This window comes from Mytilus trossulus, chromosome 10, assembly GCF_036588685.1.
Source record: "Mytilus trossulus isolate FHL-02 chromosome 10, PNRI_Mtr1.1.1.hap1, whole genome shotgun sequence".
Classification (NCBI taxonomy): domain Eukaryota; kingdom Metazoa; phylum Mollusca; class Bivalvia; order Mytilida; family Mytilidae; genus Mytilus; species Mytilus trossulus.
The window spans coordinates 63,875,672-63,947,760 of record NC_086382.1 but is presented as its reverse complement, the minus strand read 5'-3'; the positions used below and the strand labels follow the sequence as shown (position 1 = coordinate 63,947,760).

Here is a 72,089-nt window from a genome sequence, read left to right as displayed (position 1 = left end):
AGTAAAGGCATTTTCGTAAGAAGAATGGTGGATTAAACCTGTTTTGAAGGCTAGCTAAACCCCTTACTTGTATGACAATTTCATTATATTAACAACGATTTGTGAACAAAATAAACAGATATATTAGTTAAAATGTCAAAATTAGGGGTTCAGCAGTCAACATTCTGTTATTCTCATAATCAATATAAAAAACATTCTAATCTGTAAACAAAAAGCACAGAAATGCGTCATGTGTAAATATGTAACAAAGAAAAACAAAAAAGTCATAATGACAAAGCACATTAGCAAACGGTTCCGGTAATGTTTTGATATTAGGTTTGTTTACAAAGTGTATGGTGTTATCATCGGTTTTGAGATTGTGTAGTGCTCTATACAATAACATCAACAACAACAATAATAACACTTTATTGTAAGAGGGTTATACAGTCAGCTATAAAACTAATCTTTCCTGAGGACCTCATCATGAAAAATCAAACAAAATGCAAACATATACATTGCATACATTAATATAAAAGTCAAGTATGTTAATAATGTTCAATACAACTTGATAAAATGTGTTGAAAAAATAAACATGATAACATAATCAGTTTTAAATATTATTTATACAGATAGGTTGATTTCAATAAATAATCTTTTTTTTTTTGTATTTGAAAGAATTAACATTTGTTATATTTCTTAACGGTATTGGCAAATTATTCCACAAGAATGGTCCAGAATACATAATTTTTTTTGAACAATTTTGTTTTTGGTTTAGGGAGTATCAGGTTTCCTTGAACAGCATTTCTGAAGGGGTATGGATTTCTGTCTGAAACATAATGAATGAAAGTTGTTAATAATGCTCTTAAATTTCATCACAAACTTGTGATATTTTATTCTCTGTTGAACTGTGATTCAGTTTAAGTGTATGAATAATGGCGCAAAGGAGCGTAATGGTCTGTTTCTAAAATAAATCGAGCAGCTCTCTTTTGTAATTTTAATATCCTTTTTATACCCTCAATGCTACAACTACTCCACACTATACAAAGATAACCAATTTGTGGCAGGATATAACCATTATAGAATAATTTTCTGCAGTCTAGATTTAGAAATGTTTTAATCTTTAATCGTAGATATAGTCTAAATGATATTTATGAGCAGATCACGTCAATTTCGTTTGTTCATGTTAGGGAATGGTCAAGTTTAATGCCTAAAAGACTTTCGCATGTGGAAGATCGTATTACTTGATTGTTAATAGTTAAACAACTCTAATTAGAATGTAGCAGTGCTCTTTGCTTCGTTCCAATTATCATTTATCAAACTTTTTTTTATTGATGATCATATTGTTATCATTGCACGATTCCTCAACACCATGTCAATCGTCATGTACCTTTGACTGTAGAGTTTGATAACAATTACCAGAAAGATGTTAAGTTGAATCATCGGCATATAAATCATTGCAACAATTTTTCATATAAATAGGAAGGTCGTTTATGTATAATATAAACAGGAGGGGGCCTAATATGGAGCCTTGGGGGACACCATTTAAATATGATTTCAAAAAAGAAACAGCAGTATTATCAAATCCATAAATTTCAAGTGTTTTTTACATAAAATATCATGATCTACTACATCAAAAGCTTTCTTAAAACCCAACAGGACTGCTAAGTTGATATCATCATCATTCATACCCTGTATCCATTTATATATGATATTGATAAAGGCAGTTTGGCAAGAGTGTTCTTGTCGAAACCCCGATTGTGCTGGGTGTTAAAGATATAATCAAATGTTTTGAAACATGCTTTTCTAAAAGTTTTGATAAAACGGGAAGTACAGAAATTGGTCTATATTTTTTTGTCATGAATTTTACACCAGCTTTAAAAATCAGGGGTTACTCTTGCTTTCTTTAGAACACTGGGTAATGTACTTTTATCTGTTAAAATACAAAGATTGCTGATTTTACATTTTATCCCAAAAATAAGGGAGAGTCACGTTTTGATTCTTGACCAAATCAATCAAAGGCTTATTGTTTTTAATTTTCTACTTTTACTTAAGCATTTAAACTTTAACAGTGAGAGCAAAACTGCTGTTAGCATGAGCTGCTTTTTGATGTACGAAAAATGTATGCTAATCAGATTGATTTGACTTTCTTGTGTACTGATATCATTTGCGGAAGCGTGTTTTAGTTTGAATAGTAATACTATTATCGTCTGGACTATGCATTGAATATTTGAAACTATACAGTCAGCATTCAGTGATTAACCAATTGCCCTGAACATTATGGTCATTATAATCATGATTATATCAGTTATAGTGTTCAAACTGACAAAAAAAATCATAACCATAAATAAGTGTTTTGAGGAAAAACTAAGATGGTATCGTTCAATTTTCTGAATATATATGTAGAAAACTGGAACATTTGTCTATTGTTAAACTATTTCAATTGTAACGGATTTGTATACGGAAACTGACATGACAAACAATAACAATTGTTAAAAAAAAACTTAAATATAAGAATGGTATCTCTAAAAACGGGAAACCAGATAATGACCTTTTATAGTAGTGTATAAGCACAAGAATAAAATGTATGATTTTATAGAGTCACTAACATTTACGGGATTTTGTATTATGCCTAAACTGATAAGTTATGTTATAAAATCTCTGATATTGACAAGGGATTTAACACAATCACTGAATTACTGATGATTTTTTTTTACAGATTCCCTGATTAAAATCAATGAATTTGTAACAAAGTCAATGCTTTGTTATAATTTTGGTTTTTCAATATAAAAGAACGTTTCTATTTTTTTTATTTCTCTATTCTTAAGATCGGAATCAAAGTTAAAATTTGTTTGTAGAAATGATTTTTTGAAATATGGAGATGTATAATAAAGTAAAAAAAGACGTTTTTATTAGATGAATATATCACATTATATGCATGTCTTCAATATATTTACAACATACTAGTCTGTAGTCAAACATGGCAATTCGTAATGATCGGCTGTATCAATAAACAATTTAATATCTGTTCGACAAGCAGTAAATCAGTCTTCCATTTGTGATAGGCAATTTCTTTTGTAACTGCGATGACCTTGGAACACACAGAAGCAAACAGAAAACATAAAAGACAAAAGACAAAAATACCATCTTAAAGAGTACACGCAGGTACTTCGAGCTAGTTCAAAGCCAATAACAATTAACAAAATAAATCAATTTTTCAATGTCTGAAGTATACGTAAGGACACATTTAATGGATTAGGTGTAGGGAAACACAGTCTGAAACACATAATCTTATAAAATACCAATATTTAAGTACACAGTATTGACACAATGAAGGACCATTAGTTTCAATGTCGGTAAGGGAAAATCAAAATCAATGATCGTACAGAGAAATAAAATATTCAAAGATCTTACTTAAACATATTTTACATATAAATAGTTCTGGTAATTGGTAAACTTCAAAAGTAATTCAGTAGATATGTTAAAAAAATGCGGTATTTTCTTATTTGTAAGAGTTTCAAATTGGGATATGAGGAATATATGATTGCTTAAATAGTTACTTCTAATACAATTCGTGCTGATAGTTATTCAAAGATACCAGACGCGCGATTGTCTACAAAAGACTCATCAATGACGCTCATATCAAAATATTTATAAAGCCAAACAAGTACAAAGTTGAAGAGCATAGAGGATCCAAAAATCAAAAAATCCATGCCAAATACGGATAAGGTAATCTATGCCTGGGATAAGAAAATCCTTAGTTTTTCGAAAAATTTAAAGTTTTGTAAACAGGAAATTTGTAAAAGCATTGTTTTTTTTTTTTTTTTTTTTTTTTTTTTGGGGGGGGGGGGGGGGGTGTTTATCGACTGATGTTCAGTTTTCTGTATATTATTGTTCATTGTTTTACTAATTTTTAATTTAATTGCACATTATAGGGGATATAACAATACACCAGGAAATGCTTATCTTTTAAATAACCTCCTTGATATTTAAATTATATATTTCTCTCTTTTTGTGTATCATTTATGCCAATAAACTTTTATTTTAAATTTAAGGAAAAGATCACAAAAGTCAACAAAAAAAGAAAAACAAATTGTGTATGACAAAAATGATCCGGATTCTGATGATGGCAAATTAAAGGATAACATTCTATATGTCTCTGCAGACCAACATGCTATAGTTGACGACGGATATTACAATACTGTAGATTCAGAAAAGAAACCGGTCGTCAATTTCGGCGTATCGAACACAAAAACGCAACATATATCTACCTTTGACAATAGTAATAATGAGTATGCCGTGGTAGATAAAGGGAGTCAATCTGGTAGTGTTAAACATTCTTCTACTTTGAAGGTGAGGAATAGCAGTGAAAAAGACATGGAGATGGCTAGTATACATGTAGATCAAACATATACAGTAATCGATAAAACAAATAGGGAGAAAGCTGATGAATGAAAAAAAAACAAATAGTAAAGGTTGCCAGACTTTTAAATTGGAGATCTCTGACTGGAATTCGTATTTTGCAGTTAAAATGCGTTTGCAACAATAAAATTGAGAATGGAAATGGGGAATGTGTCAAAGAGACAACAACCCGACCAAAATAAAAAAACACAACAGCAGAAGGTCACCAACAGGTCTTCAATGTAGCGAGAAATTCCCGCACCCGGAGGCGTCCTTCAGCTGGCCCCTAAACAAATATATACTAGTTCAGTGATAATGAACGCCATACTAATTTCCAAATTGTACACAAGAAACTAAAATATAAATAATACAAGACTAACAAAGGCCAGAGGCTCCTGACTTGGGACAGGCGCAAAAATGCGGCGGGGTTAAACATGTTTGTGAGATCTCAACCCTCCCCCTATACCTCTAACCAGTGTAGAAAAGTAAAAGCATAACAATACGCACATTAAAATTCAGTTCAAGAGAAGTCCGAGTCTGATGTCAGAAGATGTAACCAAAGAAAATAAACAAAATGACAATAATACATAAATAACAACTGACTACTAGCAGTTAACTGACATGCCAGCTCCAGACTTCAATTAAACTGACTGAAAGATTATGATTTCATCATATGAACATCAGGCACAATCCTTCCCGTAAGGGGTTTAGTATCATACCATCATAACATATATGAGAAGAACATAACCCGTGTCATGCCAACAACTGTTTTTAGAATAAATGTGTTTAGTTCCGACGCAAAGACCTTATCAGTGACTCAATATTAACGCCAAAATATGCAATCTTTAATGACTTGACAACAGTATCGTAATTATATCCCTTCTTAATAAGTCTATTCAAAGGTTTTGTAAGTTTATGAGGTGAATACTGACACCTTTGTGCTTTATAAAGAATATTTCCATAAAAAATTGGATGTGAAATACCTGAACGTATAAAAGGTCTGCATGTTGAGCTATATTTACGAATGATGTCTTTATACCGATGATAAAATTTAGTAAATGTTTTGACTAGTTTGTGATATCGAAAACCCTGGTGTAATAATTTTTCAGTAATACATAAATTTCTCTCGTTAAAATCTAAAACATTGTTACATACACGAGCGAATCGTACAAGTTGAGATATATAAACACCGTAAGATGGTGACAAGGGAACGTCACCATCTAAAAACGGATAATTAACGATAGGAAATGAAAAATCATCCCTTTTATCATAAATTTTAGTATTCAGCTTTCCGTTAGTGATATAGATATCAAGATCGAGGAAAGGGCAGTGGTCATTGTTAGTATTAGCTTTATTTAAAGTGAGTTCACCAGGATAAATTTTATTAATATACATACTGAAGTCGTCATTATTGAGAGCCAAAATATCATCCAAATATCTAAAAGTATTATTAAATTTGTTTATCAGATGTTGTTTTGATGGGTCTTTGCTTATTTTTGTCATAAATTGTAACTCGTAACAATACAAAAAGAGGTCCGCAATAAGTGGTGCACAGTTAGTCCCCATTGGAATTCCGATAATCTGACGATATACGGAATCCCCAAAGCGAACAAAAATGTTATCTAGTAAAAATTCAAGGGCATATATAGTATCAAAGCATGTCAATATGCAGCCCGTAACGGAGTAGTGATCGAATTCGCGTTTTTTTACCGTCAGAATAAGTTACGTTATCGACAAACTTATTTCAGAATTACATTGTACATAATTTAATTTTCTTCATCGACAAAATATTTCATGTCCAACGTGTAAGTTTTCATTGTTTAAATCGAAGTTTTTTTAAAACAGTAAAACATTTTTTTATAATCAACCTCTGTCATTGGCATTTTCATTTTAACGGTAAAGGATCAACTACGGGATCTCCGAAATTTCTATCATTTGTTACGAGGAAATCATTATTCAATCGAACATATGTCTTTGTTTCTACTGTAAACATGAACTGGTCGGTTAGTGCAATGACGAACATGTGGGAATTTTTTATTGTTGCCACGGACCATATAATTTTTATGGAGGAAAGGGCCTGGTAGTTTTTAGAAAACAATAATCTGACCCTGATTTTGACTTAAAAAATCTGCTGCCTCAATATTTTAACAACCAAATTTTTCTTTATAAACTGTAATAGAAAACAGAGAAAATGTGTCTAGGAGACACATATAACCGCCAAACAGGAAGTAGACGAATGACAGACCTGAAAAGGGGAGACACGGTACAATTCACTTTAATAAAGCTTCAGAACAAATATCAAACCAATCCGACATACACAAGCCGATATATATTTGACAAAAAATGTATAGACCGGACGTACAGACGTACAGACAAGGGTAAATCTTAATGCCCCGTCGCCTAAAGGCGGGGACATGAAAATCTGCCCAGCGAAGCGGTTATTAAAATATTCTGAGATATATAACTATATACCATCCCCTCTTTTCCCCTCCTGAAAATCAAATGTTTCGTGCCTTAGCAGATGTGTGTTAGCACTAAGTTGTTCAATTAACGCGGTTAAGCAGAAATGTATGTGTATTTCGACAAAAATTGGTAAATTGACACCAGAGATTCCTTCGTTTGATCGAAGAGGTTCTTGCTTCAAGCTATATAATTCACACCGTTCTACATGAGAAAAAAAGATTTAAAAACCAAAGTACCGATCGAAATGGTGCATGGACATATTTTGTTTCATATTATTAGAATTATTTCCAATATTATCGGTATTAAACTTGATTATCGACACATGAAAGTTTGTCAGCATTGTCAATCTTTAAATGACGTTAAAGTACCAATTGTTCGGTCACTATCAATTAAGTTTGTCGATAACGTAGCTAATTTTGACGGTAAAGAAACATCAATTCGATCACAGTGTCTTCTCTGTTACGGGCTGTATAACCGCAAAAGAAACATGTTCATACTGTATTCACTTTTTGTATTATATGACTGTCTTTATCATTTTTCTTTTTTCTACTATTTGCTCATATTAAAAAAAAAAGAAAAGAAAAGAAAACATGCTTACACTTTGCTACGCCAGACGCGTGTTTTGTCAATATAAAGCTCATCCGTGACGCTCGGATCAAATATTAAATGACTAATTTCAAAGTTCAAAAGCATCATAGACTCAATTTAACATTTGAACAATGTTTAACTGCTTTGTAAAGGCGGTTGCAAACTTACATCAGTTGACATTATATAAATAACACATAGCTGAGAGGGTGATAGAGCAGATTGGTACCCCGAGATAACATTGTCAACCGCGGCGAAGCCAAGGTTGACAATGCCTTTTCGAGGGGTTCCAATCTGCTCTTTCACCCTCTCAGCTATGTGTTATTTAATTTATTATACTGAATGTCCTATCAGTAATGGCTTTTACAGATTACTTTTATTTTAAAAGTATTTTCTATGACCTCACGTTCATAACAACGTTACGGGCATAAGAAAAAAACGACAAAAGTCAAGCATTTTTATTTATTTTGTTTATTTTAACAGTCGATAATAAAATCTGAGCCAAAACGTAGAACTTAAGCATTGTATAATATTTAATTCCTTGATGTAAATTCAATTCATTGTTCTTTGAATTATCGATTTCTGATTGGTCTAGACGAGAGGGTAACATTCAAAAAACTTGTCACCCGCTCAGCCATGTGATTGAGTAAATTGACACCCTCGTCTTAGCCAATCAAAATATGGCATTTTAACGTGAAGTATAATAAATCTATTTAAATTCATTTAAATACTGAAAAGGAACAACGAAAATTTGCAAGATGGTATCAGCCTTTGTCTTACGTGAAGACATTGACTATGATTTTTCTTATATATAATGTTTTTTAAAAGAAGTGTCCGTTTGTTTTCAGCAATGAAGAAACGGAAATTTTAGGTATACAATAATTGTATATAGTATGCTACATTTGTAATAAAATTTAGCTTTGATATTTTCCTTTTCCTTTTTAATACTCAAAATGTGTCATAAAATTATTTGTTCAACAAATAAAAAGACCATATAAACAATATACCCAAGAAAATATCTTAAAGGTTCTAGTATTTATACATTTTAATACAACACAAATTTAACAACTTTAAAAAGCAAAACAAGTTTGGAAAATAGAAGAATAAATGTACTTAAGTATTATCAAATCCACAATCTATATCAGGATGGAATGGTGTGTAGTAGTCATTATTATGTATCTTAAATTAAAAATTATTAAAAAGTAAAATTCTTTAAACGTTCTTAAAACCTTTTCATTACTATTAATAAATGCTAAATTGACTATTCCTAGAATATAAGTATCGATAAAATGCGATTGATGGAACAACATAGTAACTCCTGAATGCGCGTAGAAAATGAGTTTAGTGATTTCCCCTGTTGCTTGATCATGAATTGAATTTTTGCATACTTGAATTTTTATGCCCCACCTACGATAGTAGAGGGGCATTATGTTTTCTGCTCTGTGGCTCCGTTCGTTCGTCCGTCTGTCTGTGCGTCCGTCCGTCCGTTCAGGTTAAAGTTTTTGGTCAAGGTAGTTTTTGATGAAGCTGCAGTCCAATCAACTTGAAACTTAATACGCTTGTTGCTTATGATATGATCTTTCTAATTTTAAAGCCAAATTAGACTTTTGACCCCAATTTCAGGGTCCATAGAAAATGAAAGTTGGAACTTCAGGTTAAAGTTTTCGGCCAAGGTAGATTTTGATAAAATTGAAGTCCAATCAACTTGAAACTTAGTACGTATGTTCCCTATAGTATAATCTTTCTTATTTTAATACAAAATTAGATTATTACCCAATTTCACGGTCCATGGAACATGGAAAAGAATAGTCCGAGTGGGGTATCCGTGTACTTTGGACACATTCTTGTTTTATTTGTTTGTTTGTTTTTATTATTCATTTACGTCTATTAAGGATAAAACAAAACTGTTGGAGTTTTACTGTACATATTGTTGTGTGTTTGTTTATTCTACATTGGCTAGAGATATATGGGGAGGGTTGAGATAAAAAAAAATTAACAACATTATCAACCCCGCATCATTATATGCCTGTCCCAATAAGGAGCCTCTGGCCTTTGTTGGTCTTATATAAATTTTAATATTAGTTTATTTTGTATTTTTCGGAGTTTATTATGACGTCCATTATCAATGAACTAGTCTACACTTTTGTTAAGGGGCCAGCTGAAGCACGCTTTCAGGTGTTGGAGTTTCTCGCTGCATTGAAGACTCATTGGTGGCCTTCGGCTGTAATCTGTTCTTTGGTCTGGTTGTTGGGTCTTTTGCACATTCCCAATTTCAATTCTCAATTTTAGTATTATACACTTTCTAATATTAAACACTAAGAATATAAGGTATCCTTCCAAGTTTATATCGGTGTGTATCACCGGCTTGAGCGATTTTTTTTGTAAAGAAATGGATACAAGTTGTCAGAATTAAAACCACCTTATCGAGCGCGGTTCAAAAAGAACATATTGGAAATAATTTATATATATTATTGATTTTTTCCCATGCACAGATATCAACTAAAAAATAAAGGACTAGTTATCATAGTAAAACACTCAATTTTCAGATTTTTTTTATTAATGCGAAAGTGTACGAATAAATATTAAAATTTAGGGCGTATCTAGCCTGTCTATCATATAAGAAGAACGTGGTGTGGTGTATCAAAAATTCCGCAACAAGTACAATACGGTGGGGTGTATTAATACAGGTTTATTGATAATACTTCCAAAAGATGTTTTGAAAAGAAATAAATAACGTTAACTGATGATCTTTTTTTAGAATTTGTGGCACACAAAAGAGAAGTTATTACAAGAATAAGTACATTATAATCTTTATAAAACACACGGAGAAACGTTTCACGACCTCCGACCAGCACGTGAAAAAAACTGGATACGGGTTATTCATTCATCACTTTGTTTTGATACAAAGTCTAGTACAACCACTTGACAACATGTACGGTTATAATACTTCAGAGGGATGCAATGACGGAATATACAGTTTCCCAAGTGACACTGTCTATTTAAAATCCAAAATCACGGGTTTTCACTTAAACTTTATACAAAAACAAGCCAGTATGATATCGTTTCATCTCGCTAATATTTCTATGATATTTATTAGTTCCTATAAAATTAAGAATGGATACTTCTTTCAAAGAACTTCTCATTATGTTTTGTATAAAGAAACGTACGAAATAATGTACTTCCTGGGATGAGATTTTCAAATTTGTAGTTATTTACACGATATTATATTTATGTACGTTTCAGCATTAAAGTAAATCGGTAAAGTGTTGATTTTCATACGGGCACAAATTGTGCCCTTTTAATAACAGTTTAATTCGTGTACTATTATGAACCACAATGAAAACCAAATTCCGTAAAAACCGCACAAGTTGCTTTTAATTGATTAATTAAACAATACCTACGGTTACCTTCTAATTTCCGCTATGTCCATGATTGTTTTAACATTTTGGATTTGACGTATCTATATACTGGTAAATCATTAGGTAAGTGATTTTGTAACCATAGATTACTTAAAACCCTTACTAAATTCCTTCTCAGATATATATGTCAACTTGAATTATAAGTTGTGGTGTACCTGTAGAAACCCTATTTTTAACAAGCTTTCACCTTCTTATTTAAGGAAGATGTTGTTTACCGATCCCGGAACATTAGATACGATCCTGGTAAACGTATCATTCTTAATAAACAAAAAATCAACCGAATACAATTGTATTTACATATCACATTCAGAACATATCACAATCAGAACTATACATTCTGTCGATACCTGTATCTTGGCATTGTACAAGGTTTTGTTGTTTTTATCTGAGTCATTAACTTTATTGAATGTTTGATGGGAACCGGTCTAAGATAAATGATGTTTTTATAAATTGGTATTGGCTTTGAATTAGATCAGAAAATGCAAATAGTTCACTCGTAGATCTTTACTAAGTGGGGAGATATAAGTGCCCTTCCACGTCCACTATTTGTTATTGTTAGAAGTGGTTCTATGTGTATCCATCTGAAGAGTTGATATATATAGGAAGATGTTGCATGAGTTCCAATGAGACAACTCTCCATCCAAGTCACAATTTATAAAAGTAAAACAATATAGGTCAAGGTACGGTCTTCAATACAAAGCCTTGGCTCACAACAAACAGCCCCAGAAAAATACTAGACAAAGTGTGAAACAAATTCAAACGGGAAAACCAACGTTCTAATCTAAACTAGAGGCTCTCAAGAGCCTGTCTCGCTTTCCTTTGTCTATGTGCATATTAAACAATGGACACAGATACATTTATGACAAAATTGTGTTTTGGTGATCATGATTTGTTTGTAGATCTTACTTTACTGGGCATTCTTTTTGATACAATTACCTCTATCTATAATGAACTTGGCCTAGTAGTTACAGCGGAAAATATTTTCTAAAAATTACCAAAAATTTACACAAAATTTTTGAAAATTGTTAAAAAATTACTATAAAGGGCAATAACTCCTTAAGGGATAAACTGACAATTTTGGGCATGTTGACTTATTTGTAGATCTTACTTTGCCGAACACTATTGCTGTTTAAAGTTTATCTCTATCTATACAATTCAAGATAATAACCAAAAACTGCAAAATTTCCTTAAAATTACTAATTCAGGGGCAGCAACCGAACAACAGGTTGTCTGATTTGTCTGAAAACGTTACAGCAGATAGATCTTGACCTAATAGACAATTTTACCCCATTTCAGATTTTCTATAAATGCTTTGCTTTAAGAGTTATAAGCCAAAATCTACATTTTACCCATTATGTTCTATTTTTAGCCATGGCGGCCATCTTGGTTAGTTGGCAGGGTCACGCCTCACAGTTTTTTTTAAACTGGATACCTTAACAATGATTGTGGCCAAGTTTGGTTAAATTTGGTTCAGTAGTTTCAGAAGAGAAGATTTTGTAAAAGTTTACAGACGACGGACGACAAACACCAAGTGATGAGAAAAGCTCACTTAACCTTTTGAGTTTAGTACATCCGCATACGAACTGTTTAAAACATTACTCCAATAAAATCTATGAAGCAGTAATTCGATCAGTCTTAAAGCAACTGAGGGGTTAGACGGTCAAAATGCTAAATAGATACATGCATGAAAGTATATAACAGGTTAAGAGATGGCTCTATAGGCAAAACTTTAAAATTTGTTATCAACTTTTACCACACATCATCTAGAGCAGTAGTAAATGGTAACCGTGTCGACCTGTTTTTCTCAGATATATATACATACCTATCTGCAGAACTATCCATGCAGTATCAGGGCTTATCTGTCATAAATAAAGGGCATTTTTGACACCCTTGAACACACATGTACTCTACAGCCCAATGAACAACAAAACCACCATGACATTGAAATACTGAATCAAAACAAAGCAAAACAACAGCATCAACTTAATTATCAGATACGCAAACCTTGTATAGGTGATAGTGCAAAAGAAACACTCTCAATTACTCTATCCGATAGAACTAACATCGGTACCACACCTAGTTTGACACACCAAAATAATCAAGGTATAAAAGATATAAATAAAGAAACTTTGAATCTATAAATATCTGTGTGTGTGCTCTATGTAATCAGGAGTCAGGAGAAAATACAATAGAATGTGGTCAATGCTAAGAATGGGTCCATTTTTCATGTGGTAATATTTCAAACCCGCTAAACATGAATGACAAGGAATATATATGCCCAGTATGCTCTGACAATTTACGGTATGCTTCAACTCAAACAACTGGTATTTCCTTGAATGAACAAGAACAAATAATTGATTTATCATCTGAAAGTCCAAACAGTGTGTGGTTAATAGAAAAAGATCACTTCTAGGCATGACACTACCCAGTTCAACAGCTACTGAATTCTCCGATGGTATAAGCATGGGTCCTAGTCCATCAAATAACATTATCAAAGTTTCGTGTATGCAAAAAATGCATGAGGAAGCAGGTGCTAGATCTAAACAAAAGAAGCAACAAAATAGACAACATATTAAACCGAATCGTAAAAATTCATTAGAAAAGGCATATATAGGTCAACTAGAAAGTGAGATTGGAACATTACGATCAACATTAGAATTATATCAGAAATCGCATCATTTAAGTCAACAAAAGGGGATAACCAATGATAACACTCCTAGTGAACAATTTCATTCTGAACCTACATCCTATGTAACGCAATCAAGTCATGATATGAATTTAGAAATAAAACTCCTACAACAAAGGATGAGATCAATGGAAACCCATAGCACACAAAGTATGCAAATACTTCAATTACAACAATCATAAATGCAGATGCAAATGCAAGCTCAATTACAACAGAATATTTTTCACATGCAATCCAACAGTCAACCACTCCCTATGACGTATACTATGCACCCACCCCATACCAACTTCCGCCACGTCAACCAGCACAAATATAAAAGCATCCAGTAAATCCATACATGACCAACACAATACATCAAGGTCAACAATTGAACAATTGAATAGGCAATGTGCAGGCACATAGATATCCTGCACAACAAGGTCCTCAGCTCATGAACCTTTCTCATATAAAATACTCACTTCCAGAAGTAGTGCTACCTCAAGGCCATATAAACCAGATCAACACAAATTTAGATAGAAACACTAGTGTTCATATGTCAAAGAGTCAAACCTGGAGTCATGTATATAGAAAAGAAATCCGAAAATATCAATCCGGAACTTTTTACACACCAAAATAATAGAAATGAAAACCTAGATAGTATGTATCAAACTAATAAAAGTGAAAACATAAACCATGTAGATAGATTAGACAAAAATGATAGTAGTCACACAAAGAGTTTCAAAAAAATGGATCAAATAGAAGTCAATGTTAAGAAGTCTTTCTTAGAAAATACTGAAAGTGTACACAAAGTGCTTCCTGATCAGGAGACATCAGTGATACACTCTCAGAACGTTCAAGGGGAGATAATCTCTTATGTTGCAGAGATACACACAAGACCACACAGTGCAATGTCTGATGACTATTGTGAGCTTCAAAACAATAATGCTGATAATTTTTTATGGATTATTCCGTCCACCAAAAAACCACCAGAACTACTTCTGATAGAAGAAACAATTACAAATCGGGATTAAACTAGCCTCTAGCAACATTGAAGGAATAACCTCCAACTCTGCCTTTGCGTACTTTTTGAACTCAAATTTTGATATAGTGTGTATACAGGATCACTGGCTATATGATTTTCAATATCACAATTTTGACAAAAATTATAAAAAAGGCATCCTTTGTGCGGTGTCATGATTCATATGAAAATATCTCCGGTGTAAACTTACCAAGAGGAAAAGGGGGTGTAGAGATTGCATGGTCTTCCTCAATATCTGGAAAAGTAACCAAAATTGATGAAGGGAACGAAAGAATAATATAAATTTTAATCAACTCTGGTCCCAAGATATGTGTAGTACATGTATGTGTGTACCTTCCTACAAACAATGCATCTGTTAAATCTATTGTAGACTATGGGGAGTGTCTGGACATTTTAGATCATATGATCAACAACTATAGTGTGACCTATAAAATTGTGATAGCTGGTGATTTTAATGGAACATTATTGAGGCCCAGGGTCGGCAACAAACAGGATGTGAGTTTACAGACATTTGTCAGGGATAATAAATTACTTGTTCCAACGTCAATAAAACCTACATTTATACAACATTCCGGAGCTGGTTCATTTCAGATTGATTATATTTTATCTTCACATGATGAAGTAATTCTAGACTACATTATTCCTGAAAAACATGCAACGAATCTCTCTAGTCACAACATTGTTACGGCAGTATTGGCTTCTAACATCTGGCCAAAAGCGAAACATTCTCATCAGTGTACTGTCATATGGAAATATCAATGGGACAAAACGGATCTCTTAGAATTTAGAAATATTGTTCAACTTGAACTAAGAAAATATAATAGAAGAATGTAGTTGAAGAATCAAAATTGGAGCTGTTAATGACAATTTTACAAAAAGCTACCAAGGTCTCTACTCCAAGGAAAATTGCTCTTCTTAAAGGTCCTAAATGGGAGGTCTCTCCTACAGCAAAAATCCTTATAGACATATGTCACAATACATACAGAGGATGGTGTGAGAATGGAAAACCAGAGAGCAAACTGAAACACAAAAAAATCAAAGCTCAAAGGGAACTTCGTCAACAGTTCCGAGTGGAAAAAAACCGGGATTGACAAGACCTGCACAACCAGATCATGGAAGACCCGTCTACAAAACTATTCCATCGTCTCATCAAGAGAAATAGAGAAAGCTCAGTGGTCAAAACTCATTGCTAAAATTCCGAAGTAAATGATTAAGTCAAGCAACGTGGATACTTCATGAAATACTTTGAAGATCTAGCAGTACCGAAGGATAAAGGGTATGACGAAAAATACCTCGAGCTTTGTACTATAAGACATACACTTATCTCTGAGATGTGTTCCAACAGTACAGAGGCGTTTGTACCATTTACTGAGAATGAGATCCAGAGCAGTATAAATCACCTACATACTGGTAAAGCAATAGACGAATTTGATATATGTGCCGAACAACTGAATGCAGCAGGAGACATTTTAGTGCCAATTATAACAAAGTCATTTAACTCATTACTAAAAAATGGTGCCTTCCCTAATGCTTAAAGTCTGGAATCCTAACACCAATTCTGAAGAAATTAAAAGATCCTTCCATGTTGGGTCATTATAGAGGTATAACTGTAACTCCTGTCTTCACTAAGTTATTTGAATGTGTATTACTCCCACAAATGTGCACAACATTTTGGAAATGATCAAAGTCCGCTTCAGTTTGGGTTCACAAAAGGCCTATCCATGCTACTAGCAGCATTGATTATCTCAGAAGCAAAATGTGAGAGTAAACTTACTCCTCTGACACCGTTATGTCTTATTACAGTTGACAGTATGAAGGCTTTGGATGTTGTCAGTCATATAATCGTTTTTGCGTGTTGTACGAAACAGGGATGCACCCTAAGATATGGACTATCGTAAAAGACCTATATAATGGTATGACTTCTACAGTAAAAAATTCTTAGAAATGTATTTTTTTTAACCATTTATAACAAAAAAGTTGAAATTATATGCATTTTGTTCTTAAAACTGCGAAAAATCACAAAAATACAAAATTAACAGCATGGTAAATTTTACACAAAAAGCGCCAAATAAGATAAAATTACTTATATTATCACCTACCTATAGTTTTTGTAAGTAATATTTGTCATATCGGTCCACTTCATCTTTATAGAAAGTATGAAGAAAAGTTTAAATGTGGAAATGTGATTTTATTTTATGATTATGGCCCAAAAATAGGTAGAAATAAAAAAAAAATGGGAAAATCATCAAAATTGGGCATTTTCAAATGGCCGTAGCAAAAAAAGAAATGCACCACCATATGATATTTTCATCCCCAACTATTTTGTTACAGTCTTATAAACCCAAAAATCAGGTTAAGAAAAAAAGTTTAATTCTAGAAAATTTTGGCTCCTCAGAGGTGTACATCCTTAATTTGCAGTTTTGAGTCCTAATAGCGTTAGTATATTTTTTGGTGAACATAGGATTTTTAAATAAGAAAAATACATTCAACCAAAAAATTTGTTATAAACATGTTACTCTGTAGATTTATGACCAATTAGGCAATTATTCACATTGGTACATTGCATCTAAATTCATTATATATGGAAGTGTATCGTTTCTTTTGTTGACTGTTATATATTTTATGTTTGTCTTATCTTGATTTTGTTCTGCAGAACACACAGTGATTATATTTCTCTAAAAAAAACAATCTCCGTCAGTGAAATGTCATAAAAAAAGAAATATTAAAACATGTAAGCATTTACTGATTTTGCCCAAAGAAACCCTTCTATAATTTTTTGATGTATACCGGTTATCATTGCTGCTGTTATTGGTTGGTGTTTGATCGCACTATTTGGAATTACAACCGTATGTACTTTTATATAGTACTTAATAAAAATGTTTAATCTTTAGTTTATGATATTTAAAACATAAAAAAGTAAGACAGGAAATGCTAAAAACATCGCCAACAATAATCCAATTTACAACTTATAAAAAACTCCTGAATAATTCATAAAAACAACAGAGACCAATGACAAGAACAACATAAAGCCCTTAGTTCCTATAAAAATACAATATAATTCATACATTAGCAAAATCATAATTGGCATCCGTAGTTTTAAGGGTCATTCTGAAAGGTTAAATGAACTTCTCAAATAACCTTGAAGTTCAGTATTGTTATTAATAACTTGTTCAATTATATCAGTTAGAATACAATGTAACTACTTGTTGAACATATTCTCAACCTGTACTCTTGGTACTCCACAAATTTTGGACAAGTCATCAAGCAAAACATATTGTCAAAATAACACGCCTAATATCCTATGTCTTAAGCTTAAAAACTTGAAATGAAGGGTCAAACAATTCTCTTTTTCTTATCTTCCTTTTTGCTCTCTCATACAATAATTTCAAGCTGTGTGGTTTTGAATATCACACCATGTGTAGGTATTTCCGTCATTATAATCACCTGTTTATTATGAATTATACAACGTTTATGATTTTCAACCATCAATTCAAAATTGCATTAATTATATATCAATATACTAAATAAATAAATGATTGGGAATACGTTAAAGTAATAAAAAGTCAAGATAAATTCCGAATGCAATTTGGTTCCGAATAATATCTATCACGTTTTGTGCACACGGCCTTCGCGTGATTTTACTATTTTTAGAATAATTGCATAGTAACCAAATGCACTTGATTCAACCTTAACTAATTATGCAACATTTTTGACCTGGCCGTGATTAATGTCCTATAATTAGAAACCATGCAGCTTTCACCTGATTCTCTATTGATAGAAAAGTGTCAAAGGAACCTGTCCACATGAACTTGATTGATTTTTACCATGTCATTTATATGGAGCGCCTAAATAAATATCTTATTAACATAATTTGAAGTGTCAGATGTTATATTAATTTATTTATGGCATCTTAAACTGTGAATGCATAATATACGCTTTTATATCCCAATATAAAAAATAGAGGCTAATAGGGTGGTAAAGTATAAAGAAATTAAAAGAGAATAATTAAACAAAAATAAAGAAAACAGACCAATGACATGATAATGGAAATAATACAGAAATTCGCAACTTCCATCGAAACACTCTTTGAGCAACATTTGCTATTTGCTCTTTGGTGAAGGTCGAAAATGCTTCATTTTACATATTTTTTAAAGCAAATTCTAAATATAATGCATTTGGTTTTGCTCATTGTTGAACGCCGTAAATGCTTCATTTTTCATATTTTTTAAACAAATTCTAACTAAATATAATGCAATTTGTTTTTTCTCATTGTTGAAGGCCGTAAATGCTTCACTTATCAACGGCAGCTATTTTGACATTTTTCAAAACAGATGTCAAAAACATTTCACTTAAGTCTAATATTCCGTCAGAACATGCTACTTTTACGTTGTTCCCCCAAAGGTTTCACTTTTTTACTGCATGCAAACTCCAAGCAGCCTTCACTTGATTTTCAGCATTTTGTGATTGAAAAATCCCTATGTATCCGAGTATTTAAGAACAATCCCGAAACAACCGAATGAACTTTCGTCAGGCTTTATTGTATATCAAATATATGTTTAAATAAAGGGCGGGACAGTAATTTCATGTCAAAACTGCTGGCTAGTGCTAACAAATTCAACACTCTTTAATTGCATATGATAAGGTACTGGTTCCCTGAAAGTTTGTTATAATTCTTTAACAGATATACACATGATCTGTTTGAAGATCCTTAATTGATTTTCCAAAGGCGGTAATGATAACATTTTTCACTGTTGCTCAGTCCATATCATTTAATTGAATATGTATGATTGCTCATATCGAAGCTGACACATCTATACATGTCTGGTTAAATTTTCGGGGTGGCAAGTGAAAATACTTTTTTTCACAAATTGCGGGACCCCGAGAGATGTTGAAAAATGTCACTCTCCTCATGAAATGATCCCAGATAATGATCATGAAATTCGATGAAAATTTTGTCCTTTCTAATAATTTAGTCAAGGTCAAACTTACATAATTCTCTCTCATCACATCAGCTCTAAAAAAAAGTTCTTATTGTTCAATTATTCCATTTATAAAATCACAGCATCCACAATTGTATGGCGGACTATTTGTTTTTTAATTACGTCACCTGAGTTCCTCATCTCAAGGCCCATTAGGGATATCTATCTGGGAAGCAGGAAAAATATGCCCTCTTATTTAAATTTCATAGATTTTTGTTATCAATAATAAACCTTCAACACGGTCTCAAGTGATCCTATTTTTCTTAAGCTTTCATTTGATACATGCGTTAACCAAATATTGTACCTATACTGAGCCAAAAAAGTTTAGCAACAAAAATGTGAAATTTTATTTTATTAAAAAATCATAACAACATATAATTTTAATAATAAAAAAATGGAATTATGTTATGTCAGAAGCAACATGAATGTTAATCACTCACATGCATTAGGATTTTCTTTGTATGGAGCGCGGGAGGGTCAAAATGCGTAAATGAGTATAGTGTTCCTCAAAATCAATTTCTCAGCCATGCCATAAGTGCCCCAATGAAGGATTGACAGGCACATCAGCAGCTCCCCTTAGTCAATGCACTACTTTTTTAGCCGGAAAAAACTTATCACGTGTTGATTTAAAGCGAAGGAAGCGCTCCTCCTTTGACGATAGTTTTTTTTTTGTCTACGAGATATCGACCTATCCTGTGCAGTTGTAATTTGTCGATATCTGTTTGTTAGTCTCTAAACTGTTGCCTTTTGCACATTAAATCGAGCCATGATGTCAGCAACCCTCATTCCGGCATCAACCATTTCAAGACCTTTCTGACTGTCATTTTCGAGGAGGCCTGGTTGACGCCTCGTGCAATTTTTTCAAACGTGTTTGTGTTTTTCTTACCAATGGTGTGTTTCTGAACGTTAGTGAAAAAGAACTTTTTAATATCGTTTTAAAACTGCAGATACAGAAGGTAAAACATCATTTACACGTGCAAAGCTGAAATGGCGCAAAATCAACCAGCAGGAAAAAAGTACGACTGTTTTGAATTACAAGTAAAACTTAGGATAATATCAATGATGATTAAATATTTTTTTCCAAAAACAACAAAAAAAAATTATAAAAAAAAAGTGTTGCTAAACTTTTTTGGCTCAGTATATTTATATAGATACAGCTTTTTATCGCCGTAGTTGTCAATGTGTAGTTTTAAATATTATGACTGAATGCTGAGGGGAGTATCAATAATAACACATGTTCTGTTAACAATTTTTATGTTAGTTGAATTAATGTTAAATATCTACCCAGTGTATACAGTTTGTTATAAGCGGAAGTACCTTCTTTGGGGATTTATCTTTTGTTGGATTCGAGTTATCGCGAATACGGGAATGGATGATTACATTTGTAGGATATCGGGATTCACTGTTTCTTTATGTGGAAAATCGGGAGGACACCGCTCACATTCATGTTACTGTAGTAGAAAAAATTGTCTCTTAATAATACAGATATCCACCACAAAACAAAACAAAAGAAAATATTTAAAATAGTTATCGTGAGCTACATACTGCTAACATGGCATATGCAGTGGTATGCAGAAAGGGAATCAATCCATGACAAGAAATCAGATCATGAACACGGGGCATATATCTCACATCAAAGGAACAGCGTTACGCTTTTATTGTTGTTCTTCATTTCAAAATCACAACAAGGCTTTTAACATAGATCAAAAACTCTCACACCACTGCAAGTTTAAGATGGTTTTTAGCAAGCAGTACGCGTTCGCAATACGTATATGGATTTAAATCATACAAAAACTGTTTGTGTCTCTCCGGTTTTAAGTGGGATGATAAACAGATCTGCCACCTCTAACGGAAGATATTTAAATGCATTACGCTACACAGTGTCACGAAAAATAAAATGTTTTACTTTTAAAATGCACATGTTGGGTTTAAGATACATGTATCTTCAATCAGGAGTACAGTGTTTATTCAGTAGCTGTTGCTCTTCAAAACTGCGTAGGTGAGAAACAATTCACAAGGGTATTGAAAAACAAGAATTAAAGAGTTCCCGAAAAAGATTACCGCTAACCTATGATATAATTAGAAATATGATAATAGTGCTTCAAAAGGGAATACTTTCGCCATTTTTACCTGCACTTATTGAGGCAGCTTGTATCGTCGCTTACTTCGGATTTCTCCGCTGAGATGAATTAACCGTCAACACGGACTTCGAAGCATCTTGAAATCTATGTAAAGAAGACATCACTTTCGAGGAGGATTACCCAATCTTATATTTAAAGGCGTCTAAAACAGACCCTTTCAGAAGTGGAGTACATATTTATCTTTTGAAAAAAAATTCTTCTGTATGCCCAGTCAAATCGTTGATTAGATACCTCGATGTTAGAATATCTAGATTCATCATAGCTTGCAACTCTAGTCCGCTCTTTGTAATGGACAATGGAAAGGCTCTAAAACGTACGTTTTTCATTAATCATATTCGATCCATCTTAGAAATTATAGTACCCAACCCATCTAATAACAACGGACACAGCTTCCGTAGAATAGAAGCGGCAACATCAGTTGCATCAAAAATTGAAGATCACCTGATCAAGAGTTGCGTTGGAGAATATGCTATACCAGATATTTTCATACTCCAAAATCAACGATTATGAAAGCCCAGCTAGTTTTGATATCCGATTAGTCTAGTTTTACTATTCCACAGTTTTCTTTGTAGAGTTCTTGGAAAATATGTGCGCGATTCTACAGTGGCATAACAATCCACTGTTTAGAATGAGTGTTTTCATATATTCATTAAAGGTATTAAGTCACATGAGGTTGTAACGCTCAAGTGATTGTTTACTATAAACACGTGTGTGTGTGTGTTTATATCAAGCACATGGTGTGTGTTTACGTTCTATTTGATTGGATGGCATATTCCCGTACTGCCAGTTTTACGGGTACATGCCCTCATGATATTCGTGAAAAGCATGATTAAGTATTACTTAAGGGGGTAGCTTGAGAAAATTAAGTTATTCGAAGTTTGCCTATAGTTCAACGTAGCAGCATTCGTTATTATGTTTACCCCAAATACATGTAGACTACAATTCTATTTAATGAAATTTCAACTTGACAACAGGGGCATTTTAATCCCCTTGGACTGCAGTGTGTTGCTTTATTATTGTAAATAACACTTTCATTGGAATTAGTGTGTGCATTTGTTTCACTTGTGCATTAGAAAACATATCTGTATGCTTTGACGGGACACAGTAATCCCCTTTCTATGAGCCTGAAGATACTCATCATTGGTGCTTAAGGGCATACGATACAGTTACAGGGAAGGTAATGACGTTGCTAACGTAATTTGTTATTTTCGCGACGTCAAACTGTGACATATCGGGAAAAGATGCATTTTCGACTGATTTTTATCATTCAAACTGATTTAATTTGAAAACGAGTTCATGGACCCCTATTTTTCAAAACGTCATTTGGTTTCCTTTTGCAGGGAGACTATGTGACCCAAATTTTATAAAACTGTAAATAGAGGATTTTTTTTAATTGTGATAAACTTGCAGTAAAAAAATACGTTTTTTCCTCAGTTCATGAACATTTGATAAATATGAGTTATTTCTAAATAAAAAAAAATGCATATTTTTTAAAGATATTTATAAAATACAGATATTACCGATTATTTAACAAAAAACAATATTTTTTTATCTTTTATAACAAAAAAGTTATGTCTTTCTTTCGAAAAAGAAATTACGGCCACAAATCTGAATTTCGAGCAAATATACAAAATTTAGACCTCATTTTACTCAAAAAGTAGCACATGAAGGTATATTTTTTATTACATATTTGATTTAATCAGGTAAAAAATAGCCTATATGCAAATTTTCATGAACTTGTAAATACAGAATCAAAACTGTATCGTATGCCCTTAACAGTCCATAGTTATATAATATGTTACTCAACTAACAGTGGTGTACTTTTCCTTAAATATATTCTATTTTGAGCATCATGCTAGCGTAGTATGATCGTGTATATACTTCAAATTGTCAAATTCATATGCTTTTTGTTTTTAAACTATTCTTCGTGTTTAGACTAGTTATTACCCTTAATGAGTTATATTTCGAGTTTGTTCCATATCCTTACTTGAAAACTGAATATTATGAATATGTGATGCATGACTATATAGAGAACAGTTTCTTTCACAGTCAAATAAGTGTTGCTGTTTTTTTGGTTTCAAAAACACTTGAATCAGAAGTTCAGGGAACTTCATTTCATAGTTGTCATAATCTTATTTTTCATACTCCTTTCAATTTGGGTTCCATTTGTTTCATCGGCCTAATCAAATATCCAACATCTAATTTTGGGGTCATTTCGAGTTTTCACTCAAATCATGAATTTACGGGGTATACAGTGGTCATTTACATCCTAACCTTAGCAAAAGTATTGCCAATATTTTCTTGCTAGAAAGCTCAGAAGAAGGCTTAGGCTAATTGTATCGCAGATCGGCTCTCTCTGGCTTTCTACTATATCTTTGGCTACTTAACGGAATCACAGTTCAGATGTTTATCAATCACATGCTTTGGAACCAGGAGAGCGGATAGTGCATACTATAGTGTTTCTGTAGTAGCATAACTATAGATAAGACACTGGGAACTAACCAGCCGATCTAACTACTCTAAAGTTATGTTTGCAAGCAAACCGCTGTGTGCCTAGCCACAACCACACTATTCTAAATGTTTTTCAAAAAATTAAGGGACCATGCACGCTAAATTGCTGGGACAGCCGTACGCCAAAAAAAATAAATGTTGTATAGAATTTTAATTGTATTAGTTAATATGTTTTTTGTAGTTTAGCAATATAATTATATTCCTAACTTGCCTTGTGTATAAACATGTCAATAATGGAGATAGAAATTGTGCTTTTGTAACTTTTTTGTTTAATTTTCGCACAAATTCGCTAGAACATAATCAATAGAGATTGTATATGAACTTTAAATCATTTATTAAACGCATGAAATTCACATCAAAGTATTGATGCCATTGTAATATCACCATCCCAAAAAGGAAATTTAACAATTAGAATCGGAAATTATCCCTTTTGTCGTGAATTGAAGTGTAGAATTTCCCGTGTAACACTGAAATATTTAACACTCGGAAAAGACAGTTATGAGAGCAGAAGTTTGATGTATTAAAAGTAATTTCCTTTGGGTAAATGTTGGCAGTAAATAAAGATAAAAATTATTGATTTTTTAACGAAAATAGTATCTAAATAACGGTAAGTGTTGATGAATTTAACAATTAAATGCAACTAAGTCGTGTATTTATAAAGTTGTATCCTAAGTTGTGAATCATAACAGTACAAGAACAAGTCGGATGAAAAAGGGATACAATTAGAGGTAAAAGAAATACCTACAACCTTTCGATCAACTTTGTTATGTAAAGTACATAAATGTTATCAAGGAGAAAATTAACAGCCTTAATCATCTCATCACCTAGCATATGAGAAAAATAGATGCATAAAACTATACATGTATAATATGCAAAATATTTTAAAACACGTAATATGTTATGCACAAAATAAGATGCTCTACCTTTAAACGTGAGGACGACTCTATCAATTGTAAATATGTTGAATGTAAAGCTACAAACAGTAAAATATCCATGTTCATATCTTACCTCAAGTCTGACCATCGGTAAGTGACATTTCTGTAGGTTGTTTTTACATCCAGACGTTCAACCTGATATTAGCTGGAGGTATAAGAATAACATATCAGGTTACGTTGAAGCTTTTCTCTAATTGAAAAGGCACTGGCAAACGTGAGCTCAATCCCCGATAAGTGCATGTTCGTATTGCATTTACTTTTTATTTCCTTTTGTTCATTTTTTTCTTCCGATATGTAGCATCATGTATATACCTTGTCCATGAAAGCACTGTGCTACGAACGTTTTTTTTACAATCTCTTGTGTGCCTTGTCAAGAATAGCATTACTAATAAATTACAAATTTTACATATCTTTGTTTTTGTCTTCCAAAAGAGTACATGTTTTAGATGTATTTATTTTTTTCTTCCGAAATACACTCTTTCTCAAACAGTTTTAAAAATGAAATGAGATGGGATGCTTCATAGGTCTACAATTAAAAGCCAAAAGATATATGATTCAAAATTTAAAAGAAAAAAATTGTCAATAAAAAGCGCAAATATACTTTTTTGAAACTTTATCTATAACAGAGACAAGATTTAACTTGCCTAGTATCAGTTTTGTCTACCTAAGACTCGCCCAAGAAAGCTATATATCTAGAATGATTTACGTACCATTGTGGAGAAACCTTAGTGTATTGGATTATTTCTTCATTTATTTTCATAAAAAATTATCAATACTTCTATCTTTTTCTGATTTCTTTTACGTTTAATGTGTATTATATTTTTGCAATCACGGTCTGGTCTGTCACTTGTATTCCGATTTTCATCATCAAAATTGAAGAAATACATTTTAAACAGCGTATACGATGCGAACAGAATAATCAACACCTTTCATTTTAGTCCATTTAAAATAGAAAATGCTGTATATTCATACATACATAATAGGTATATTATATTTCACTGATCGATAAACAAAATTATTTGAAAGGTTACACCTATACGCTCTGTTATGACAGGATCGTGGTTATGAAAACTTCCGTAAATTTAAATACATAAAAATTATTGACATGGTTTGTCGTAAACACAATAATGAAGAACATTCTGTTTCGAATTTGAAGGATTTGTATATATGTGTGCGCAACAGGTAAATATAATTAACAAAATTTAGTTAATAAAATGTTTGATAAAAAGGTTCAATAACTGTATTTTCTTATATATATATTTGGAACAGGAATCTGTAAAGTTGAGGTCAATTCACACACATACAAGTGCATATATATCTATCAACGAACTGAAATGTGTGTATGCTTTATATTTTATAAGTAAGTAGTTGATTACTAAAAAAAAAACAGAATTTGACGATATCAAGACATGTTTTATTTATCATGATCTGTATATCATAGTGAGGTGACAAATCTGGTAAAGTCGATTATTCAAAGAGTTTAATAGATCGAAACACTTCATGCTGAAAATCTACATAAAGATAGGGTAGACATTATACTATAATTTTAGCCCTGTCGTAGAGTTTTCACATGGTGCAGTTGTTTGTAAAATTGCGTTAAAGTGTGATTTTTCGGATTTTTGTCTTTTATATTTTCAAACACGGGAAGTTCTCTTATAATAAATTCGAGCATACAGATTTCATCAAAAAGTGAGATGAAAGAGTTGCGTGTTTGAAGGACAAGAACTATCTAACACATTTGCAGCCATAACAGGCTGTTTGTCTTGTTTAGTGGTTTTAGTTGCTGTCTTTGGTGTTTCTTGTATTTAATTTAATATCACAGATGCATCATTCTTTTCGATAAACAAATCTAATATTCCTTCCAGGAGACATGCATGTTTGTCTGATTTCTCACGTTGTTTCAATGCTTTTCAGGAATCACACTCTTTGCTGTTCTTTTCTGAAACCCCAGTTGTTTTACCATGTCTACGAAAAGCTTTCATAACTTTTGTGTGTAATCGACCGGAAACGGTTAAACCTCTCGTAAAGTTTTGCTTGAAACATTATCTGTTTCTTCATTATTGACCATTGGTGTGACCACTAAGGCATGGAATATGTTTTCCCTAGTATTTGTAGCGTCTTTCCATGATATAATCGATAAATAATCTTCAAAAACTTCATCGATTCGAAACTATATTGTATCTGTGAAGTATTGTCTCGGGAATACCATTTAGCTATGTCAAGCAGCAATCTAATAGCAATATTGTGAATCGGACATTTCCAGAAACTATTCCTTTCGGCAACCGACATTTATTTAATATATCTATATGTCCTACTCCGCTTAATTCTTTCATTGATTTGTATAATGTGTGTATAAATGTTATATCATGCTGTATATTATGTATTGGATATTTATATTGTGTAAATCTAATAAGCTGTAATTGCTTACGGAAATAAAGTATTATTATTTAAGATCTTCATAACTGAAGGGAGGATTTCTAAAATATCGATTGACAGTTTTCCTCAGAAGAATCAGAGAAAAGTCTTCTTCGAAGTGTTTCAACTGAACCATTATAACATTATGTAGCTTTTTCAGAAGCTTTTGTGAGATAACACTTATTTGGTGTAGTGAAACTTATTTATTGCGGGTGTTGTTATGTTTTGAATCTCTTGAGGTACCAGGGAAACCTGGTTGATGAAGCAAGAGTCTTCCTTTTTTCTTTTCTTTTTTTTCTGCCGGTAGACGTAATTATTATAATTTTCTGGCCATTGATTTTATGTTGAGAGTCTTTTAAAAATATAATGATGTTACCTTATGTATCACATAAATTAACATATTCAATGATTCATGGCAATATGATCAAGGTCAGATGTTACCTGTCAGTCAGACATACATGTAAATCTTACGATATTGTCATGCACCAAATTTAATTGACCTTGTGTTTATGGTAATTGAAATACAGACAGAAGCATACAATTTTACCGTAGACCAATGTAAGGAACATAATTATATAAGACATATACCTTTTTGATTGAGAAAGATGAATCTCATGGTTTTTTTTTTCATTTTATATTTCGCGTACATCTCAAATCAAAACAGAACTGTAAAACAAGAGACTTTCTGTCATGATTGGTTTTCACACTCCCAATCAACTAAACGAAAACCCCGAATACCCTCGTTTTCGTTTTGACTGAGTCAAAAAACAGATTCGGCACTTGCTACGTTAAAACACTTTGATAATTTGTTTTTATTTCGTTATGTGCAAGTTTAATTATTGTAGCACAGTTTGTTGATGAACTAACTCAAAAAAACATCGGTTTTATAAATCAAACGAGTGCCGATTTGAACATCAATTTTGTTTTACCACTGACTCAGTCACTTATATACAACTTTACTAATAATTTCTGGCACTTATTTATTTTCTCGAAATAACTAGTAAAGTTGAAATTGGTACACTTGGTGGCATATCAAGCATTTCAATTTTTAAGTTGATTTGACCTTTTGTATTGATTTTCTGTATAGAATCGACCTTTTGGAATTCTAATTATCAACATAAAAGGAAACACGTATCTAATATCTACACGTGGTAAGATTATGTGCAAAGTATTCAATCTGAAAAAAAGTCGTTTTATGAAAATCAGAAAGCATTCGTTTCATGAATATCGAGAAGCATTTCCCCAAACGACACTGAAACTTTAGTATCCGAAAGACAACGTTTCCTATTTTTTTTATTAACGAACAAGATGTAGTAAGATAAAAAAAAAATGATATACAGATATGAATAAACAAGATTAAGGTCAATATACGATATAATAACTAGCTTAACTAAATATATTTCAAACATGCACATGCAAGGCATTCTTGTGTTCCATGATTTGTAGTGTTGCGATAATTGGACCATTTACGACATGATTCACAATGACCTGTCTAATATTTTTATCAAGTGAAATAACTCTACTGTTCCGCGAGATACAACAAAAAGTACCAATTACCACCAGATTGAAGCATCATCCATATTTAGCACCATTCGCCTGCTTCGCCGTCAACAAACATCTGAAAGCAAGAGTTACGCATATTGAAAGCCAGCGTTACCGTCGATCGAACCTGAAAGCATGCGCTCTGAATATACTCCGTGCTATGGCAATCTCCATGCCATTTACTGAAATAAAAACCGAAGGGTTTTGGTTGCCCTTTGGTATTTTTGTCTGGTTTTTTTTCAGGTATGAAAGAAAACAGGTTAATAATTAAAAATTAAGTCATTGCATAAAGACATTTTCGTGGGAAAACCAAAATGACGAAGTGACAAATTACAAATAAAAACTCTCACAATTGAAAAATTTAACCACATGAAAAAAAGGGGTTGAGCAAGGTGCTTTAAAAGGGAATGCAAATTTTAATTCAAATTCTTTCTTACTAATTTGTAATAAGTAAAATATTATCTAATGTAAACATTTAAAATTTCAATTGCAGAACCTAATAATGTTCAGCTTTTATCAGTGCCAGATCCATGTTCAGATATTTTTTTTGTCGACAATACAATCATCGGTAAGTATGAAATAAATATATTTGCTGTTCTGCTATTTGTTATGCCTCGCTTAATGCCACAGTCACAACAGATCGTACGATTTTTTTTGTCGTGGAAGACCTATAAATTAGTTATCGTGCAAAATGTCAAACAAATATTTCGAGTGGTGACATCAGCTACGACATGTCTACGATGGTTTCACGATGTGTATACGACAGAGATAAGGTTTTGTCGGAAGTCGGTCGTACAACGGTCGTACGACAATCGTGGGTTGGTTGGGGCTATTTTTCAGGTTCGCATGTCATTGACTGTGCGTATTACCACCATGTCATGCCACTGTCGCACAACAGTCGTGGGTCACTTGCGCGTTTGACTCCGAACTACATGTATATAAAGAAGGCCCGAGTTATTGCGTTCAATTTTCCATAGTAACGGGGGACGGGGAGGAGTCTATGGCCAATAATATTGGTGTTGTTTCCAAAAAAACAAAGAAAACTGTGGTTAACAATTAGAAAGGCAGAGAATAATACCCCTGACGAAACAGTGTTATCAACACCGCCCTACCAAAATAAATTTCAGAGGAGGAGGTGTTAAAAATTGAAGCCTCGATGGAGACCTAACATTCATTCCCGTCGAGTTGTATGTTTCTATGAAAATTTGTTGCACGACGATTGTACCACTGTAGTACGACAGACGCTTAATGTTGTTCGAGCATCGTACAAAATTTTGTATTCGTGAGACAATCGTGCAACTGTATTACGAGTGTCTTGCGACAGTCGTGAAATAGTCGTACGACAGTCGTACGATTGTTTTATAAAAATGCTGTAAATGTTGGTACATACGACAATGTGTGTATTTTACGACGTCCACAGTCGCACGACTGTGGAAAGACAATCTCACGACAGCAAAAAGACAGTGACACGACAAAAAAATCGTAGAGCAAAAAAGGTGCATGTTCAATTTTCGTCCCACGACACACGACAACGCCACGATGCTCAAAATATCGTGCGACTGTCGTGCGATTGTAGTCATACTATCACAGATGACCCCCGATTTGACCAAATGTCATGTCGTGGCGCTGTATAGATGTGTCGTCGGCTCGTTGTCACCAGGGCTTAAAGATTGAATTCTAATTTTTGTTGAGCTATTTTTAATCTATTCTGTTAAGGCAAGGAGATAGGAATGCAATGCATGATTTTGGAAGTTTATGTTCTTTTGCAGATTTATCTTTTTTTTTCTATTTTCATTTATATTCAAACCGGATATGTGCACTAACGATTTTGCTAGTGAAGATCCGAAAAACGGAGGCATATCAGTAGACAGTGTTGTGTTACGTGTCATGACCCAGCAAGATGGGTGTACATGTGAAGTTAGTTTACAAAATCATTTTAATACATATACTGTTTACATGAGAATTTATGAGTTATTGAGAAGTGCAGCTCCAGAGAGGGAGGCATGTGGACTTGCCATTGACGTAGACTACACCAGTCCAAAAAATATTCCTGAGAATAAGGATACAATTGAATGCACAAAAGGAATTGATACACGCTCTGTTTCACTTTCACCAAATGGAGTTCAACATCTACGATCCAGAATTATCGGTGGAGTTTTCTCCAGAGGATACTGTCTTCAAATATATCGACGTAAGTATTTGGAAATGTTAATGCTTCATATCGTAAGTAGGTGCATGTGAAATAGATAGACATTGAAATTAAAAAATAATGTAAATTAAATGTTAGATATGAATGACACACATATTTGTTTTGTTGAAATCAGCATACTCATAAAAATAATCGTTTTTCAAAAATAATGTAGAATTTTACCGACTTGTCATTTAAGCATTAATGTAGGAACAGAAGCAAATTAATCTAATTATCGAAGATACAAGCAAAGTCGATTCATACAAATTACAGGAATAGAAAACTTAACACGAAACTTAACACGAATCTATAATTTTTTTTTACTATGAACCATGAAAGAATCATTGCTATCATAAAACTCTGGCCATAGGTCGGATTTAATCGAATTTAGAAATTAAAATGTATGATGAATCTTCTTCATATAAAAACAAAATTTAATAATATTCACTGGTTTTCAGAACACTGGCGAAATCATTAGAATAAAAATAAAGCGCAGCCATCCTTATATATAAACAAAGCTTATGAGGATTGGAACATATATCTGCCAATTGTGATTTCATAACTGTCAATCAACTTGTGATGACGTCAATAAATAATGTAAAGGGATGAATTGCATCCATAATTTAAACTCGTTATTGTAACCTTGAACACACAAACATGAAAATCATGACAGGTAATGCAAGTGATGGAATACCGCTTCAACTTAGAGATATACACTCCATATATAGGCGCTGCTGGAATGTTCTTTAGAAATAGACAGTTATAATTGGATAGCTGAAATCATAGACTAGTATTTGTTGTGGTAAAATTCTGTTTTCAATCGACCCGCATTGATCATATATAAATCTTAGTCCAGATTCGTTACAGACTAATATATGACTGCTGCATTATTTACATCGAGTGGACAGATGCATTCAACAAAGTCACCAACCTATAAAATTATTTAGTGAGAGGACATCACCTTTTGAAGTTAAAGGATAATGCTTACTTCTATTAATTCCTTTTCAGAACCTGCTAATACAGTTTGTCTCATATAAATTATGAATCATTTCCCTATTTCCATTCTCAATTTTAGTAAGGTGAGCACTTCTGTATCCCATACAAAAAGCATAACCAGAACATGAATGAAGGAAATAAAAGACTTTCAGACAATGTTTAAAGCTGGAAAGAAATAAAATGCACGCTTCTACAGGAAACGTTCTAGTGTATCCTTAATTTCTGGTATTTAGCTGATCAAGTTAAAAAAAAAACCGCAGACATCCCTACTAAATAAAAGTTACATAAACTGTCATCATATGTGATCTTAACAACAGAAATTCTTTGTTTGCAATAATTATTTTAATTTTTGTCAAGCATCCTAATATCAAAATTTAATGACAAATCGTTCTGTGTATGTCACATTATAACAGAACTAAGATATCAACAGTTTTCAGAACATACAACCGGCGATAAGATAGGCATACAAATGAATTGCAGTCTACCTTATATGCAAACCACGCAACAGGACAAGACTGATTCAAGTAATATACAAACAACTCAACAAATGACCGATGTTGCTATTCACGACAGTGCTGTATCGGGTAAGGCTTAATCTGTTTACAAACCTTCTTGAAATTATCATAATGTACAATATTCTGAAGGTTTAAAGTGGAATCTTACTTTCCTAAATAGTATAATTTAACACTCATTGTTCATATAATGGATTTTGATGGGACTTTCAAACAAGTTAAAGAATTAGCTAGCTATAAAGCAAGGTTCGGTCCAACTTTTTCTACCTAAGAGCATATTTGTGACAAGTTAGGAAGGTGACAGTTGTAATTCATTCGTTTGATTGTCTGAGCTCTTGCTTTTGCCATTTAGTTAGGGACTAACCATTTTTGATTTTTCATAATAGGTTACTGTTTTATTTTTTACACAGCAGAGCACTTCTACACTTTTAAAAAATGTGATACAAATCTATTGTTTTTAGTTAATAACTTCAATTTTTATCATTTATATCTTGTAGATAATGGAAATGTAAGGACAGTGATTATTATTGTTGCTGTTATTGGTTGGTGTTTGACTGCACTATTTGCCATTACAACAGTATGTCTGTACAGAAGGTACATGTATAAACACAATAAAATGTTTAATATATAGTTAATGAAACATAACACATAAACAGGTCACAATAATTGCTGATAACGCCGCTCATTACAATCACACAGACAATAAACTCCCAATTCTCAAAACAAGTTCTACCAATCTTTGTTTTTTGCTTTTTATATTAATAGTATCTATCTGTAAGGTTTTTAAATATCACATCATGTGTAGGTCTTTTCGTCATTCTAACAACCCATTTGCTATCAATGTTACACGTTTGGTGATTTATAACGATCACTTCATAATTGCGTCAATACCTTTTATAAAACAAAATTCGGTTATGAAATTAAGTTTTGTTTCCCTTTTTCAGAATATACAAACAACGGTCAAGCGATTCTGGTGAACCAAATGGTAATGCACAATATCAGGACTTACATGTAACAAGACTATCATCATGTTACAGTTCACTAAACGCATCATCAATTCATTCAGAACAAGATGAACACATGTGAATTACATGTCGGTCCAAGAATTTCTAATTCATATCGAAAACAATTTCTTAATGTCTTCATAGGAAATATGATTTGTTAAACCATTCTACAAGAGACTGGCTTGTGCCATAATCAGTACATTATTCTGATTGTAGCCAACAATACTGCGCATTGGAATGCACACAATAAACGCTTGATCAAACTTAACTCTTTTAACATAAAACAATTATTGTACAGAAATTTTACAAATACATAATCATTTGATGTTAAGGTCTATTCATTTACTTTATTATCCTTTATGAGGGCCTGGGCATGGTATTGGGAGCATAGCGAGAGGATGCGGGAGAAGGAAGGAAGGGTTGGGAGAAAGGAGAAAAGGGGCGGGAAAAAGAGAGAAGGGACAGGCGAAAAAAGAAAAGGGGATAAAAAAGGAAACAAAAATGTCTATATTTAAATTGAGCAAAAAACAATTATTTAATAAATGAGTTAATCAAAAGATTTAAGAAAGTGCTAATAAAAAATAAGATAACAAGAAAGATTTGGTGGCAGAATGATTTGTTTAGAACGTATGTAATATATGTCTTCGCAGTTTTGGTTGCTTGGTTCCAACTATTTCATATAAAATTATCAGCTTTAAACATCTTTTTGTGTAGGCATCTTTGTTAGTGTTTGTGTTTGTTCTTATTATTAAACCAATTCGTTTTATATTTGTCCGTGATGCATGTTTACACAGTTGCGGCTGCAAGATCAATATGTGATCACGTTTACCTATCATATGCATCTCTATATAGATTGTTTACCTATATTTGCAAGTATAATGGTATCAAAAACAACTTTCATATGAGGTTTATCTAGATATGAAACATTTTTTGCCTAATGTCGTCTTGAGAAGATGCGTCTTTCAAGTCAAGAAATATATATTTGACGGTCCTTCATTTTGCCGAGTGATGTAGCCAAACGTATTAGTTTGTCGGGATTTTATGACTTCTGAGATTTGAAAATTTTCATGATTCTGTCATTGGAATTCAGAGTTGTTGTATGAGTCTTTTGTATTTATTAAAGCAAGACATATTCACATTTAGGCGTAATTGGCAACTTTCTTTATCTCTTGAGTAAAAAAATGAAAATTTATTGTCGAGGATCGTATACTGTAGATGAAGAAACGTTGCAAAATACACTCATTTACAAACTGGTATTTGAATAATTTATGTTTGAAGTTTTATGAAACTGCAATGAACTATAGTTACAAGAATAAATGCATGGAATATGTTCAAATAAATTAATTTGTGCTCGTGTAACTGCTATTTTATTGTGCGCACAAATTCCAAAGAACATGTTTATTAAATAATATGCGAAAAAAGATTGCATATGCACTTTCAATCAGTTTGGTAAACGCATGAAATTCTGATTGAAATAACACAGAAAGATGATGTCAAAGTAACACCACCATCACAAAAAAGAACATTAACAATAAAGGACGGAAAATTGTTCGTGTTGTCGTAAATTTAAGTGTAGAGTTACTCGTGTATAACTGAAATATATAATTCTAGCAAATGACAGTTACCATCTGGTGCAAGAAAATTGGTACCGTTAATTTTATGACAAGCGCTTTAATTTGATTATTTAAAGTAGTTATTTCTTTAGGGTAAAAGTCGGCAGTATATTTAGAAAAATCTTGGTTTCAATAACGAGAAAATATCATCAAGATAACAGTAAGTGTTGCTGAATATATCAATTGAGTGCAATTTGACGTGTAATTTAAAAATTTTGTCCTAAAGTGTGATTCATTATAATACAAGGACCAGAAGGGGCGCAATTGTTTGTAGGTGTAATACATACAACCTTTCGGTAAACTGTGTTGTCGACAAGTACATAGATATTATCAAGGAGAAAATTAACACCTTCACTAATACCTAGCATATGATAACTATAAGTGCATATATTGAAACGCGTGCCATGGTATGTACATTTGTTGTGTTCTTTTAAACGGGTTCTTAGAAGGTTTGTCCTAAAATGTTAACATAAAAGAAAGATAGTTAAACTACAACGAAAGTGATATAGATTAAGATGATGATATAATTAGTTTTAAAACAGATGCTTATTCACTTTTGTATGAAAATTGGACACTGCAACAACCCTGTGCACCAACAGGAGTATGACGATATGTATTAATACGGCACATGAACTGAAGGACTAGCCGGAGCACTTAGTTTCACTCCTATTGTTCTGTGAACTTTGTTATACTCAATGTTTCCTCGTAGTGGTCGTTTTTTCGTCGTTTTTATTTTGTTTCGATTGTTGTTTTTACAATTTTTTGTGTACCAATTCTAATCCCTACAAACACAAAATAAATGGGATTTCTTTACTGCAAGTATTTAAGATATGTTAATAAACTACATATTTCGGATTTCTCTGTTTTTCTCTCGCTTTGAACAAAACATGAAGTGAAGTACGATGCATCATTGGTCATCGTTTGAAAGCCGAAAGATAGAGAATATGATTCACAGCTAAGAAAAAGTATTTGTCAATAGAAAGCGCACATACCCTTTTTTTTAACTTTATGAACAGGGACAAGATTCAAATATGTCTTTGATTAGTTTGGTCTACCCAAGACTCGACAAAGCCATACATTGAAAGTTATTTATCTAGCATAATTTACGTACCATTAAGGGTAACCGCAGTGTATGGGATTATATTTTCATTTATTTAAGAAAAAAGGTACCAATTATTTTTTTTATCTTTTTCAATTTTCTTTTGCATTTAATGGGTTATCATTTTTACAATCACGGTCTGGTATTTCAATTGTATTCATTAAATGGCGATCCATCTTCATTGTTGTCTAAAGATAATATTGAAGACTAACCCAAAATATGCTTTAGATATATTATTAGATGAAGTAAAGTATGGTTGACATCGTTTCAATTTAAGTCCATTTAAATGTAATAACATGTGTAGGAAATACTTTATGTTCATACATTCATAGTAGGTATATTAAATTTCAATGATCGATAAAGAAAATTATTTGAAGGAATACACATATACGCTTTAATTTGTAAGGACATTATTGTTGTAACGACAATTTGAACAATAACAACTTCCGTAAATTAAAATGCATACACATACTTGACATGATTTGTTGTAAACACATACATGGAGAACATATCGTTTCGGATTTTAAGGATTTGTATATATGTGTACGCTATAGGTAAATAGAAATTACATTTTTGTTTTATTAATATAATGAGAATTTTGATTCTTAAAAGGTTCAGTAAGCGTTTTGTTATATAGGGCAATAACAGAGAGGCAATGGATACCAGAGGAACAGTCAAACTCATAGATCGAAAATAATCTGAAAACGCCATGGCTAAAAATAGAAAAAGACAAACAGATATAAAATAATATACACGAAACAACATAGAAAACTAAAGACTGAGCAACACGAACCACACAAATACTTGGGATAATCTTGTAGCGTTTAAAATTAATTTCCATTCAAATACATGCATGAAATGTGCACATATTTCAACTCACGACAAGGTGTATAAGTAGTTAAAAACTCTAATAAGTTAACGATATTAAGACATATAATTGTCATCATGCTCAAGTAATGTAATTGCAAAGTCGAAAAAATGCCGGTAAATACCTGGATATATACTGACCAACTTTAGAAACGTAACACTACATTATTATGTTTCATTCCCATTTTCAAATAAACAATTTGTTTCAACAAATTGTGTTTTCCCTTATGAAAAGATGAGTCATCGTCAAAGGCGATGACCACCAGCTTTAATCAATTTCAAAATGATTTCCGGAGAGGTCAACCAGTTCTGTTGATTATGTTTAGAATCTGGTTGTGATGTTGCCTATGTCCTATCTATTTAAATGTGGTTTGGCAACTCTGCAGTTCAAACTTTGGTCTTCGAATGTTTTTGCAGTCGATTTTTTTTAGCATTTCAGTGTATTGGAAACATGTTTTGCATGACTCAGTCCGACATGGCGTGCGACGATTTGATTAGCCGTTGCGCTTTGCGGCCGTAAACATACATGTGTCTTGCAAATGAATTTGCGTAATCCAATTCCATTATTATGGCGTTGTCACTTGTAAATTGAGTTTATGACGTGAAATTTGTCTGGGTTTAGTACTTTCACTTTGCCTGCCTTTCGATATCCTTATGGGCTGATTATGTCTAATGATTCAGACTTTCGTTGCTCAGCCTCTGCAATATGGAGATGCAACAGGAATATATTACCTTAGCTGTATTTGGCACAACTTTTTTGGAATATTGGGTTCTCAAGGCTCTACAACATTTGTACCTGTTTGTCATAATAACTTTTTTGATCCGAGCGTCATTGACGAGTCATGTGAAGACGAAACGCGCGTCTGGCGTTAACAACTATAATCCTGGTACCTTTGATAACTATTTAAATCACTAGGTCGATGCCAATGCTCGTGGACGTTTTGTGACCGAGGGTATCAAAAGCCCAGTAGTCAGACTTCGGTGTTGAAATTAATTTCAATTATATAGTCATTTTAATAAATTTCCTGTTGACAAAACTTTAAATTTTTCGAAAGAAAACTAAGGAGTATCTTGATCTTATTCCAGGAATAGAATACCTAAGCTGTATTTCGCACAACTTTAATGGAATATTTGGTCCTCAATGCTCTTCAACTTTGTACTTGTTTGGCTTTATAACTATTTTATTCTGAGCGTCACTGATGAGTCTGGTGTAGACGAAACATGCGTGTGGCGTATACATTTATAATCCTGGTACCTTTGATAACTATTGAACGGGGTTATTGGTTAAAAGAGTTGTTCAACGAATTTTATTAGGAACACAGATGATATGAAGACAAACCATGATTTGGGTAAAAAATCAACACACTGTGTGTTGCCTTCTTAAGTCTGTCAGTATAATATGTTTATTAAGCATATATTCACAAGCAGTCTATTGTTGTCTATATATTTCAAAACGAGTCATAAAACTACAAATCAAAACTTTAAGAGTCATAATTAATTGATTTACCAATTAAGCAATGAATATATTTTTTATTTTGAGTTATTTTTTGTACCGTCGTATGAATGAAGAATTAAGGTTAAGGTCAACAAAAAAAATATCCAATGCTCCTTCTTTATTATAATGGTTACAGTAACATGATCATTTAGAGGTCAGAAAACCAAGATGTCTTGATATTTAATGCATTGAATCGACGTTTAAATTCCTTTTAAAACACATTATAAGGTCACATTTTGCATACCATTTTCTGTTTTTTTATATACAAAAACGGGAATGTTGCAGATCCATTATGATGCTGTTCAGGGAGAGAGACAATCAACGGACTTAGAACTGTCCGTCAATGGCACTCATCCCTAATCTACATACTCTATTGTGGCGGGTATTACACAGTATCATAGGGCTCACTCGTGTTTTCGTGAGAAATCACCTTCATTTCTGGTATCATAAGTGAGCAGTCATATCCGCAGGACACGTAATTCAGGTTGTTTGTATATAAAACAGCGGTATCTGTTATTTTGCAGAGGTTTGGGAAATATAGCTGGTCAATACTTTGAAATCAAAAGTCAAATTAAAACAGACAACTCTATGGGCAAACACGACGGCGACGCAAACATCAGCAATTTATCATGGTCATTATGAATATTTTTTTCAAAAATTTCTATGTAATACATAGAAAATTGAAAAAGTATTCATAATGAACATAAAGAATAACTACACAAAATAAACTATAATGTTGACCTACGATGGCTCAGAAGGGTAAGCAGTTCTCGCTCCAACTTTTCTTTTATGAATATATAATTTGTAATAAAAAAGAAAAAAGATAATTCCAAAAGTTAATATTTTAAATCCATTGCAGAACTTCAAATAGCTCAGCTTTTATCAGTACCAGAGCCATGTCCAGATATTACACCAAGTGCAACCATCGGTATGTGATTTAAACTTCTTTTTATGCAAAATCGTTTAATTGTATGTGCGACTTATTGAAATGCTATTAAAAAAAATGCTTTTGTCAAGGTCAATTATATATATTTTTTCTGTGAAAGATCATTTGTAATCACTTCTTTTAAAACAATCAGATATGAATACAATTCAGGAAATTCAAAGTTTTTGATTTCATTTCGATTTATGACTTCGCTATTTATTTTGATTTTTTTGCAGCAGATATGTGCTCTTCTGATTATGCGAATGAAGAACCTAGCAACGGAGGCGTCACAGTTGACAGTGTTGCATTACGTGTCATGACCCAGCAAGATGGGTGTGCATGTGAAGTAAGTTTACAAAATCAAACTAAGATTGATACTGTTTACATGAGGAACTATGATTTACGAACAAGTGCCGCTCCAGAACAGAAAGTATGTGGACTTGCTATTGACATAGACTACACCAGTCCACAGACTTTTCCAGAGAATAAGGATTCAATTGAATGTACAAAAGGAATAACTACACGCTCTGTATCACTTTCAAAAAATGGAGTTCTTAATCTCATATCTAGAACTATTGGTGGTAATTTCTCCAGAGGATACTGTATACAAATATATAGATGTAGGTATTTTGAAATGTATCGTCAAAACAAAATAACTAATTCCCAAAAAAACTCTGATAATCCCTGAAACTGTGAGCAGTTCTATGTCTTATCAAAAAAACACATCTCTGATTGATGCATTGTTTAAACTAAAATATACAAGGTTTTTGTTGTTATAGAAATATCGAAAACAACAATAATGATACAAATAATGGAGAAAATAGGAAAATATAAGATATTACAGTATAGTAGATCATCTGCAACACTTTACATTGAAATCGTCATAATTAGATATCAACTGTTTAACAAATTTAGAATTTCTGAAAAACTATGGTCTTTTTTACCTCCGGAAAAGATTACCTTACCTAATTTTGAACAAAAACTGTTAGGAATGTATGGTCCTCAATGCTCTTTAACTTCGTACTTTATTTGGATATTTCATTTTTTTCGAGTTTCATTTGTGAGTCTTTTAAAGGCAAAACCCGCGGGTGTCATAAACACAAAATTTCAATCCTGCCATCTATGATGAGTTTATCTACAACGGACATCTTTGCAAAAATACGCAACACTAACATGACTAATCACAACATTATGGTGCACATATTACTATTTAATCTTTTTCAGCTTTTTGTATTTCAGCGTCACTGGTGAGTCTGGCGACGAATACATTTTGCACTTACAAATTCCCAAAACCATAATCATACAATACAATTCAATCGGCAGTTTTTTTTAACGATGCAAGTATAGACCAAAAAAAATAAATTATCGCAAAATGTAATGCATTTATTTTTGTACATAGATGTATGCAAGCACTTCAAATAAAAACATGACATGTAAATTGATTTTCAGCACATATATCTGGCGATAGCGTTAGCATACAAATCAATTGCAGTCTTCCTAATATGCAAACTACGAAACAGGACAAGACTGTTTCAAGAAATATGCAAACAACACAACAAATGACTGACGCTGTCATTCAGGACAGGACTGCATCAGGTAAGGTTAAATGGGCTCTCCTTGAACTAGCGCTTTGGACGCAAACAATAGATCGTGCTATTTGTATTTTTACCAGTAACTGTGAGTATTGTGGTCTTTGATTTTTTGGATGTTATATGTTTGTTTGTTTGTTATTTGTTTGTTTACTATTTGTTTGTTTGTTATTTGTTTGTGTGTTATATATTTGTTTGCCATTTTGCCTTTGATCAATATGTTTAGCTGTGTCCATCTGAGTTTTACATTTTGGTCCGATATTGTACTGTTACCCGTTTGTCTTGTGGTTAAGGGGATGCTTTTGGGGCCATCAAACATTTTTTGATCAACCCAAATGTGTATGTGTCTGTCCCATATCGTAGCCTGTAATTTAGGAGATAACTGTATTGTATTTTAAGCTCCGACGGCATCAATTGGGGATTTGATGGTCGCACATTAAGTTTACTGGCGACCATGTTTAATAGATTGACACAAAAATAACTATCTTAAATAGATCTGTTAGGCGCTACAAGGTTGATTTTGTTACACAGAATATGTTTAAACATTCGGAGACATTTAAAAAATCGTATGAATCACATTTAAATCATAAAATACTATAAAGCGCGAGGTAGTAGTATTTATTCGTGAGAAATACTGACTGTTACATTTCCATGATCATGCACCAAACACTGTGAGTCGTTTTAGAGTATCTAAACAGAGTTTATCCTAAGATTTTATTAACAGCTTTCTTCAAATCATATATAAAGTAAACTAAACAAACCATACATGTAACACAAATCGAGTCTTTATGAAATTGCTTTGTCAACGTTTTTTGTAAATTTTGAAAATACTGTTATTTATTTGATAAACATGTAAATGTATTTTAAACAAGAGTGGCATGACAAAATGACTTTGTTCAATTATGTGTTGTAGATACAGATTCAATCTTGTTTATAGCCATCGGTGTAGGTTCTGTTGTTGTGGTGATCGCTTTGATTGTAGTTGTCACTATCAAAATTATCAGGTAAGAGGTGTAGAATATCATTTTAGATTTCAAATTCGTCCAGGGTACTACAGATAGACTTTAATACCATTTTTACTTGTACTGCAAAATGTATCCACAATTAAGTTTTACATTCTCGTTATCTGGTAAGTAAAATAAACAGAATTGCAATAAAAATCTAAACAAATGGAAATCTTTTTATAAATTTATTGAACGTTTCTATATATTTGAAAAATTGTTACATTATTTCTAATGTATACATCTGATTTCCAATTTACTTTTCGAGAAACACAATATGTTGAGTTATAATTTGTGAAAGGTTTATGTCGACTCGTTTGTAACATATCACATTTTGGTTCGAAATGGTAGTATGAAATTATTTTTGCCTGATTAAACCAAATATGCAATAAAAATATACCTTCATGTGCTACGTTTTGAGTTAAATGAGGTCGACATTTTGTATATTTGGTCAAAATTCGGATTTGTGGCCGTATTTTCTCTTTCTAAATAAATCCAGAACTTTTTTGTTATAAAAGATAAACACAAATTGTTTTTTAATAAATAATTTGTAATTGCTGTATTTTATAAGTATCCTAAAAAAATATGTATTTATTTATTCAGAAATAACTCATATTTATCAAAAGGTCATGAATTGAGAAAAAAACGTAATTCTATGCTGTATATTTTTCAAAATTAAAAAAAATCACTTTTGACAGTTTTATAAAATTTGGTCCACATAATCTCCCTGTAAAATGAAACAAAATGTCGTTTTCAAAAATAGGGGTCCATTCACGCGTTTTCAAATGAAATCAGTTTGAATGATAAAAATCAGTCGAAAAATGCATCTTTTCCCGTTATGTCATAGTTTGACGTCGCGAACAAAAATTTTACGTTAGAAACGTCATTACCTTCCCTGTAACTGTATCGTATGCCCTTAATGAACTACTCGAGACTTTGAACATGTACAGTTTAAACAGCAGAGCCTTTACATACAATAAAGGCTCAACCGGGTTATAATTTAATATTTATATAAACTTTAGAATATGTTTGATATACATCGATGAGACAGCAACATGACGACACAATACACAAATGACATTTAAAGTCATACAAGCTGAGAAGAAATATAGTAGACTATACATTGATTTGTAAATGAGCATCAAATTTCTCAATGACAATCGTTGATTCTTCACTGGGACATCATCACATGGTGGCTAAACTAATTTCTTAGACTATCTCCCTTTCAATCTTTTTAAAATATGTTTATCTAATATGTGGATGTAATTTGCATATAATATTTGTTTTATAAATCATTGCAGGCAATGAACACATTCTTAATGTCGTAAAATTATTATATTTGTTTATCTTATGTTTTTCTCCAATTTTTGTAGGCGAAAAGGCAATAGAAACAAGGATGGTATTGAAGTTCAACCTGATATAGATAGCAATGACGATGATTCTGACGGATTAAAATATAATTGTCTATACAATGCATCTGAACAACAAGACATCATAGAAGGGGATTATCATACAGTTGACCTAAAATTAAAACAAAATAGAACTAGGATACATAACTTAGGTACTGACTACAGTACAGTCGATGGAAACTATAGCTCTGTTGATATGGTTAATATGCCTGCAAAGGATGGTTCAAAATCCGACAAAAGAACTATGTCATCATCCACCATAAAACAAAGATCAGAAACACCACGAATTGAAGAACAAACGAGTAATAATTTAAAACATATGACTGCTGGAAGTAATGCAGAGTATGCTGTTGTGGACAAAAGCGACAAAAGTGACATAATGGACCAGAACATAAAACACGTTAGTGCTCCAAATGATATCAATGTCGAGTATGCTGTTGTTGATAAATCAAAAGCATAAATAATTAATAACTAGTCTTTTCATACTCTGGAAGCCTTTACACTCCATACATTATACTGACGTTTGTTGTTACATATCAATACAGACTTGTAAGTTTAACAATCAATATTGAGTCTCTTATACATGTACATTCTACACTGATATGATATCAGTTGAGCAATTAAACTTTGATCTTATTTGGCTTTATAACTTACCTTTATCATAGCATCAGAGATTAGTCTTTTGAAGACGACAAGTGCGTCTGGCGTATTCAATTATAAGCCTGCTACCTTCCACTTTGAAAAATAAAAAAAAACTAAATATTCATTAAATTCGATTGGTAAGGTTACTTATTTTCATCACTTAGAATTCATCATCCATTATCGTTACAAAAACAATCTCCTTTGAAACTACTGTGGCAATTGGTATTAAACCTAACCACAATTATCCTTGAAGTATCTAGTCTATTGATTATATCTATGTCTGTCAACCAAAACGGCCGATATAGCTTAAAATAAAACTTGAGGGTAAAATGCACAATTTGTCTAATATCTGGCTAATTTAATAGATAGAGATAATTTGACATTTTGATTTTTCAGTATTGTCTCATTCTATGCTACATTGATGAATCTTTTTAAAGCCGAAATTGTCAACAAGACAAGATCGTTAAATTATTTTAATGGACTTATTATCAAAAGTGATCAAAAAGACTATTTTATTTTGTTCTAATATAAATTAGAACCGTTATTTTCCCTGTTTAAATGGTTTTTGTATTAATTTTGTATGGTTTTTTTTTAAACGACCATCTAGCACTTCATAGCTTAACTATTTACATCACTGGGTCGGTGCCACCGCTGATTGACGTTTCGTCCCCGGGGGTTTCACCAGCTCAGTAGTCAGCACTTCGGCGTTGATATGAATATCATTTATATGGTCATTTTTATAAATTTTCTGTTTACCAAACTTTACATTTTTCGAAAACTAAGTATTTTCTAATCCCAGGAATAAATTACCTTAACCGTATTTGGCAACAACTTTTTTTTGGCATTTTGGACCCTCATTGCTCTTCAACTTTGTACTTGTTTCACTTTAAAACTATTTTTATTTGAGCGTCACTGATGAGTCTTATGTTAACGAAACGCACGTCTGTCGTATTAAATTATAATCCTGGTACCTTGTATGACTATTAATACATTACGTTTAACCTTTTGAGTTTTGCTTTTCCATAAGAATTGAAATATGATTTTTTTTTAAATTTATCAATATATTCTTTTTCTATGTGGGAAACAGATGCTAAAAAGTAATATTGGATAGAATCAGTGATTTGATAACTGTTATTTTTCCCAACAATGTTAGATTTCTTTTCTCCCAGTTTTTAATTATCTTCTCAGACTTTTCTGATTGTTTTTCAGCATTGAGTTTTTGACAAACATTTTTATTACAACCAAAATAATCTCCTAACCATTTTACTGGTTTGTTTGTAAAGTTGATGTTTTCATATTTTTCGTTACAATGTTTGTGTTTTCCTAACAATATGCCTTCTGTTTTTGATTTGTTAAATTTAGGCCCTGATAATGTTTAATTACCTGAACCCTTTTACTCCATTTTACTGTTGAAATTTAAAACACAAGATGGAGTATTTAATCAATTCAAAAATTAACATGAATCTATCAAAAAAGAAACATTCAATTCAACGAGTATTACATACACTTAAGTAAGTAATCAAAAATGAAGATTTAGATGTGTTAATTATTGATGATGTACATTAATTATGAATCAAGTTTCATTTAAGGGAAAAAGCTGTACAAAGTTCTACAATATGTGGAATATCGTTCCGAATATATATATATATGAAGGGAACCATTAATTAACAAATGAACCAAAACAAATACTATTTTAATTGAATGACTACTATTAATCTGTATGAGAAGAAGGAGGTCCAAAAAGCTTGATGGTGCTTTTGGCAAAATTACTTTCAACATTATGTTATACATTTCCATGTGTTCTCTCTCCTTTTCCTTTTTTTACTTTTTCTGGAACAAGTTGTATTGCCCCTCTTGGTGTGCTATGTTCTTCAAAATGCATCCTCAACTTTAAGCCAATTATTTCATAGTTTAAATTGTTATCTAGAAAAGAAAAAAAACACTGACTTTAACACATTTGTGATGAACATACTATTCACAGTAGCCTTTATATTTAAAAAAAATGATTATTATCTATTTGTTCTTGGTGTTAGCAAAATTTTATTTCATAAATCTATCAAAGAAATTTGGTCAATTCTTCATCAAGCTCTCAGATCAATGATAACATATCCGTCAGTAAAAAATTTGGAATTTACGAATGGTGATTGGGCAGAATTGGGAGAAGCTCTTGGATCTATTGATGTCACCTACCATATAATAAATCGTCAACCAAAAACCAGAATGGTTTTATAGTGGACATCGTCGTATATACTTTATTCATATACACGTAAGTAATTAGAGACACAGGAGAAAAAAAAAGATGCATCATATATGGTTTCTAGGTCATAACAATGACGCGATGACTTACAGGTTGATGGAAGCGATCGGTCCACATGATATTTTACCGTTTTCTCGTGATTGGTACTTACTTGGCGATATCATATATCCATATGAGCATCCTATTGTAATACTAAATACTGTTAGGCACTATAAAATTGGCGTAAAAGAACGAAGCAAACTGAATTAGTGACATGTTTAAACTTTTTACAATAACGTATTTAGATAGTTTTGGATGAATTGAAATGATGTCTTATATGTATAAAAAAAAAAAAAAAGGAAGCTTATACCACATTGTAGCAACGTTTCCCGCGTTGTGATGACTTTCTGTTTCACAAGCGTGTATTTTTTTATTCTTTGACGTCGGGTACCTCATTCATAAAAAAACATAAGACTTGGGAGTATGTTCGGAACAGTCCAGGTAATATGTTTATATGTTACCACGGGTGTTCTCAAAGCGTTTAAAGGACGCCATGTTAAAATTATGAAATAATTGATAGGGTTTGAATATATCGCGATTTTACCACGGGTTGACCCTTTATGACAGTTATTATATCCTGAGCGATAGCGAGGGGTAAAATATCGGGATAAAGAGACAACCCATGATAAAATCACTATATATGCCAGCCTCCATGAATTATTTTGATTCTAATAGGACAAATACAGCAATTTTGTTGAATCGGAGCCCTCTAGGTGGAGGCATATATTTGCCGTTCCCATAAATAACCTCACTATTAGATTGGCGTATAAGAACACTGAAAACTGAATTAATGACATGCTTAAACTATTTACAATAACGTATTTAGACAGTTTTGGACTAATTTAAATGATTTTTTACTTATAAATGTTACCCCGATTTTGTTTTTGTCCATGGATTTATGAGTTTTGAACAGTGGTATACTACTGTTGCCTTTATTTATATTCATAAAATATGGCTTATACATCAACGTCATTTGACATTTAATGAATAGTTGTCCTATATATACCACATCGCATTTTTGATATAAATAAATGTCGGAAATGTTTACCCTAAAACCCCGCCAAAAACAAAATTTTCGGTAAATTTCAAATTCTTTTAGGAAATATGAATGACGATTTGAGTTTTTGAACCCATAACATTTGATTTTTTTTTTTGGCTGAATTAATAACAAATAAGTAACATTTAAAATTTATCCATCCGTTACTGTAGATTTTAAGAAAACGTTAACGGTAGCAATTTCATTTCATCAGATCCATTACTTGATAATTAAATTCTCGTCAAGATGCACGTGTCAAAAAAACCTTTTACAAATGTCGAAGTGTTGATAACACCAAGATGCGCTGCAAGAAAATCAAATCCGGACTCGATACATAGATTTTCAAAGGAAGGTATATGCATTGTTTTTAAATAATTTCAAAATTTTCAGTTAAACTAGATCCATGTTTTGATGAAGGTAAATCCAGAAAATTTGTATACCAGTACTATGGAACACACTGAGTTGGTGATATCCTCCGGGATATACATGTATCATAAGAGTATACATAATACAAAATAAAGGATCTTTTCGAATCTGAAGAAAAAAGGGGGAACAATATTCTCAATTATGTCTTCAGTTTGGAATAATATAATTTTATTTAATGAAGAAACTCTGATAAAAATATGACTTTTAATAAGCACATAGCTTTCCTAATAGAGTTAATAAATAGAACAATGATATCGAAAAAAAAATATTGACCTTTGGTGATATCCATATGCAGTTTTCTTTGAATAACCAATATGTTTCTACCAGTCAAATATGAGCTTAAAATTAGTAGAATAGCATTTGGACTAAAGCTTTATATGTTTTTTATTGCTTGAAATAGATTATAGAATGAAAAAAAGTAATGCTAAAGTATATATAGCAAGTTTGTTTCTGTTATGGGTGTAATAAAATTGAGAATGGAAATAGGGAGTTTGTCAAAGAGACAACGACCCATCCACTACTAATTCGGGCCCGGCCAGAAAGCGCATACCAGAAAGTAGTACATATTTAGCACAAAATAGTTCATACGCATGAGTGTAACTTTCAAAATATGTAGAATATTTAGGTGTTTTTGGTATCAAATAAAAGCTGGATATCATTGTAGAATACGTTTTGACTTTAAATTCTGAATATTAAATAACTGCACCAAATTTTCAAAAGAGGGTACATTTTGTCTGTTTGTCAGAACTGTACCTGTTTTGTTACATCCGACGTTCCAGGGACCAGTTCTTTTTTAAATGCCATCAAAGTATGCTGATTTTTTCAGTACAAGACACAATAGAGTGTTGCTTTGACATGCAATGATTGTCACTTCATTTGAACTTAAAACCAAAGATGTGCGCCTGCTTGAAATGGAGGAATTCGACATAGAAAGTAATGATGCAATGAATTAATGGTGTACTTCCATTAGCACAGGTTTTTATAATATAAACGGTGCAAATTTCATTTTTTACACCAAATGCGTATTTTGACTATTATCATCTCTCCAATACTGCTTCACATCAAAAGTCCGTCACATATAAACGTTCAAGATCTGATAAAACCATAAACGTAAGTTACAAATAAACTCATCATAGATACCAGGACTAAATGTTGTATGTACGCCAGACGCGCGTTTCGTCTTCAAAAGACTCATCAGTGACGCTCGAATCCAAAAAAGTTAAAAAGTCCAAATAAAGTACGAAGTTGAAGAGCATTGAGGACCAAAATTCCTAAAAGTTTTGCCAATTACAGCTAAGGTAATCTTAGTTACAAACCTGTGTGCTCTTGCGCAAAGAAGTATTTCTATTATGCTTTTAAATGCAAAACTGGAATGCTTAGGTGCATTTATATCATGTGTTCAGTTCCGATTCGTCTGGTTTTTCTAAATGTATAATAGAAGATCTCAAATACAGTCGTAGGTCAAAAGTGTTCAACCTAAAAAATTCCTCTATCGATTTATATAACAGCAAATGTCTCAAGTTCCGTTTTCATTGTTATCATGAATCTTTTATTAACATGTTATACTGAGAAATAATTATTTGAATGCCATAAGTCATGATGTCGTTGCATATCTGTATATTTGTCCTTATAATGATGGTATAGTCAAACAGGCGCTTAAGAAGCATACTTTTATAGATGTTATCCAAACTGGCTTATAAAAAGTTAATAGTGAGTACGTATTAATTGTACTAGATGGCATAAGTTTTGCTATATTTGTTTTAGTCAAACGCACTATTGAACTAAATAAAGTCAGATCTGAATTGCATGGCCAATAAACTATTCAGTCATGTTCCGTTTTTAAGAAAATGTTCAAACTGATCAACTACGGTAAATTCAGTACTTTTCAGAAGCATTTCAAATTGTCTATAGCATGTATAGGTACAGGTAACATATACTGAACAGTCTTGACAAAGACTTGCAAATAATAGTTAAATGCTATCAAAATGTATGAACCGAGGGGAATTTATCGCAGTGGATAAATTGGAATTCTTTCTGATAAACTTAAATGACGGAATCACCATCGTTCCGAGATTTTTTTCAAATCAAAATAAAATTGAGAATGGAAATGGGGAATGTGTCAAAGAGACAACAACCCGACCAAAATAAAAAAATACAACAGCAGAAGGTCACCAACAGGTCTTCAATGTAGCGAGAAATTCCCGCACCCGGAGGCGTCCTTCAGCTGGCCCCTAAACAAATATATACTAGTTCAGTGATAATGAACGCCATACTAATTTCCAAATTGTACACAAGAAACTAAAATTTTAAATAATACAAGACTAACAAAGGCCAGAGGCTCCTGACTTGGGACAGGCGCAAAAATGCGGCGGGGTTAAACATGTTTGTGAGATATCAACCCTCCCCCTATACCTCTAACCAGTGTAGAAAAGTAAATGCATAACAATACGATGATATACAAAATGACGATTTCAGAGCAAAATTGGGTCACTTATGACAGTTGTTGACATCTACAAATATCGTCTTATTATTACATAAATAAAACTTTTACTTCTACTTCCTTTTTTGCGTATAGGTATAGGGCAGTCCGAAGATCTTTTTTGGTATTTCGCACCTGATTAAACGTAATCGATATAATGTTATTCAATAAAATAATCTGGAGGCCTTTGGCAGTATTGTTTGTATATTTCTTCATCTTATTAGATTTCGATGGTCATTAAAGGAAGGATTGCATGTTTATCAAATAAAAGTTTTATCAATAACAGATTTTTTCTTCAGTTTATCGAGTTTGTGATTGTTGTTGTTTAAAAGAAATATAGACTACACATAATAAAACTTTAGGATAAGCAATATATGAAAGGTTTATACAAGGAGTACAATCAATATCACGTGATAGATATACACACACCGGAAGTAACAGTCGAGCAGACCGCTTGAAAAGTAAGTAGTCGTATTCACTTGTTTACATGTATATCAATAAAATTTAATAAATAAGAAAGTGCACCGAATGTCGGATACTATCTAGTTTTGAAATACACAATTATCCTTGCTGGAAAGCGTGCAGTTAATGCTAACACTTCGACACAGTTATCCGTCGAAAATTTGGAACTGTGTTGAGGTGTTTGCAATAACTGCACGCTTTCTAGCAAAAACAATTGTGTATTTTAAAACTACATACTATCCGGCATTCGGTGTGCCAACTTATTAATCAAAATTTAATTGATATAAACAAGATAATGCAACTACTAACCTTTCAAGCGGCGAGTTCGACTGTAACTTCCGGTGTGTGTATATCCATAACGTGATTTTGATTGTACCCCTTGTTATAGTAAAATATATTATAGCAATTGCCTTTATTAAGTGGAGACTTTTCATTTGAAACATAGTTTCACACTGTGTGAGTTAGTCGTATGCTATGCAGTTATATAGAAATACAAATACATTTATATGCATTGAATGATCTGAAATACTTCATAGTAACGTTCATGTATCCTTTATACGTTTGATGGGATTTTATTGTATCTTAACATCGATCAAATGTCAAACGTGTTAAAAAGGTATTGAAAATGATCCACTCCTGGTATGTGGCATATTTAAATCAACCACAATCAAAATCACTCAACTGTTAAAACATGTACATTACTGTTTACAATGTATTTAAAACTTCCGTAAGATTTAAGACATAAATAGACAAATGACATGCTATGACGAAAACATAATGGTGTACATCAAATCTATCCTTTTCTCCTGGATATGTGTACTTCTAACAGTAACAGGTAAATACAATTTTAATGATAGAAATTTATGGTTACTATTCAGAATTTTGATAGGATATTCAAACCAATGATAAAGGAAGTAATCAGTGTGTGTGTCTTGAATAAAACAGCGACAAAAAATATTGCAGTATGAATTTCAATTGAAATATACAAACTAAACAAACTGTAACACGTCAAATACTACTTCTGATCGCACAAGATACTGACACATCAATGTCATAATTAACTTAGAATTGTTATATGTGTATCACATTTTGAACTACAATGTATCTGCTTTAAAAACTCAATGTCGCTCACAAATATCTGTGTCAATCTTCAACCATGGGACCAATCCACCATTGTTGACTAGGTTTATCAATCGTAGCTTTGATATGTATCGCGGATATTTTTTTCAGTTCATATTATCTCCTTATCTTTTATAGATTCCGACATCGTACACATCTTTTAAACAATATATCAAAATATCCAAATGATTAGTGTGAACAAATAATGGCAAGAGTAGTATACCGCTTATCAAAAGTCATAACTCGAATAAGAGAAAACTATTTCGGGTTACAAACAAAAACCGAGGGAACCACATTACCCTTAAGAGGAAGCCAACCAAGCAACAGATCTAGAACACTGAAGTGCAACAAAAACAAAACACGAACAACAATTTATCAAACATAAAAACGAACTATTAGATAACATCTGCAATATTAATTCCTGTACAGGACATTTTATGCAAAGAATGGTGGGTTGAACCTGGTTTTGTGGCGTGCCAAATCTCCGCACTCAGTAAAACAGCCATATTCTGGAATTGTTCACGTTCGGTACTAAAACGACCAAACGATGTTATTTCCAACCCAAAAATAGGACGTAAAAAATATATCCCTATATATAATAAGTTAAGACACAGACAAAAAATACACGCGAAACAACATAGAAAATGAAAGACTACGAAACACGAAATCCACCGAAAAATTTAGATCCAAACTAGGGTCCTTCTTGAAATAGATCTATAAAGTAACGATTTATATGTTTTTGTTATTATTTCCATACAGACAAAGTCGAAGGGAACTTTCAGTTGGTAATTCGTTCGTATGTCTCTCTGTCTGTCTATCCGTCAGTACGGTAAATTAATGTTCCGCTCTTTTCTTTCATGTGCCTTAATAGTTTGACTCGACATGTCATGTCATGATCATCTATTCACTTACAAAGTTTTCCGCACTTTGTTCCATCATGCTTAAATATATTGATTGAATATTATATATTTTTGACCATGAAACGTTATAGACCAGGGAAACAGTTGGTTCGGTTCGGGTGATTTGTGGTTGTGGTCATCGTAAAAACGCAAATAATCAGTTTTTGCGCTCTTTGATTTGTTATGCTTTGAAATCTGGTTTTTGTTACACACTTTACGACATGACAATACTTAATAAATGCCTGTTATCATTATTATGTATTCCACATTGAAATTGTTACCCATGCTTCTAAAATATAACTTACTAGACTTAAATTTTAAACGCATTTATGTGTTTGATATTGAATCTTTATTATATTATGGGATATTTCTTTCTTAATAAAATTGAGAATGGAAATAGGGAATGTGTCAAAGAAACAACAACCCGACCAACAACAAAAAAAACAAGCAGAAGGTCACCAACAGGTCTTCAATGTAGCGAGAAATTCCCGCACCCGGAGGCGTCCTTCAGCTGACCCCTAAACAAATATATACTAGTTCAGTGATAATGAACACCCATACTAATTTCCAAATTGTACACAAGAAACTAAAATTAAAAAAGTACAAGACCAACAAAGGCTGGAGGCTCCTGACTTGGGACAGGCGCAAAAATGCGGCGGGGTTAAACATGTTTGTGAGATCCCCCCTCCCCCTATACCACTAACCAATGTAGAAAAGTAAACGCATAACAATACACATTGAAATTCAGTTCAAGAGAAGTCCGAGTCTGATGTCAGAAGATGTATCTAAAGAAAATAAACAAAATTACAATAATACATAAATAACAACAGACTACTAGCAGTTAACTGACATGCCAGCTCTAGACTTCAATTAAACTGACTGAAAGATTATAATTTCATCATATGAACATCAGGCACAATCCTTCCCGTTAGGGGTTTGGTATCATGCCATCATAACATATACGAGAAAAACATAACCCGTGTCATGCCAACAATTGTTTTTAGAATAAATGTGTTTAGTGTCGATGAAAAGACCTTACCAGTGACTCAATATTAACGCCGAAATATGCAATCTTTAATGACTTGACAACAGTATCGTAATTATATCCCTTCTTGATAAGTCTATTCAAAGGTTTTGTTAGTTTCTGAGGTGAATACTGACACCTTTGTGCTTTATAAAGAATATTTCCATATAAAATTGGATGTGAAATACCTGAACGTATAAGAAGTCTGCATGTTGAGCTATATTTACGAATGATGTCCTTATACCGATGATAACATTTGGTAAATGTTTTGTCTAGTTTGTGTTATCGAAAACCCTGGTGTAATAATTTTTCAGTAATACATAAATTTCTCTCGTTAAAATCTAAAACATTGTAACATACACGAGCGAATCGTTCAAGTTGAGATTTATAAACACCGTCAGATTGTGACAAGGGAACGTCACCATCTAAAAATGGATAATTAACCAGAGGAAATGAAAAATCATCCCTTTTATCATAAATTTTAGTATTCAGCTTTCCGTTAGTGATATAGATATCAAGATCGAGGAACGGGCAGTGATCATTGTTTGTATTAGCTTTATCTAAAGTAAGTTCAACAGGATAGATTTCATTAATATACATACTGAAGTCGTCATTATTGAGAGCCAAAATATCATCCAAATATCTAAAAGTATTATCAAATTTGTTTATCAGATGTTGTTTCGATTGGTCTTTGCTTATTTTTGTCATAAATTGTATAACTCATATCAATACAAAAACAGGTCCGCAATAAGTGGTGCACAGTCAGTCCCCATTGGAATGCCGAAAATCTGACGATATACAGAATCCCCAAAGCGAACACAAATATTATCTAGTAAAAATTCCAGGGCATATATAGTATCAAAGCATGTCCAATTAACATAGTTTTTTTGTTAATTGCTACTAAAAAACGTCCTAAAAGAGTTTGAACACATATATTCACATTCTGATTTTCTAAATGCCCATTTAATTAGGTGTGTGAATTTTTTCTTAATGAGGCAATGTGGTATACAGGGTAGAAAAATCAAAACTTTGAACAGACTCAAATTTACCAATATAAGCATGCAATTTATCAAGTACTTCCAACGAGTTCTTGACACTCCAAAAGTAATTTATTTTCAAAAGCCTTATTTGAACAATTTATTATCAGGTTTTTTAATTGTACTAAGTGTGCTGGTAAGAAGAATAGACAATTTAGTAGTTGAACAATGACTTGAAGACGAAATAAATCTATATTTGTAAGGGGTTTTGTGTAGCTTCGGAAGCCACTACATAGTTGGGACTTTCATTGTATGTGGCTCTGCTTGTAAAGCGGTAGCTAAAAGTTTATGTTTATTATAGATTTTGTTATCTGAAAATGGAGTCAGTTAGAATGTTGGTGAAATGGTGATTTCCTTTTTAAAGAACCTCAATGTAAAATTAACGTCAAACAATAATAATATTATTAGCAGCTTTATTGGCCGGGGCAAAAACAAAGTCCTTGGCTAGTTATTTTAGTTTATGTTTGATACGAGAAATAGGTTTATTGTGGTTATTGTTAATAGTAAAATGTTCTTTAAAATGTTGAATACGTATATCAACTATCTTCATTACTGAATTAAAAAAGAGTCCAAAGATTTGTTGTCAGCTTTTTCCCGTTTTATCCATTTCATACAGTAAGTATGGAGTGAGTCATGGATGACATTACGACACTAGTTCCAATTAATAATTGACGGGGGACGATATTTGGGTCCTTTACAGAGGAATGATTTTAACTCTCGGTCTTGAACGATGTTAAGATCTCCTGTTATAACATGGGACATGGGTCCATAAATATATTCGGAATTTCTGCAGTTAGATGAAGTAGGTGTATTTTCACTAATATTAACATCTTTATACAATTGACTATAATTAAACACAAATTTCCGGGTAGATTTCTTGTAAATATAACAAATAAGAGGTAGCTCAGTATTGTCAAATTTGTTTTAACAAAAAAAACATTACAAATATTTCGCTTTATCTTTTCACAAGGGAATGAATTTTGTTTTGTGCATCTCTTTTTTTTTAACAATTGTTATCGTATACTTTGTGTATGTGTGCGTTCCATTGTCCATAGTTTTTTTTTAATTCAGTGTTTCTGATGTTTCGTTGTCGAAATGTACTATATTGTTTATTTGCATAATTATGTGTCCTTAATGTTCTTTTATTCTTTCAAATCACAGTGAGTGCCATTTTAGGTGTTATATTCAACATTTCCATAAAGGGCGAGGTTTGGCTAGCCACAAAAATGTCCTGTACCAAGTCAGGAAAAGGGCCATTGTTATATTATAGTTCGTTTTAGTTTGTGTTACATTTAAGTGTTGCGTTTCTGTTGTGTCGTAGTTCTCCTCTTATATTTGATGTGGTTCCCTAAATTTTAGTTGGTAAACCGGATTTGTTCGTTCATTCGATTTATGAATTTTGATAAACGGTATACAACTGTTGTCTTTATTTTGCCACTCCCCGTTAATTTCTCAAATTATGTCTATTCCGATGGAAATCGATAATACGACATGTATGTTAACTTCAGATATTATGTATGCCAAAAGTCTTTCTTTTTTGGTGTATATTTGCTATCCAAGTATCCCCCATTCTTATGTATCCTTATGAGAATGCCTCGGCCTTGTTTTCATTGTCCTTTTCCTTTCTAAATCATACCATATATCACTGGCAACCCGACATGCAAATATTTACAGAACACTGGCTTTCTCTATATATGTGAATGTTAAATGTCAATTTAATAATGTGTTTGGTCATAAAAATCAACAAACCTTAAATAACAAACATGTTCATGTATGCATCACCCGCTTATGTTAAGTTAAAGCAAAACATGTGATAAATCCCAAACCTTTGTAGAAATATGAAATCAATGTTTATGACCTTCATTCACTTCATTTCGTTCTATTCTATTTATTTTAACATCCCATTTTTCTATTTTGTTTTATTATTTTACTTATTGTTTTCTTTTCTCTATACCCCACCAGATCCTCATATTGTGAAATACTAGGCAATTTTTTGATAACCTATTGCAAGTATGTACCATTATTGGCCATCAATTTAATATTAGCAATTAGTTTTTTTATTTATTTCAGATATACAAATTGTTCACCTACAAACAGTTCCAAATCCATGTCCTAATGTTACTCCTAAATCAACAATAGGTAGGTGACGATAACATTGTCGATTTTTGAAAGACAACCATTTGAAACGTTTCCACTATGTCTTCAATTTTTTATTTTTCTTATTCTTAAAATTTGTTCAGTCTGAACAAATATGATAGAAAAGGGTACTCAGTTGTAAAATAACTGCAGTAAGACAAACACGAAATGCACAAGTTTTCTCTTATTCGAGTATATATATATATTATTGTATTCTATTGCAAGCGGACATGTGCACAACACAGTATGTAACAGAGGGAGATAAAAATGGAGGTACAACAGTAGACAGTGTATCATTACGTGTACGGACCCAACAAGATGGATGTACATGTGAAGTTGCATTACAAAATCAGACTAGTTTATATACTATATATATGAGGAAGTATGATTCAAATACAATAGCAGCTCCAGAGAAGCAGGCATGTGGTCTGGCCATTGTTACAGACTACAAAATTCCTGAAGGATTTCCTGATAATGCATATCCTGTAGAATGCACAGAAGGAACACAATCTCGCTCTATATCTCTTAGAACAAATGGAATTCTTCATCTGCGATCTAGAGTGATTAATGGTACTTTCACAAGAGGATATTGCATGCAAATATATCGACGTACGTACTGATACAAATTTTAAGTTTCTTACATGATGGCCTATAATCTTTCGTGGATATTTGTTTCATGGGTTATCATACCACTTCTTTTATGTTCAACCAAAGAATACAAAAACACTGTTGAAAAAATAATAATGGTCAACAAATATACAAAATGCCTTAAAATCAAAACTATCTATTATTAAGAGAACACATATGTATATCAGATCATACCATGAGAACAGAACTGTACAAAAGACCAGAAGAACCAGCAACAACAAAAAAAAAAGAAAATATTTATTCAAGCACATGGTCTTTATCATGGTACATTCATAAATAAAAAAAAGAGAGGTTAAATCCCTTCGCGGTGCTCACAAACTTCATTTATACTTTATCGACTATGTGATATAAATGAATGTTTTACAAAAGATAACCTGTGCAGACCGTCAACTAAAACAAAAATATTCTAACTAAAACACGGTGTAATGATGGCATGTCATGTACAACCTACTTAAGTAATCGTGTTTCAGCTAGCCACGCGGTTGGTTGTGTTTAAATCTAGAAACAAAAATAATAAAACACACCATATACAGGTTTCATACAATTTTATAATATGATTTATTCAAATCGGCATTTATTCGTTGTGGATAGTATTTATTACAATTGTCGTTCAAAATCAAATAGAAAAAATATTTGTGAAAAGATCTGTATTTTTACCTCAAAACCAAATGAACCATGAAGTGAATTTTAGATCACAATCCTGGAGAAAACTTAGGTATAGAAATAAACTGCTTTCGTCCTAATATGGAAACACCAAAACAAAAGACCAATGCTACTATTCAGGACACGCCTGTATCAGGTAAAGCTTATTGTGTACATACAGATATATGTATATAACTAGATATAGAATATTATCAAAATTAATGGTTATATTTATGATTTGCTTTCTCTCAAATGAAAAGGATGCATGTTTGTCCTCATGTGACCGAAACAAGTATGTTTCAATAATATATAAAGACAATTGATTAATCAATCAAACTAAGACTAAACAATTATTTGTTTGTAAATAATGGGTTAAGTTGACACCAACATAAGTATAGCTAGAACATAAGTGTCAAAACATCAATTTGGGAGACGTTTAAGCACTCTGTGCTTGATATTAGTCGCAATTAAATGTTCGGGAAGCTTATTTTGATGGCAATTTTTTAAATGCGTCATTGAATGTCGAAAACGTTGTTGCGAATAAATCTCGGAGTATCGACTAACTGACACACGAATATAATACAAGCATCTTTCTCCATTAAGTCATCGCTGTTTGTTGTATTTTGGCGTAAGAATCAACAATACAAAAAAGCATCCAATAAAATTGAGAATGAAAATGGGTATCCTATCAAAAAGACAACTACCGATCATAGAGCAGATAAAAGCCGAGGGACACCAATAGTTCTTCAACGCAGCGATAATATTCTGCACCCGGAAGAGGTCATCACCTGCTTACCCCATAATAAAATTATGTAATAGTTTAGTAAAAATTGATGTCAAACTACGCTCTTAATATATTAATGAATGCAAATCAAAATACAGACAATACAAACAAAGCCAGTAGTCCAGTCAATCTAGCTAAAAAAAATTACCAACCCCAAACTAATTGCAACAAAAGGTTTCTTGGTAAAATTCGATCTATTGTTATATCCTATTGATCATATAAAAAATCGACAGAAAACGATCGGCTAATTTTCGCTGATTTTGGGGTCAAAATATGTGTTTTTGCACAAAAATCGCTGAAAACTGGAAATTTCTTATATTTTATTATACTGACAAAAATATAAGACATGACTTAAATGTAAGAGAACAGCTATACGGATTTCTTATATAAGAGACAATATTTTAAGAAAAATCTATTAAAAAATGGAAATATTTGGGTTAAAAACTGTATTTTTGCTAAAAAAATCGCTAAAAACTGGAAATTAATCATCACTGATAGTCAAAGCAGAAACAAGTCGATTTTTAAACATTTTTTAGACAGTATGTTACCTCACAATACGATGATCATCTTTACTGTTTAGTAAACATCCAAATTTTTGGGTTAAAAAGTAACTTTTTAATGAAAAATTACAGAAAACTGAAACTTAAACTGTTTTTCAGTGTAAAATGTACTTTAATAAAACACGCTATAGATTTTTTTTTTAAAAGTGATTGAATTTTTGTGATTGAAAAGAACGATATAGAGCTTATTTAAAACAGTAGTATATCTTCAAACTGATAAAATAAAAGGACATTTTAAGTAGTTGCATCCTTGACGTACAAAATATGTACCTGACAACAATGTATAATAATAACAGTTTTTAACTTGAGTCTGAGAAAAGTTCGTTAGATTCTACATCAATGTCAGCATGCTTGAATTCATACAGCTCTAACCACGACATTCACCAAATGAGATATTACATTCTAAACCGTGTTTTCGACATGTGATGCGACGAGTATCACAATAAGTCTTACAGTTGCAACGTATGATTGAAAGGAGTCTTTGTGGAGCGGGTTGTCTTTAGTCTTAATAGGCATCAGTTTTCCATTAACGATTAACCAACCGAAATTACAAGGATCTATCTCTTCTCCTCCAATCCATGTCTGAACTTGGAAATATGCTCTTAAGCTGTGAAATGTAGCAGTTTCAGTAGTTGGTGGTAGAGTGTGTATTTGAATCACTTCTTTGCAAGTTAGAACTCGGTTTGCAAACTTTTCATATCTGAGAATGTCAAGTGCCTCGTGCGGAACACCTCCGTACAAAAACGTGATTACTTTTTCCCCGGCATTCTTGACTTCTTCAACAAGAGACTCTTTCAAAAAGACCTCACCAAGTTCTTTTAATTTTGGACTATCTATGAATTTCTTTAACGTAGCTACCTTCCCTACACCATACAACTTTGATGTCGTATCACAACCACTTATTGCGTGAATGATCGGAAGGACTTTGCACATGTCTTGTCCAAGAACGACTTTCGTTTTATTTATGTCCCATATTTTTGACTTAGTCTTTTTATCATGATTTGGTTTGAAGATAAGATTTTTAGATCCAAAATTGTAATAGTACAACAGAAGTACCAACAGGTCAGTATCTTCACACAGGAGTATTTTTGGGTGTGAAATGGACGATTCCACTGCAGTTTTAGCGATGAGGACATCTGCATCTGCTGAGGCATGTTTCGTTTCAATACCATTGGAATGCATCTTTTTACTCAGCATTTCAATAAAGTTCTGTTTATTTTCATTGTTAGCCAGAAATGTTTGCTTCTTTGACCTAAAAGGCGTTGTCTCTGTAAATGTTATCTTTGTCCCGAAGATTCCTTTAGTTCGCTTAAGATGCATTGCATCCTTCGTATCAGGACCAGATACGTATCCATCAAATACAACAACGACTGAACTTGTTCCATTACACTTTACAAAATCAGCGTATCTTTTACAGATTTCTCCAAATGTTAACCCACTTTTCCACGGTATGTTATGCATAAGTGATTCGCCATCAACAACATAACTGTAAACAGTATCTATATATTCAGTGGTGCAGACTCCAAGATTCCAAATCGCATCCGCTAGAGTTAACTTTGATGCTGTCCTCATAAATCCGGACGAATCAAACATAGAACTTGGTTGACTAGATAGTTCATAACTAAATATTTCTGATTTGTCTTCATAGATACTGTCTGCAGCTACGATAAATCTTTGAAATAGAATTTGTGGGTCTATTGTTGCTATTTCAGGCTCTACATTTACGCAAATAGGTTTGTCTTGAAGTGTAATGGCTTGGTGTTTTCTTTTGAAAGTGAAATTTGATACACAGTTACCTTCCATTGATTTTAATATACGGAGTCCAATATCTTTAGCTCTATCTGCATTCACATCTGATGTTGCTGATACACCCGTCTCTATGTTTCTCATACCCTCTTCTTCAATAAACGGGTTTCTCTCCTCCAGAAAGGAAGCAAATATCATTGTATCTTTAGTATCCCTTTTTTGACGACTTACACCATCTTCTTTATGCTTATCTGACGAATAGAATTTTGTCCCCGTAAATGACATCATTGCGCTATTTATCTCGGCACAATCAGGTATAGATAAATTCCAGAGTGCTCTCTGACTTTCACTCATACAGAGGTTCCGACTTTGAGCAAACGCAGAAATGCTATACATGTTTCATGAAATCTCATTAGAATTTAAAATAAATTAGATATATTACTTTCTATTGGATTGTATGTGTTTATAATTGCCGTTCAGAATCCAATAGAAAAGGTTATATGTTAAAATTATGTACTATTATTCTCCTTTAAAACCAAATGAATCTAGAAACGTATTTTAAGAACACAGTACAACATAAAAAAAACACAACAAACGATAAATGCTGCCATTCAATACACGACTGCTTCATGTAAGGAAGATTCGACGTGTTCACAAAGTAGTCAAACAGCTGTAAATATATAACCGAAGCATTGTGAGAAGTTTTGTACTCATATGACCCCGAATTAAATTTTGTTCATATAAAATTTATAACAAATTTTGAAATATCTAACATCCTCACACGCAAACAATTAATGTGTCTAAGTAACGAGTGTAGTTAGTTTACAGAAATATTAGTATTAGAACTATTTTACGAGTTGACGAATCATACGTAAGACAAGATTGATTTCAATTTTCGTAAAATTTGACATAAATATTCAAACTTGATTAAGGCTGTCATGGGACGAAGAATACAATTCCAGATTTTTTTCAAGGTTGAATTTTGACTAAGAGTTAATGGACAAAAGACCAGGTGTTGGCCTAAGGAAATTAATGGGAGACAACTATTTCAAATTTGCACATTATGTATGGAAATACATAAATTATTCATTACATTGGTTGCAATGAATAACATTGATTTCCCAGTTAGATAAAAACCGATAATTTCACATGTGTAATAAACGTGGTTATTTCACTCTCTGACGTCATACAACAATAGGCGTTGTCAAGACATCGATAACGTCGAAACAAAACATGCGTAGGGAAAACATATAGTTCCTTACATTTTCTACATTAATTTCAAAAAAAAAATCAATTTGACAATGTAATAAAAAGTATAACTAATCGCCGTATTTGAATATCAAAAATAAGACAACTTGTGACCGAACGCCGCTATGGATTAAACTCGTGCTGCGCACTCGTTTAATCCATGCGTCGCTCGGTCACGCGTTGTCTTATTTTTTTATATTCAAATACGACGATTAGTTAAACTATAAGTAATATAAAAGAAAAACATACGGTTGTTCATCTAATGATGTCACAATAATTTACGTCATAATGTGTACCGTGTTAAATTTAACCGTGTTTATGAAAATGATAAAGTTAAACATAAATATGCAGTTTTCGAATTAAATTACCATTGCGAAGTATGGTGCTCAGTCAATAAATCTATATTTACTTAATTCAGCAAATTTAAAGTTGTTCTTAGGTCGTGCAATACTTTGCTAATCTAAAATATACTCGAAATTTGATGGAAATCAGGAAGAAATTAGAAATTTAAAAATAAGATACTAAATTTATTATGGTTTTTCCCCAGGTAAATCACTTTATATGATTTTTTATTATTTTTTCATACCTCAGTCTAGTCAGAATAAAAAGAATACGTGATATAGATACAATGGATAAGCGTTGATTCTTGAAAAAGAAACCATGAGCCCGCAGGGCGAATGGTTTGTTTTTCATGAATCAACGCTTATCCATTGTATCTATAACTTAAACTATTGTGATAATGTCTTTTCAAAATTAAAGCCTATTCTTAATTAGAAGGTATTGTTAGTGAGTTTAAATAACCATGTTATCGTGACAAACGATGCATTACAATATATCATATATTACATTTAAATCATTATGGTTAAAACAATACAAATACATGTTGTACACATAACGTCTGCCCTTAAAGATTTTCATTTATCAGGCATCTGAACATTATATGTTTTGACAAAATAATTTATTTGATCTTATTTCTAATAAAATTGGGGAATGTGTCAAAGCCTGGGACAACAACTTGACAAAAAACATATATATATGGCATATATATAAAGCATGTGTCCGTAATTTCTAACAAGAAGTCTCATTACCTACATCACGATTTTCTAGCATTGGAATTTGTGAATAAACAAATGTAATCATACTATATTGATTTATAAAACAAAAATAGACACCTATAATGTTAACATTTCCGTTTTAAACATGTAGAATAGATAACAATCATCCAACAATAAACGACCAAACTCGCTTTTATTAAACAAAATATCCAAAATCACTTAATAAACAAGGAACAAACCAGGAAAAGTCGAGAACAGGGAAAAAACAAAACAAGATTCGAACATAAGCCGACAAGTTCTAACTCATTGAGCATTTCCATGAAACCTCGCGGCTACCAACTCATACTATATGATTGCCTATTATTGTATATATAAAGGTACAATCTACGTGTGTCCGTTGTACCGATGTATATCAAATATTCAATTTATACATATGAATTAGACAATTGAATCGTAACCAATTGGTAGCCGAGATGTTTCGTCGATGTGTTGATGTAAGTGACAATGAAGAGAATTCATGGACGGGTTCGACTCCGAGTGCAGGCATATATAAATTACAAAAATTAAAGGTAAGTTTTTAAAATAATTCCATTACTGAACATAAATCAGTAAAATTGGCCAATTCAACCTTAATGTAATTAGGCACACAAAGGAAACAAAAGAATGACAAAAAGTGAGTCCATTTCAGCGACGAATTTAGGAAGCGTTGATTCTAGAAAAAGAATCCACGGTAAATGAATGGGCTGACGTCACCACAATGGTTTAAGTATGATGACGATTAATTTGCACTTATATTTCGACTAGATAATCATAAGGTCCTTATTGTCACCACTCGTTTATATCTAGTAAACTACTAAGATATAAAGACGGGACAAACAGTATTTTGTATAAAAGGTGAATTTCTCATAATTAATAGTGGAATATAAGTTCTAATTTTTGTTATTATAATATTTGCCCTACGTTCTCCAACTTAATAGTGTTTTAAGTCTTTTAAAGAAAACGATGTGATTTCTTTCGAAGGAAAACCTTAAGTTTAAGATGGAATCTACATTTCTAATGATGCTATCTATTTTATTTCGTCGCCTTAAAGTATTGGTAAAATATCATTTTTTTTGTTTTTTAGTTCTAATATAAAACAAGGTACCATGAGTTCAGGGTTGTATTTTTTTAGATAAAGATTTTGTTGATACATGAGGTAGTATTAATGCTCGTAAATAATTAGGATATTGCATTGTCTTGAGAGACCGAGACGATTAAACCTTTTGGACACCTTTACCTTTTTTTTATGTAAACCTCGTTGCTTCTTTTTGTTTCATACTATTAGGACTAGTTTGGCTGTCATGTCATAAATATGTATCCCACATCTAAATCAAAGATGATGGTGAGGATTCAATAGTGACTGTGTTTAATATTCCCCTTGAATTGACATTGAATTTCACCTGTTCGCTCTTATTGCTAGTAATATTTTCTGCAAATTATGAGTGCACCATGGATTCGTTCACAAATACTTTATGATGTTAAACTAAACATACATTATTTTTCTAATTACTATTTCAACATGTTTAACTGCGTGTTTTATGAAGTTATGTCATCACTTAACACACCGTATGTTTTCGACACTGGTCAATTCAATGCATGTTATTTATATTATATACATTTCAATTTGTAAAAAAAAACAAGAACGTACAAATAGAACGATAATGTTTCAGTATATTTTGTAGATACAAATTCAGCACTGTATATTGGCATCGGTGTAGGTTCTGCTGTTGTGGTTATTGCTTTGTTTGTAACAATAGCTATTATAATCATCAGGTAAGATGAATAGAAAATTTATCTAAGATGAAGGTCCAGTTGTCTAAAACCAGGTACAGATCTCTTGTTTCGTAACCCTAACTGCGACTGAAATTCTAGTTATTCTAATATTATTTTATATGTCCCCTTTAAAACATTATTACTCATTTTAATGTATACAAAAAATAATATATGATGTGTGAAAGGTATTGAATGTCGGGTGGTTTGTAAGGTTTCAGTATGTGCATCTTTGCAAACTATTTGTCTACTCATCGACATACAATTCATCTGCACAACAAACAATGTCGTATGGTAATACCACAGTCCAATATTAAGGTATGTATGGTGCCTTCAAACTAGTTCAACACCCAACGTTCTTGGTGTTGTGGTTATTGATTTTTTTTGTAGTGACACCTATCATAATCATCAGGTAGATGAAGAAATATTTTATTTGAGGTAAAAGTCAAGTATGCTAAAACCAGGTATACATGTAGATCTCTTAAATTCGACAGTAATTTTATCGAGTGAATAAATATTCAGTATTCTAGTTATTTAATTATAATTTTTTATTTCCCCTTTAAAGAAATTATTACTCATTTTAATGTATGAATGTCGGATGGTTTGTAAGGTTTCAGTATGTGCATGTTTGCAAACTATTTGATTACACATTTAATTTTATATTTAAATGCAGTATGATGATATTACATAGTGAGCATTTAAAACTCTTAAAGTTCGTCATAGACCAAAAATGCAACTAATATATGAAAGCTAAAACGCTTGTTAATATTTAATAAAAGACAATTCAAGAACAAACAAAACAAAGGATTCTATTGAACAAATGGTTTGATGCTTTGTGGATGAACAGTTTGATACAGCGGGAATTGGCTTAACCATTATATATCATATAGGCTCCAATGCATTGTACTTGAAAATTAATATATAAATTGTAGGATATGATATGGATACAACAAAATGAGCCAGCAACTGCAAAGACAAGAAAAAAAATTTGATTTGCACAAGGATATGATCACAAGGGGAGGAGTTTTCTTAAAATATCTCTCTTTTTACCTTTACGTGTTTATTTTTAATCTGTTAAAGTAATTTGCAATAGTTTTTGTTATGTATAACTTTAAAGGCAATGTATGCGTTAACTAGGTATGTCGTGAAAATGGTACTATTTCTTTTAGCTGGGTTTTTTTTTACATTTTATGTAGGCGAAAAGGTAATAAAGATATGAATGGTGCTGAAAAACAAACAGAAGTAGATTGCACTAATAATGATTCTGACGGATTAAAATATAACACTTTATACAATTCATCTGAACACCAAGACATCATGGAAGGGGATTATCATACTGTTGAGTTAGAGGGAAAACAAAAAAGAACTGGGATACAGAACTTAGGTAGCGATAACAGTGTAGATGGTGGAAACTATAGCTCCATTGATATAGTTAACATACACGGGTTAGATGGTTCAAAACCTGACAATAGAATTAAGTCAAAATCCGCCACCACACCTAGATCAGAAACCCAAAGACCTGAAAAAGAGACAAGTAATACCTTAAAACACGTGACTGAAGACAGTTATGTCGAGTATGCGGTTGTTGACAAAAGCGGAAGAACTGACCAAAATATTAAACATATTTCTGCTCCAAATGATAGCAATGTGGAGTATGCTATCATTGATAAAAAATGAAAGACTTTGTATGCATAAAATAAAGGAGTTGATATTAGGCCAACCTAGTACTTTAGCAGTTTCTTCACTGAATTCACATACTTTCAAATAGATATTATCTATACGCGACACTTGAATGTTAACCTAGCAATTTTAATGTAAACAAAACTTTGAAAATGATTAGTCTTCCTAACAGTCATGATAATGATAAAAATCAGGTAAAAAATCAAGTAATTTATATCGATTATTTTACATGGGATTGAAGTTTGTATAATTCCTATGAAAATCTGAAATATTCTGTCTGTTTCTATTGATGTTGTTTTGTTGATGGCTCTCTCTTCAGTCATACGGGAATTCAGATAACGTGCTCGTGGTACTTAAGGAACATAAATTATTTCTAAAATTGAAAATAGACTAACCTGCATAATGACGATTCTGCAAGTCCTTGAAGCTGCTACGATTCTCTAGCAATTTAACTGAAAATATAAAAAAGAAGATGTGGTATAATTGCCAATGAGACAACTATCCATAAAATACCAAAATGACACAAACATTAACATTAACAACTATAGGTCACCGTACGGCCCTCAACAATGAGCAAAGCTCATACCGCATAGTCAGCTATAAAAGTCTTTTTTTTCCCTCATGTTACGATGATCTCAATAGACAACTTTCGAGTTCGATGCATTTCCATCAAAAACTCTGGTTTTAGTGAGCGTCAGTTGTGCGTTATGGGGCGTCGTTACTTACATTCCTATGTTGAGCGAGTGGTTTAAAAACTATAATTCTATATTGAACGAACTAAATTGACAATCAACACTGCTGTCATTAGGGAATTGCCATTAAGTACCTACAGAACAATAATTATTTCTAGTTTATCCTGCACAACGACGATCACTAAGACGCTTGATGAACGTTGATATTGCAGGGATACAGGCGATCCTCTCTATCTGTAAAATGACGTCATAAAGGCGCGTATAATTGACGAGTTTTTTCCGGTGACGGATGAACTCGAAAGTGGTCTATTGTAAATCTATAACATAAATATCGTCTTCGGATTGCAGTGAAACCTTGACGAATTGGTATACGTCGGTGAATCGACAGGAAGGCTGAACAAAAATATGTGTGGCCAAAGACCACAAATCAACCACGATGCAAGCGACATTCTTAACCAGTCTATGCAAGTTCGCATCATCGAAAAAATATACCACGGGACTAATAATCCTAATTTTGCAACGCCTTTTCGTAGAAAAAAAAAGAATACTGGATTCGACAATATTGAACTGACACACCGTATGGTTGCAATGGCAAAGTTGATAGTTAAGGTATTCCTTCCTGAAGCTCAGTGAATGTTAAAACTTATTCCACGACGTAATCGCAGTCATGGTCATTGTTATTATACACCGTCAACTCTCCATGATGTTTCTATAAATTACTTGCTGCCATTTATGCAAAAGCTGTTGAGTTTTTATCATATTCGCACTAAGCTTTATTCGTTACATTTTTTTAAACTTCATTCTCTGTACAGCTTATGTTCGGAAACCAGTATTACAAACTTTCATTCACGTACAGCTATCCTGTAGAATATTTCAAGTCACAAATTTGTCATTTTATTCTGAAAAAATAGATTCTGCAAAATGCTCTACAAAATATAAAGTTGATTGGTTTGAAGAATGAAACAAAACTCTTACATTTTTTGCTTTCACGAGGATATTTAAAAAATCATTAATAAATTTGTATTTGAAATTGTTTAATATATCTACCATTTTAATATATTCCTTTTGCATGTTTTACGAAAAAACATGTTTCAAATCTCATTCTAAAAATCAAATATTGAAATTGCTGACCTTTTCTTTTTTTTCGATTTGATTTTAAATATTGAAAAATGAAATATGCTCTACCGTTGATTATTTTTCAATTTTCACTTTAAATATTGAAAAATGAAAATGCTCCAACGTGGAGCAATTTTTAAATTTCTTTTTAAGAATTGAAAAAAATGAAAAATGCTCCAATATGGGGCATTTTTCATTTTGACATTTTAAGTTGGAAAATGAAAATTAATAATATTAAAGTTAAAAAAAAAAAAAAACTGCACCATTCTTTTCATTAGGAACGAAATAAAATTTGTTTCAATATAGATGTTTTATATTTTCAACTCGTCGACACTATTTTTTAATGTTTCACTGTATCGTTTTTCTTGTTGCTCGTTTTAAGCTAATTATCCTCAAGAACATCTTAAGAATGTACACGTGGGCAGTGTGTGTGGTATCAATTAATTCCGAACATAAGTAGTAAACTAAAAGGTACGATAATGACCAAAATGAATGTGAATTGTTATTAAGGGTTTCACCTGTATAACACATGACTGTATGCCTACATACAGTTGTATGTGTGGAACATTCCAAACACATTTAAGTGTCAGGCCACCAATTACTTCCTCCAATTTAGTCCTACTTTGACACAAAATAGTGCTTTTGATGTCATTGTTTACTTTAACTAACCAACGAATTTGCAGAAATAAAACTTTTGGTGAAAGGGAAATATATTTAGACCATTTTGAGCCAAAATTCACTTGCCTATAAATTTGCATTACAAGTTAAGGATTAATGCGCTACATAGTACACTTATTAATGATTTCCAGAAAACCGGGAGTTATTTTGGTAGTACCTAGCTTTTCAAGTTCAGAAATTCGTTACAAGACTTTAAACATTAGTTGAAAATTGGCATGAAGAAAGGTGATACATGTACAATTTAGGATATACCTGGTTTCCATGAAGTTAAACTTAAGGTAAAATATTTAGAAAGCTGTGAAAATTGCAAAATTTGGTTGAACAGATAGGGATTTTTAGTTGGTGGTATGACACCTTTAAGGGAAATGCGGTGAAACCCTAAATTCAGAAAACAGTTGATTTTTTTTTACTTAACTGATCATATGAAGTGATATATAGTAGTCACATTTCATTTTTTTGGGGGGCACACAGTCACATATTGCAAATTTAGAGCCTTAAACCTGAATTTGTGTTATTTTTAGCTTTTCCCACCCTGACAATATGGTTTCACATAAAAAAATGTCCCAAATTGTTATAAATTCACAGTAAGTTGTGTCTGTGGTATTAACATAAAAACATGGTTATTTACAACCAAAAAGGTTGTTGTCATCAAGATTTAATGAAATTATTTGATTTTTATCCCTTATATTATTGCGTCATAGCATGTAATTGGCAGAGAACATAGCCTGATTTAAACATTGCAAAAACTCACAAAAATCCCATTTATTATCTCAAATACAGAGTCGTGGGTCACATCGAACAGCAGGCAAACATAACTAGTTGAAAACCATTCAAACGGGACTTCCAACGGTCTAATTTATAAAAACGAGAAACAAAAACACTTTTGAACCACATCAACAAACGCCAACTACTAGACATAAGATTCATGACTTAGGACAAGTGCAAACAATTGTGGCGGCTTTGAACGATTGAATGGTACCAAGCATTCACTCTTATTTGAAACAATAGTGTAATATCACAACAAAGAAAGACACACTATTATATAAAAAATATAAATCGAAATGGCTAAATTCAATCAAAAGAATATTTACACTGAACGAATAAATTTGATCTGTGATACAATGTAAGTACAAAATAAATAAAATAAGGGCTGAATAATATCTAGTATATGAAAGCATTGAGAAAGGATATGGGAAATGTGTAAAAGAGACAACAACCCTTGAAAAATGCCGAAAGCAGCTTGAGGCAACCGATGGGTCTTCAACACTGGGAGAGAAAAGCCAGCACCTAGAGGTGAACTTCAGATGGCATGTAAGAAATGTGTACTTGTTCAGTGAAAAAAATGGACGTCAAACTAAAATGCAAAATATTAATGAATAAAGATATTAATGAAATAAAATCAAAATAAAACACAGAGGCTTCCTAATTGGGACAAGGGTTGAATATGTTTTGTGAGATGTAAATCATCACCTTATACCTTTTACCAATGTAGAATATACAAACACACAACAACACCCACAGTACAACTTAGATTCCGCTGTTGTCGGTTTTTGTGGTTTTTCAGCTGCCGTATGAGTGTTGCTCATTGTTGAAGGCCGTCAGATGGCCTGTAAATGTTAATTTCTGTGTCATTTGGTCTTTTATTCAGAGTTGTCTCATTGTCAATCAGAACACATCCTCTATGTAATATTGTCTTTTATTCTTTGTGTATAACTCTGGTAACCATTATCTAACATACAGTAAATTCTTCAAGAAACTAACAAATCATACAAAACAATCTGAACATAGCTATGTAGAATGCAAATTCCGCTACAGCATCGTATCATCAATATGTAAGGGAGTTTTTTTCTTCTTTCTGAAATGCATACCGCGGATGATATCTTTTTGCATATATTTATATATATCACATTTTAACATACATTCTTACAACTGGTCAAATGTACGTTGTGTTCGGTGTTACTATTCTATCTGCTCATCTCTTTGTTTAAAATCTGTAATAGAAAATATGTTGCAAGAGTTCTACTCAGTGATCCATAAACTTCTGGGTATATCGTAATTTGAAACTGGACGAAAAGGTCTAAAATTATAATGAATAGTTGTTTAAAG

At 32.3% G+C, this 72,089-nt stretch overlaps 3 protein-coding genes and 1 long non-coding RNA gene across 4 annotated transcripts in view; all 4 read left to right on the top strand.

Moving 5' to 3' along the window:
- LOC134688376 (uncharacterized) overlaps positions 1-4,519 on the top strand; it is a 9,597-nt gene extending 5,078 nt beyond the window's left edge. Inside the window, exon 6 of the mRNA XM_063549052.1 lies at positions 4,032-4,519. Coding sequence (XP_063405122.1) covers positions 4,032-4,431 — 400 coding nt within the window. The 3' untranslated portion in view covers positions 4,432-4,519. The remainder of the gene's footprint in view (positions 1-4,031) is intronic.
- Positions 4,520-30,883: 26,364 nt separating this feature from the next.
- Positions 30,884-34,102, top strand: LOC134686480 (uncharacterized). Its single transcript, XM_063546146.1, has 4 exons — positions 30,884-31,262; positions 32,693-32,839; positions 33,265-33,361; positions 33,712-34,102. The coding sequence occupies exons 1-4, from the start codon at positions 30,884-30,886 to the stop codon at positions 33,851-33,853; spliced, it is 765 nt and encodes a 254-aa protein (XP_063402216.1). The 3' UTR covers positions 33,854-34,102.
- A 7,488-nt stretch (positions 34,103-41,590) lies between these two features.
- Positions 41,591-44,405, top strand: LOC134686479 (uncharacterized). Its single transcript, XR_010101616.1, has 2 exons — positions 41,591-42,363; positions 43,734-44,405. It is a non-coding gene; the product is annotated as an uncharacterized LOC134686479 (long non-coding RNA).
- Positions 44,406-51,832: 7,427 nt separating this feature from the next.
- Positions 51,833-67,617, top strand: LOC134686477 (uncharacterized). Its single transcript, XM_063546144.1, has 6 exons — positions 51,833-51,945; positions 57,260-57,328; positions 57,551-57,934; positions 58,665-58,772; positions 65,730-65,820; positions 67,014-67,617. The coding sequence occupies exons 1-6, from the start codon at positions 51,864-51,866 to the stop codon at positions 67,492-67,494; spliced, it is 1,215 nt and encodes a 404-aa protein (XP_063402214.1). The 5' UTR covers positions 51,833-51,863; the 3' UTR covers positions 67,495-67,617.
- Positions 67,618-72,089: the final 4,472 nt, after the last annotated feature.

Excerpts from the sequence above, each read along its gene's own strand:
- LOC134686480 (XM_063546146.1), top strand. The coding sequence starts at position 30,884 with ATGTGCACTAACGATTTTGCTAGTGAAGATCCGAAAAACGGAGGCATA. Across the intron at positions 32,840-33,264 it reads TCACGACAGTGCTGTATCGG|ATAATGGAAATGTAAGGACA; the intron begins GTAAGGCTTAAT and ends TATATCTTGTAG. Across the intron at positions 33,362-33,711 it reads ACAGTATGTCTGTACAGAAG|AATATACAAACAACGGTCAA; the intron begins GTACATGTATAA and ends TCCCTTTTTCAG.
- LOC134686477 (XM_063546144.1), top strand. The coding sequence starts at position 51,864 with ATGACATGCTATGACGAAAACATAATGGTGTACATCAAATCTATCCTT. Across the intron at positions 57,329-57,550 it reads TACTCCTAAATCAACAATAG|CGGACATGTGCACAACACAG; the intron begins GTAGGTGACGAT and ends TTCTATTGCAAG. Across the intron at positions 65,821-67,013 it reads ATAGCTATTATAATCATCAG|GCGAAAAGGTAATAAAGATA; the intron begins GTAAGATGAATA and ends CATTTTATGTAG.